General features: G+C 38.1%; 2 protein-coding genes and 1 non-coding gene across 6 annotated transcripts; 1 reads left to right on the top strand and 2 right to left on the bottom strand.

Moving 5' to 3' along the window:
* Positions 1–892: 892 nt before the first annotated feature.
* On the bottom strand, positions 893–22,981 carry RELL1 (RELT like 1). Of its 4 annotated transcripts, none has more exons than XR_013182139.1 (8): positions 22,804–22,981; positions 13,531–13,770; positions 11,707–11,778; positions 10,353–10,410; positions 7,538–7,777; positions 6,700–6,877; positions 6,107–6,196; positions 893–3,372 (listed from the first exon to the last, which is right to left on the bottom strand). XR_013182139.1 is itself a non-coding variant. In XM_054633707.2 (7 exons), the coding sequence occupies exons 1-6, from the start codon at positions 22,889–22,891 to the stop codon at positions 6,706–6,708; spliced, it is 870 nt and encodes a 289-aa protein (XP_054489682.2). In that variant the 5' UTR covers positions 22,892–22,981; the 3' UTR covers positions 893–3,372; positions 6,700–6,705. The 4 variants fall into 4 exon arrangements, 2 of the variants coding, with proteins under 2 accessions (XP_054489682.2, XP_077033740.1); XR_013182138.1 differs by having other exon boundaries at positions 6,704–6,877; positions 22,804–22,980; XM_054633707.2 differs by lacking the exon at positions 6,107–6,196.
* Positions 22,982–25,852: 2,871 nt separating this feature from the next.
* TRNAE-CUC (transfer RNA glutamic acid (anticodon CUC)) lies at positions 25,853–25,924 on the bottom strand. Its single transcript has one exon. It is a non-coding gene; the product is annotated as a tRNA-Glu (tRNA).
* A 14,289-nt stretch (positions 25,925–40,213) lies between these two features.
* Positions 40,214–59,016, top strand: PGM2 (phosphoglucomutase 2). Its single transcript, XM_077177624.1, has 14 exons — positions 40,214–40,374; positions 44,792–44,959; positions 45,799–45,905; positions 46,255–46,339; positions 47,448–47,531; positions 48,111–48,304; positions 49,434–49,623; positions 50,285–50,382; positions 52,885–53,065; positions 53,170–53,263; positions 54,319–54,448; positions 56,907–57,096; positions 57,719–57,852; positions 58,612–59,016. Exons 1-14 carry the CDS (start codon positions 40,303–40,305, stop codon positions 58,712–58,714), a joined length of 1,830 nt encoding a protein of 609 aa, XP_077033739.1. The 5' UTR covers positions 40,214–40,302; the 3' UTR covers positions 58,715–59,016.
* Positions 59,017–60,124: the final 1,108 nt, after the last annotated feature.

Below are 60,124 nucleotides of genomic sequence, written 5' to 3'. Positions count from 1 at the left end.
CAATGTATGTACATGTTGTCTAATAAAAACTGTGTACTACACATACTACAAAGAATTTGTACATAGAAGAAAAAAAGAACAAAACAAAAATTCCTGAAAATGAGACCCATATAGTGTGTTGAATTTCCAGAAGCTTCAGGAGAAGCAGTGTCTCAATTCTGTCTGAAGATTAAGGTCTGGAAGGACTTTTAATTTTTTTTTTTCTTTTTTTAGCATTCTCAATATAAAACACAGCTGTTTATCAACCTCTGAAATTCAAAAACAGAGCTCAAAACAGACCCTATGTGACACTGCTAGGAGCACTGAAATAATAAAAAACAGACCCTAAACAGGATTGTGCACTGATAATCCCACCTCAGCTAGCCACAACTTGCTTCAAGGCTCCTTCAAACTATTCATACAGCAAAACCCATTTTTAATGCCCTTTACAGATCACAGTCATCTGTGAGAACATAATGTAACAAATTAAGCATTGTAGTATCACAGACGGACACAGGCTGAGAGGAAACAACTGCAAAGAGCTTCCTGTCATTTGTGGTTTTTCATTCCCTTCCTTATGAAAAAATTAAGAATAATGTTGACTATTTTTTAAAAGCTCTGCATCAAATATAACAGAAAGTTAAAAATCTTGATATTTTAAATCTAAGACACCAGCATGGGTTAAAGCACAGATTTCTGTCTTTCTCATTTAAATATGAAACTAAAGTAGTATTTGCAATTGTCCTTTCTGAAGAAAAGATTACTGCTCTGAAGTACATCACACTATAAACCAACATTCTCGCTACCTCCATAAACAAAAACTTAGAGGCAAAAAGATTGCATTTTACATTTAGATGGTGCAAAAATTAAATTTCACTCAATCACTGAAGGCTAAAGGAAGTCAGAAGCAAGCTTAAGAATCAGTATTTTTTTATTTACTGCTTTGTAGTATAAAAGTTGTATATAAACTATTTTGTTAAAAATACATTTCATAAGCAAATTTAAGAAAAGCAGACTAATATGGCAATATGCATACCCCTACAACAGCATTGTAGTGTTAAAGGCAATAAAACAGGCACAGTTTCTAAATCCTCTCTTGCTTAGGTAGCAATGCATAAATTCAGTTCTTGCACATATCATGTCTCATAATACCTTACATAATTACTTTATACAGGTAAACAATATTTTACATACCCAACATCTTTCCATCCCTTTTATTCTATGTATTTTCAATAGAATCAAAATAGAAACTACTTTTAAAATAAGTAAAAAAAAATACATATTACCATTTAAACTTTCTTACATCCTTTTGCCATTTATTTGCCATACTAACCCATCATGCATCAAAATACAATATCAAGACAAACTGCCCATTTTTTAGAAAAAGCTTTGGGGACAGTCTGTAACTTTGCATCTTCTTTCTGGAAATTATTTGAAAACTGCTGTTTTCTCAAATGCTCCCTTTTCCCAGTATGCATTTTTATAATCATAGCTATCAATCTCTTGGAAATTGAAAGCTTATTGCTACAACCAATACTAATTATATCTTCTAGAAATATTCTTCACACAAATAATCATGTGAAGCTTAATGTGCGCCTGTAAAATGAGGTTGCTGTTCATGTTGTACTTAAATATTGAAGAGTTTTCAGAAGCTGATTTTAAATTTATGGAAGCAGGGAGCAGCGCTAAACACTGAAGTTAGAGTCCCAGTCAAACAGTTATTCTGAGTTCTCAAGGACAGACAATTATTTCTAAAAATATCCATTTTCAAAAGAACAATATAACATTTATTATTTTCAGTGTTTGGGTTGGTAGTGGTGGGTTTTTTGGCAAATATAGCATTGCTGAAAAGTACACATTGATAGGACCAGTCAGTATCTTGTGGATACACACAGAAGGAAGACCATCAGCAGCACATACTTGCAGCAAGAGTGAAAAAACTTGATGTTTCCTGGCAAGACATGAGAGTAACGAATACACAAGCAAGAAGAGTAATTTTGTACACACTGATTGTTAACACTGCATACATAAATCAATGAAGAAACACAATTCTCAGATATGAAGAAGAAACACAATTTAGAGCTCTTGTTTAAAAAGACTGAAGGTATCAATTTAAAATAAATCCATTTCAAAAACATACACTGATTTTCCTTGAGTTCATAAAGCAGATTAAGTTATAGTTCTCAGAATATAGTGCAATCTCTACTAAAAAGCATTATATTAGAGCTTATATTCTTAGGCACTCAGAACAAATGATACAATTTTCTGTTACACAGAAAAGCTTGCTGAAGTATTACAGAGATTTCTCTCCCCAGAATAAGTAACGGGACAAAGCTAAGATCATAAGTAGATACAGAAAATTAATAGGAGAATACCATGGTAATTTTAGCATTAAGTCACACTTAAAATATGAAAGGAGTAACACTGGCTTAAGATTTTTTTGCCAATGAATACAACTACCCTCAGTCCAATAAAGCCACTCTGAAGCACTTTAGTATATATTCCATAAATTTTTTAATGCCCAATATTCCATATCTTTATCTAAGGCTTGAAATATGTTGCCTTAACTTAACAAGGAACCTGTGGGTAAGAACAAGAAAAGAAAAGCAAAACCATTAGGCACTCTTCAAATATGAGTGAGCAGTTACAAGAAAACAGGAGAACACAAGGCAATGAGAAAAGTAACCTCACCAAGAGTTCATCCAACTGCATACAAAAAGATGCTCTTCAGCCTGTGTCAAGTAGTAAGAGAGAGATATGGGTCTGGGGAACAACAATTTAATTTAACATCTGCATATAACTGAACCAGTCTCTACTGTGAGGTACCCTGCACAGAGTTGGGTTTATGTACTGAAGGCACACATGCAGATTTGGCTGACAATTATTTCCTTGTATGTTTTACTTGGCTACAAGCAGTTAGATTAAAAGAATATTTTCATCTTTCAAAGACTGGCTTTTATCTTCAGCAAACGCTTGTCAATTTTGGAGTGGGCAGAACAGAAGAAAAATCCAGATGGACCACTGGGGTGAATGCAGTTTATCCATGAGGTAATTGTATAACTCTTTATACTGAGCTCATAAATGCTTGTCTTAAAAAAGTTTAAGACTTGATAAAGCTTTTACCTTTCCTGTCCAAAAACTTTCACGTATGTTTTCTTTCCAAGATGAAGCCATTCATTATGATGTCCACACAGCTCAACAGTATTTAAGTGTCTAAATCTCACTACTTTACTGGTCAAAAACCATTAAGTGTTTAACCTTGCAGGAATGACATCACAGAACTTTTAAAATACTACATTGCCATAAATACATTTCTTAAAATAGTATGCATCTCTTGGGAGTTTTCAGTTTTCTCCAAAGTGCTTGCAGACAATCTTCTTCTAAAAGTTCCACCTGTAAGAGAAGAAAACAGTTCTAAAAATAAACCTAAATAGCAAAATTAGTTTTAGGATGGACACACCAATTAAAAAGTTAGCAGGTGCTCTGAAATGGAAAAAAAAAAGCCACAATTGCATGAAGTAGTTGCCATGCATTCCAAGTTTAGCATGTGAAATCATAAAGAAGAACTAAAAATTGAGCTAGTACTCTTGAAATGCATGGACAAACACATGGACCAACTGACAAATCACACCACAACGTTAAGCACTACAAATGGAAAATGTTACATAGCTTCAGTGTACCAGTACCAGTCTCTGTTTATACCCAGTAGCTTAAAATGGATTTCCAAGAGCTCAACTCAAAGTTTTGACTTCAATTATCAGCTGTGTATCTACCACTCTTTATGTGCCATTAAGCATATTTGAAATGTATTAACTGAAGAAATGGAGTCTGCTGAGAACATGAACCTTGAAGACATAGAGAAGACATGCCACAACTTTCAATGATACAGCCAGCAAGACACTAGATAAGCTGAAACACTGAAGAGGTCGCTTCAGAACACATCAGTTTAGGGAAAAAAACCCTGGACTTGAGAGCGACAGTAAATACAGGCAGTCAGCAATGCTATTTCATCCAGGTACTGTCCCACTCAGGAATTCCATCTCATACAGGAACTCTCAGTAACAGTGGTTAAAGTCAGCCACAAATCCTCTGAATGACAGAAAAAAAAGCCTCTGAATGACAGAAAAAACTTTTCTACAAGCAGTTAAACACACATTTATGTCTGCCTTCTTCCTCTGCATCTGAAGATCTGAGTCAAATTCCTCCAAAGTATAAGCTTTCATCAGAAATGTACTGACTAGAGGCACAGAAGTCTTAAATGCAGTTTATCTATTCAGTTTCAGTAAATTGGGCTACAATAATTTATTAGAAGTCTGAAATAAGTAGCTGAAGTAAAGGTCTGACTACTACCTGTTTACATGTGAGCAGCTTCTCATGACAGAAGACAAAAACTGATCTAGAACCATGCTAGGGAACCTTTTTCAAGCAAGATCTGTTTCTTTTTTGTAGTGCAAATCAAACAGACCTGGCTAGTTTCCCAGATGATTTACAAAATAGCTCTGTTGGACTAGAGAGACCATTAAAATATTCTGCTGAACCATTTCTTTGCTATTAGAACATTTGTTTTCAGAAGAAGCAAAACTTTAATCCTAAGGGGAGGTTCTAACAATAAAAAGCTGCCATAGATGGACAATTTTTTTACAGCTTTACTATCATATTTCTCTAGAGAACAGCTTATTTTTAAATTAAAGTAGTAATGGTTTAAATTTATAGAACTTTTAGGTAATTACAGGGAACAGCTTTCCTATTTAGGAGAGGAAAGAACAAATTAGAGAGAAAAATGGACTACATAACATTTTGAGTGATTTCAAAATGATGGGTTTTTTTTAATCAAAGTGCACTGGAATTTATTTTCATATATGCCCTATTCTTTCTATTTCTTGTGCTTAAAGAGAAGATAACTAGCTTGTTATCTTCTCTTTAAGCACAAGATATTAGAAAAAAAAATCATATTATGAACAATCTGATGAGATTTCTCTATCTCCCACTAGAGATATAGAAAAGAAATAAAAATAGTCACAGAATTAACAAAACAATTAGCTGGGCATGGAAATGCCAGTCTAGTGAAGGAAGACGTTATCTCCTATTGCATTTAGCTGATATTGATTTTTAAAAAGGAAAGAAATAGGAATCACATCAACATAAAAATACTTTGAGCACAAGGACATCATTCTGAATCAGAAAATAAGAGTACTGTTTCCCTTTCACTGACATCTGTAGATCCTTCACAGATTTCAGTGCAACAGTGAAACAGCAGCACTAGGCACCTGTGATTTGCCAAAATGTGCTACAGATCAAAAGGCAAAACACTGGCATAGACAAGTTTGGTCTTATAAATGTCCAGCAATAAAGATGCTTATTCCAATTTCCTAATTTTTGAAACCTGAGCTCCCCCTCCTTGCAGTTTAGCCTACCACTGTCTTCATATTTACTGGGGGAAAAAAAAAAAAACAAACCTCATTACCCTCCGTAACTTTTTTATTATTTGGAAGCATACCACATCTCCAAGTCTCCTTTCCTCTACAGCAATGTTTCCAAAAACCTGGGTATAATTTAGTGATGAGGCATAGAGGCCAGACAAATCCATTCTGTTTAGTTCAACAGTCAAACCTGTGCTGCCACTAAGGGTTGGAAGTATCCCACTGCATAAGAGCTCTCTACTTTAACCTCAAAATACGCAAGGGCATTTGAGTCTCACTGCTTTTCTAAACAGACCAAATTTTCTCTTGTGCATTTCCCTCTTCCATTTGATGTAACCAATAGTTTGACACAGCATCATTTAATCCTCTCTCTCAGCATACAGAGAGTTTGGCACTGTGCATTTTGTTCACTTTCTTCAAGTCCAGCACCTTTACTATGTCACCCCAGAGCCTTTTTACTCAAGGGTCAAGTCTGAATTTTGAATCACATTTGTTTAAAATCACCTTTCCCCTTCATATTATCCATCAGCATATCATCAAATAGAGGCAAACCATATTAACTTCCAGGGTTTTTTTCCCCTAACATTCTAAACTGTGAAAAGAAAAAAACCAACACAGTGAGGATTTAATTTCAAAACCATGCTGTGCATGTTTTTCACATGCTCAATAGAGTAACTCAAGCAATTCACTGAAGTTTAATGACTCACAAGAAAACCCCAACCGCCAGGCTTAGTTAGATCCCTGTGAGATCAGCAGTTTCATGTGACTCCACTGCTATTAGTCAAAGCTCCACAGATCTATCAGAGAAGTATCTAGTAAGCAATCATCTCATACAAGCATGCAGTACAAAACAGCAAGTATAAGGAAGCCGCTATAGTTATTGAATAACTGTAGCTATCCCAGTGATAACACTGTCAGCAGCACTTGTTTGTTTTGGACAATAAGTACATTGCCACTAAATCTGAGCCATTGCCAAAATTTTTTTCTTGCCAAAAAATTAATATGCAGACATTTTATCTGTTGGACTAGTGATGCCACACCCACAAAAGTTATTTCAACACCTAATTACAAAATCTGAATAAACAATTAGATAAGAATTTGGTGGATAAAAAAAGCCTTTCTTAACTTATCATTAACTGAGTGACCACATATAATTTTTGCAGACTTGTGTAGAGAATTTTGAAATTGAAAGTTGAGTTTTCAGACAGAACTGATGCATTTTCAACTGTGCTGATTACCTTCACATATTTCACAACATAACACCTCCAGTAGAAGTTCCAGATGTTCAGATGTTTGATACCTGCCTTTACTCTGAGCTCCTCCTCTCTTGCACGTCCTGTTTGGCAGGCGTGGCGGGCGCTTCGCTCACGTCCTGTTTCGCTGGCATCTCCCCGTTGACGCTCTCCACACCAGTAACGGACATCAGGCTCTTCCGCTCCTTCGAGTTGGACTTGTGATCCACTTTTGTGACTCGAAATCTGAGGTGAGCAAAAGAAAGTGCACTTGTATTTCCCCACAGATGAGTTAGATCATTCTCAGGAGCAACAGCATAGGCAGAAACAAATTTCCGGGTCCCCAGAACAAGATGTCAGAGCAGGCACCTACATGGACACTGCTTCGCTTCAGAGCATCTTCCTTCCTATCACCTACAGGTTTTTCTAGTTCTCACTACTGCTGAATCACACTTTCTCAGGGAATTGTGTTTTGAAGCAGAATCCAGAGATTGCATACCACTTCTTAGAATAATGATTTTCTAAGACAACTACAATATAAGGTAAGAATTAAAAATAACAAATAGAATGAAGTGGTTTCTATAGCCTCACACTTACTTGAGAAATATCAAATTCAGAGAAATTTATTAGTGTGCAATTCTTGTTTCTTTTAGCCTGTATCAAATGAGCAAGAGCCTTAAATTTACACCCACAGTAAATCTCCATCTTTCTATGTAGTTCTTAAAAAAAAATAAAAATCACATTTACTTCTTCCAGAAATAACTTCAGTCTAATAGTAACAGGGTGATTAAAAAAAAAAAAAGATCACCAATCTTATAAAGAGAGCAGAATTAGTGGATATCTGATCCAACATTGGTCACTGTAGCATTCCAAGAGAAGTATACAACAAAATGACCCAAGCCTTACCTTCCCACAGAAAGGACTGTAACTTCTCCAATACGACTTCTTCTGTTCTCTTTAGATTTTTGAGCTGGCTTTATAAGGTGCCATCGTTTGTGACTACAGCGAGTACAAACATCCTTTTCCACCACTCCTCCAACAGTATGGAAGTGATGGGCTTTGCAGTTGTGTCTGAATGGAACAACACCTGGTGACAAAGGAGTCCCTGGACTCACTGGACTCTCAGGAGAGGTAGGAGATAATGGGCTGTAGAAAAAAAGAAATAAAGAAAATTTATGTTTACTATAAAATACGATTTCTTAAAAAGGAAAAAGGATGAAATCCAACCTTCAGTTATGTCTAGTGAATAACCAGTTTTTACAGGAAACATATATTTGTGAGGATGTGCAGCTTACAGTTCCCTCCAATATTATATTTTCGCAATTGGAATCACTTTCACAAACTGATTCAGCTGCAGTCATGTGGTTAAGGTAACTAACACAAAAGACAAGAAAAAAAAAGAGGGGAAAAATAGTCAGCCTAAATAGAAGAGAATAGGTTACATGAACTTATATTGAAGGAGACATTTAATAAGCTGATTACACTCACAAAAGAACTGCCTGGGAAAACTATAAAGTATTTCAGAATTGTTACAGGATCTCAAGGAACTCCGAGAAGAAGAGCACAGAACCACAATACTGAAAGGAGGCAAAACTAAAATGTGTACCACAATGACAAGAGGAAACAACATCATCCAGTTTCAAGGGAAAAAATAAAATTTTAAGTACCTAGAAAGAAAAAGCAGTACAACCTCCAAAAGGCATTTGAGATTAACTAATAGAATCAATCCGATTTTCCTCAAAAGCAGAAAAACAAACAGATAGCATTGATAGAAACCAGTTGTACTTTTCTTGGACTTTAGCATCAATTTTAACACTGTCTTGTAACACAGCAGACAAGAGCTCATGAAAGGTGAAATAACTGTACAGCAGCACCTTGTAAAAACAAATTAAAAACACATACAGAATGTAATATATCTGTAGTTGCTGTGAAACTGCAAAGTCATACTAAATGTGGGGGGTTTTGATCCTGGTTATATTCAGTGCTTTAAATAGTTCACTGGGTAACAGAACAGAAGAATAGCTAAAGTACCCACAGACTTTGGGTAACCCATAGCAACTGCAGAGGTCAAGATAACAAATTAGAATGATGAGAAGAGAACACATATATGAAAGACATTCACACATACACAAATCTTACTAAAAATACAGGATGTATTGCAGTAAGGACAACATAAATTCTCAGTGTTTTAGCAGAAAGCCTTTACCCAAATCTAGACCAAAAAGCAATCAGACAGATGACCATTCTTCAGAAAAAGAGGATCATGAGTAGAACATGAATCATAAACAACATTCTTGCTTAAAAAGGACAAAACAGTGGAAATAACAGAAGTATAACCTGTGAACCTAAATTTACAATACTCAGCATTAATCATGCCAGATCTGATCCTACCATGCAGGTTTAGAAATGTTATTTCAAGAAATACAAACAAACTGCAGAGACTCCAAAGGAGAACAGAAAGAACAAATTAAAGAAGTAAAACATGCCAGAGAAGACTGGGAGTTACTTGGATGCTCATATCCAAAATAAAAATATTGGCAAGAAATATTTAATGGTCTACAAATAAATAAGAAAATGCTATTAAGGAAAATAAAAGCAGTTCAATACCTGAAGCACAGACAGAACTAATGGCTTCAACTGAGAGAAGGGTAGATTTTACTCAGCCATAACTGTTTCTATAATTAGAAAGTTTCATAATGCACTGAACTTGCAAAGAAATACAGACGATCTCTACTTGATTACAAAAGGTTCAGGATCTATCAGATTCTGTAAGAGCAATCATTTTCTCTCCTCCTTACTCTTCATATTTTAATTCACCACTGAAATTATAGTCTAAAATGCCCAAGATAACATTACACATGACTATGCAAAAAATTCAAATAAATTTCTCAACAGAACCACAGACATTTAAGAGTATCTATACTTGAGGAGAAATCCCTTTAGAAATTCAGGGGTCATTTCAATAACCAAGCCTCTCACCATGAGAACAGGTGTTTAATGGTTCTATACTCAACTCTTCGTTTTGCTGAAACTATATACCCCTTTTATAGGTCACACAATACTACTTGAACTTCCATCTCCTCTGCCTTGAATATGAAGTTATATACAAAGAGTATTGAGAGTCTAGACATAGGTAAAAGTGTACAAATGTACAAATACAAGCACTTTTACACATATGGTGCATCTACAAGTTTTTTTACACATACAATGCATCTAAGGCAGAGATGCTTTCTCTACATAATTACCTGTGCAGTGAAAAATCCTAACAGGTAGGTCAACCAATCTCTATTGCTACAATTATAAAGAAAAAAGTAAACCAAAAGCAGACACAGAAGAAGATGTCTCTTGTAAGTTAGCACCTATACAAATGAAATGAGTGCTGTTCTGTTCTTTGAAGCCACAGTAGCTTTGGACTAAGCCACCTTGTAGGTAACTCCACCCCAAAGTAAACCAGTATTTGCAGCATCTGTAATTTTTAGACCAAAATGCAGAAAAACTGTATCATGCACCTAGAACACGTAACCAGAAGAGCCAGTCACTAACCCAGGGTATATGTTACAATTTAAGGATTCAAACACAATGGAAAAATCAAAGTATTATTCTCTTAGCTGGTAACTCAAGCAAGCAATGTAGTCTTAGAAGAGTTCAGGAAACAAAGTCCTTTGAAAGCATATGCTTTTAGTTGCCTCAGAGAACATGCATTAAAATGAGGAGTAATTACCTTTCAGGTTCAAAGACACTGCTATCTGCTACCATGGCCTTTAACACATCAGCATTTGCTGCAATGAGAATAAACAGAACTCTTCAAAAGTGAACGGTTCTAACTTTAGAAAAAAACCAAAATTAAAGTTCCTCAAAGGTATTTCATTTAAAAGAAAGATGACTGCATTATGTATCTCCAAAAAAGCACAAAAGAAAACTGCAGAAAAAAATGTTAATATAATTCTATGGGTAACCTTAACATGAACTACTAAAATTGCAGTCCATATTGCACTCAAAGCTCCACCCCAATGCAAGCCATGAAACGCAGCCATCTGCACAAAACTCTCAAACAAAATCTCTGAATCACCTCACATGTTTAACTCAACTTCAGATTAAAAACATCAGTTTAAGTGAGCCCCACAAAATGAAAATTCATTATCAGCCAAGAACTATCAATTGCTCATTTCCTATCAAAACACATGAATTACCTAATCCCAATCTCAAGGAAAAATACACAAACTCAAAGCACTAATAGTCTGAAAAAAACCCCGAACAACAGAAAAAATCCCCAAACAACAAAATCCAAAAATCCCCACATGCAAACTCAAAATCATTGCTTTTCCAGAGGACTAATTCAGAGGTAACTGAAAGCAAGTTCAGTGGTCAGAACTCTGATTTATACAAATGCAAAATCAAAAGGCTGACTGCTCTTGTCCTATAAAAACATCCTGTCTCCTAAACATTTCTTCTATTGGGCAAATACATTCTGAACTAACCAAGCATTCCATGGGGTGCTTGGCTATGATTTTGTTTTCTCAGTCACATCTTATCCTTTACTTTGCAGACAAATGCAGATAACACGTACAGAATTCAACATTAGTGCTATATACCAAATCACCCATTAGTGCTATATAAATACCCATTAGTGCTATATACTGTCTCAGTTATGCACAAGCCTCTCACCAGACAAGAGCTGCAAGAATCACTTCAGGACAAGAAGTTAAATCTAGTCAAAACATAAAAGTTTCCACAGGCTTTAAACACTGCCACTAAGAAAGCAACATTGAGCTTTTACTTCACAAAGCAAAAGGCTGAACCAAAAAGACCCAAATACCTAAACAGTTAAAATATATGGAAATGCATGACCTGAATTTACCATACAAAACAATTTTCAAGTAAGCAAGAAACTTCCCTATTGTCCTTGAAGTTACTGCCTTGTAAAGACAATTTCAAAGAGCTAAGAATGAACAAATTGGTTATTAAATGAAAGCACGTGAACATACCATACGTCAGACTATCCAAAAAAACATATTTGTTATAGAACACCATCACAAGGGCTGCTAACTTCAATGGCAGTAACTTCAATACTGTACCTTCATTTTTCATGATGTAGTTAACAATTTGTCCCACAGTGTCACTATTCTCATGTATAGTTTCATTCATTTCTGTGCAAAGAAATAAATATGTTGTCAGTATCTTGGCCTTATGAATCAAGAACTGAACTATTTTAAAAATAAATAATGATAAGATAGTCACAACCAAAACTGAACACAAACCAGAAGAAACTACATTTCAAAAAAGAGGTGAGATTTTTTTGTCACTTGGAGGGAAAGCTTAGGTAGGACTTTATCGTCCTTATTCAGTAAAAACTATAAACACAGGTTTATCATCTCTACAGTAGCCCAAACAAATTCAGCAGAGAACTAATTAAGCTCAGTGTTTTCATAAACATACTTCAAAATTCCTTCTCCAGCTAGTAAGGAGGAGACAAATAAGAGAGCAGCATTTCTAATCCTAACAACAGGAAGGGGAAAAAAACCAAACCAAAACAAAACAAAACAGTCTCAAACTACTATTCTAAAGCAGGTACTATCCACTTTTATTATGAGGGGGATTCAATTTAAGAATATTTTTTAAGAAGATTCAATTTAAGATTCAATTTTCACATCTTCAAGGACATAACAATTGATTAATTAAAAAAAAAAACCTGAAAACTTTTACCATTAGCAATATTAAACCCCCCCCCCCCCCCCAGAATAATCAGCAAAGAGTGAAGATCAGTTGGGGAACTAAAACAATGAAGAGGCAAAACTGTGTCCTTCCCTAATAATTGTTATAATGCTTTATTTAAAAAAAATGGGATTGAGGCAAGTTTGATAGGCTAGACTCTAAATTCTTCTCTTATGTAGTAAATTAGGAGCTTCCCCACCTCTGTACCCATGCTTCATCTTACTACCTGCAACTTTGGAATGTAACTTAGAGGCAGCTCCTTCCTGCCACTGAGACATGGGGGATGTCCCCATTTCATTACCACTCCCCTGTTCCACCCAGGGGAACTATCAGATCAGATAGCTCCACTCACTGCACAGCTGCCCCAGGCAGGTAATGCCTAAGAACACACTGACACATCGTTACTGCACCACATGGGTCTACCCTTACCACAGAGCCACTGTAATTTGCACTCATTATCAACCTACTGAATGAAATTAATTGGGAGAAAGGAAGAGGAGTATTTACAAGTGACTTTTGTTCTTACTTACATTTTACAAATGCTATACCATGTTATAGCCCTTCCCACCTGGTAACACCCTTTTTTTCCCCAAGTAAGAATAAATGGGAAAAAGGAACAATAAAAACAAGGGTACAAATGAACAAATGTTAGGATAAAAAAAAAAGGCATCCTGAAGAAAAAAATTATAAGTAGCATTACATAAAACAGAATAAAGATATTCAGTCCAAAGGCTTGGTTTTATAAAGAGAGGGGAGAAGTGAATGACAGCACAACAGGAACAAATAAGATTGCAAATCATAAAACTAAGATTTTAGGCTTTAAATGGAAGCTTTTTGCCACTTCTCAGCTAGCACCATGTACAACAATACTTTGTTGTTAACAGCATGTAAAATGCAGAAAAATGATCTGGTAACCCCATCTGTGGAGTTGCAAACAAATATAGGGATACTTTGATCCCTCTCTAAGCTCTTACTTAATGTTAGCAGACTCGCATGGGAAAAGCGGAACACGCCTGGATTTGACTGGCAGAGATCAAACCCCAAGTGACATGTAGTAACAAAAATATTATTCTTAATACTGCTTTGATGTCAAATATAGACACAGAAATGACAGAAGTCCTACAATAAATTATTTCATAGTAGTTGCAATGTAGAGAAATAGGAATTTGTTTATTAGACTTGATTACCTATTTTTTCGTCAATTTTTTCTTCTTCTAGTTCTTCAGCTTCTGTTGTACAACGGTATCCTTTTTTCTTAAGGATATGGCAGATAAGGATCCCCAAGAGACCCATGATGAAGAAAACAGGAACCAAAGCAAAGGCAATGTACTCTAGGTGTTCAGGCTTGCCATCATTGCCATCCACTTTAGTTGTCAAAGTAGTTGTCTGTAAGCCATGGCTTGACAAAACCCATGGAACCTCTCCATCTATGTAAATCAATAAATAAATGTATCACTATACACTGTAAATCACTTGAAAAAATTCAGAAAATTACAAGCATGACCAAATCTCCACAGTACCCTCTGCAGTGAAGAGGAAAACACATCCTCTACTGGCTGACAACTTACACCAGAAACAGCAAATATTCCCTCTTCACCAAACAATTACAAACACCTAACACTCAAAAAACCTGCATGATATTTCTTCAATATAACAGTGAAGAACCAACCATACAAGCCTGACAGGCTTGTGATCTCAAATAAAGGGCTCACATGGTTCACAGAAGAATAACACTACCATTGCTCCTTGTTCACATCAGCGAGGAAAATGCTATAATATTCCTCCGGTCCAGGAGTTCATGCAAAATTATCAATAAAATGTGGATCCTTCCCTAATATGAGAGTAAATACAGGATTTAATATTGACCCTTGCATAGAAAAATTATCAGGTGTGAAAGAAATAGCCTTGATTTTACTTTTCTTTTGACAGTGGAAATTCTCAAAAGAGCATCCACCCCCTACTTATCAGAATAAGGTGGACTCATTGTTTGTCTGAGATCTGGAAATCATTTTGTATTTAAACTTGACATGAAGGAATTCTTTTTGCTTGCAAAGAATTTAAGTTGAAGCATTGTCACACACTATACCCACATTTAAGCACTTTTGTTTCATTTAAGTTCTGAATTTCACAGATGTAAACTCTATGTTATAAACTGGGATTGTGACCTATCAAAAGTATAGAATATTTACATTAGAAGGGAAACTTGAAATTCATCAGTCCAAGTGCTGCTAAAAGCAGCACTGATTAGATCAGGTTTTGCACGTAAGCTCCATCCAGATAATGAACATTCCACATCTCTGAACAATCTCTTCAGTATTAACACACTTTTAAGTCCAATATACACAAAGAAACTAAGAACACAGTACCTTCTCCCATATCAAAGTATAAAATGGTAAACAGCTCAGATAAATCCAAAATTACACGTTGCATACTCAAAACCTTTGCAATCCCTTAGAGCTTATACACATTCCCCACCCCATATAATAAAGACTTACATATTACGATCCCCAACATGCATTTCTACCCTCTATTCTTCTCCTCCACTCCAGCAGAAAACAATTTTTTTTTTGAGTAGGAAATAATGACAACCAGAATGTGTTCATTTTTTTATCCATCTATTTCCCATCTACTTGTATTGAAATGGACAAGGAAATTCACAATTGTTCCATTCATCAAACTCACTGAAGAATAGAAGTCAGCAGAAAACCATTTACATGACAGGGACACTTTCACAACACAAATGTCTAGAATTATAATCCTTTCCTTTCAAAAACAGAACAAAACAAAACAAAACAAACAAAAAAAAAAGAGGAAGCCTCCAAAAATTTGCAGAAAGAGCATTATTCCACAAACATCTCCTGCACTGGCTGCATAACTACATTGCATTTGAGAAACACCAGTAAGGCGACAGACAGCAAAGAGAAGTTTGGTACTTACCCTAGTTTTCTTTATTCCTCTAGAAACAGTAAACCTTTTATTTTAAAACATTTCTGAATTTTTCAGAACAGTCTCAAATTGACAGTTGGGTAGCATGCAATATACAAAACTTGCTCAAAGTGAAAACAATGGAAATTACTTGAAATAACTGATAAACCCCAATTAGCAACAAAAAAAAAAAAAAAAAAGATGTATTAAGAATTTTGCTAAAATAATTTCCTAGGAAATAGCAGAAATGCAGCCAAACTGAAAGAAGTGCAAACAAATTACTGAACAGATCTCCAAACTAAAGTTAAGCAGAATCTGAGGATATTTGCTTTGGACAAAACCAGATGGTCTAGTTTGTTCCCAAAATCAAAAGAGAAAGCTATTAACTTTTAAGAGGGCAGCAATCCTACAGATGACTGTGTGCAGAATTTACCAATGTGTAACCTTTGAAGCTCTAACACAGAGTAGGACAACTGAAAAATACCTACAATTTAACACTTCAAGATTGCAGTTATTTTATACTGCAAGGAAACAGAAGACAGGAAAGGGTAAGGGATACAGTCATGTAACTGAGAAGGCTGATCTTACACGCAGTTTACTTGCATTCTAAGAATTTATAATTCATGCTTTAATATACCAAAATATAATTTTTTTTTTCTAACTCATCAGGTAGCAACAGCCACAAAGTATCCCAGTTAATCAACTAAAGTAGTTTCATTTACTTTCGAGGCAGGAGAAAACCATCACACCAGAGAAGTTTTACTTGGATGACTACAACATCTCAGAATCTAGGAAATACAACTGAAACAGTATAAAACACAAGCTCCTAAGGGTATTAATAAATAAGCACCTTTCCTGTTCAAATCTAAGACAATACAACACGCAGATACTTTGGATTTTGTTGCACAGTATTGATTTTAAGAATGAATGGGAAACACCTCCCTTCTATCAACATCCACTTGCTAGTCAAGCCATTTTGTGGAAGGGTCATAAAATTTATCCAACTCAACTTTGGGTTTTCTGCCTCTCTTTGTGGCAAGAGTGCCATGGATTGCCCAAACAAGTATCTATTTTCTCCATAACCATGGCAGGAAATTCCCACCAAACAGAGAGAGCAAGGGGGCCTTATAACATGGCTAGAGGTCCATGCCTCTGGCTTTCCATGTCATGGTTCACTGCAATTCTTCCAGATCCAAAGTGGTTTTCAGAGGTCCCTTCCCATTCAGTTCTCTGCTACCCCAGTCACTGTGCTCCTGACAGACTGTAATCCTAAAAATAGTTTTTAACTGGATTACTGAGATAACCTTACAAGCAAAGCAAAGCACTCAGCTTTCATTATCAAACACCCTACACAGTCTGCCCTCAAAACCCTCAGCAGTTATGCCATAATGCAAAGCCAAGCCCTGAGGACCCAAACAGGCAGCACATTTTATGTGCCAAGTCACAGCTCCATCATTCATTGTGCATTCCCCATTCCCTTTCCCCAGAGGCACATTACACTTCTGTCAGACTGCTGACAGTTCACCTCAGTCTCGTGATGCATGATGCTGCTCCTCAAAGGTTTTCATCAGGCCATAGCAATCTTCCTTGACTTGAGTCAATTCATAAAGAACTGATTTGTTTCAGTGCTTTGCTGTCCTGGCATTTTTATACACCAGTCATTGTATACCAGTCTACATATGCAACACTTGAGGATGTGATCTAAATGAAATTATTTAGAAGTGATATTCGGCACACTTAGTAATGTTTAAACTGAAAATAATAAATTGCACTCATGCTACTCATTCAGATCCCATGTACTCATTTGCTTTAAAAAATAATATATGCCAAGTACTGAGGTTGAATGTTGCCTGCCCTTACTTCATCCTTACCTAAGAAGTAAATATAAAGATAGTCAACCTTAGACAAGTCTTTTGGTTCTAATCACTGTTACTCAGATACTTTGGTAGTGTTCTTCCACCTCAGCAATTGCTCAAGACAAATGACAGCACCTTCAGGAAACAGAATAAAAGAGGAAAAAAGCTAGCAGATAACTGGAAAAATATTTCATGCTTCATTCAATTGCAATTTTAACATGGCATAGACAAATATTTCATAAAGCACATGAGAAATTTCTAGAAATATTTAATCTTAATCCTATTTTGCCTAAAGTACAACTCAGATCCTTGAAAAAACAAATCATTTTAATAACCAAGATCAAAACAGTTTAGTTCTTATATTAGCAGTATACAACTCAGCATTAAAATAATGCAGTTTTTCTAAATCTCCTATACTAAATCTAAGTAGAATCTACACCCATCTGATTACTTCAAGCACTTGTTTTTGTATTGTTTAATTTAGAGAAAGTGGCCCATAAACAACAACGTAATCTTCTCTCTGCTCTACTGGTAAAAAATCCTCTTTAGTTACTCTGGATTTTGCCCATTATCCCCATGCCATTTACCTTTTATGGCATGCCTTTTAAAAAGGTTGTTTACTTGTTATGAATTTGGTTATTTGAGCAATCTACCTGCTAAAAATAGGTACATATATATTCACTATCTTCTTGTCCATTAAGTTTAAGGAGTAACAGGATCATATTCCCTGCTTTTAGGAATGAAAATGAAACATAGATATCAATCTCACAGTATACAGAAACAAACTATTGTTGGCCTTAATGTTAATTAATATTTAAACAAACTAAATATGATCACATACAACCTATTTCAGTCCAACACAACTGAAATATGGTATGGCACATGATCTGCTCAAACATCTCAGCTAAGCACAGCTGGAAAACAATGCCTCAGTAGCAATATCAGCTTCGACGTTTCTCTCCCTCCTCCTCACCATTAATGGGCCAGTCTACCCAGCAGCAGAAAAAAGGACCATCACTTAGGGTTCAAAACACTTAAAAGAGAATATTGTTTGCAGTGGGGGTGGGGGGGGGGGGGGGAGGGTTGGCTCTTTTGGGGGCTTTTCTGGTGCTTTGTCTTTTCCCTTCTTTTGTACCTGGATCACTTGTGGATCAAATCACCCCACAGACTTACACACTGCTGCTAAAAACATTGCTTAAGCTTTCTGAGGCAATGGCACAAGGAGAAAAGATCAGGCAGCCTGTGAACCCAGCTCCCCCTGCAAGGAAAAGATACCTGATGATGATATGTAGTCATCCTCTCCTGGCTCTACAGGAAGTGTATTTTCAACTAAATTAAATACTAACAACACTTCCTACCTTCAGGACAGATATCAAAGGTGGATGGATCATGGAATGATTTGGAAAGGACTTTAAGGACTATGTAATCTCAACCCTGCCACCATTGGCTAGGACACCTTCACTAGATCAGATTGCTCCATCTGGATGTGCTCGTTCATTTACAGCATTCATTTTACATTACATTACATTTACATAGTATCATTTAGCGTAAAACTTCTTTATGTTAAATTACATGCTTTTAAATTCAGGCATAAAAATAAAAACTCCTTGTTTATTAGCTAAATTTCCTAAACACACACTAAATACCTCAATCTCAAGAATTTAAGAAACTAACTTTACTTTTAAAGTTGAGTTTTAGTGAAGTTAATTCAATGCCAGCTTGTATCTCCTAGCATTTCAGAAGTGGTGGATATTTCCTTAAAAGAAAAGAAGTTCTAAATCCATTGTATACTTTCATTCAGTACCTTCAACTTACTCAGAGATACAACATTTTATTAGAGCTGCAGTAGAGGTTTCTATTATCAAGTCACATTTAATTTTTTTAGATTCTTAATTCAGGTGCTTAGCAGGGAAATCATTTAGGTAAATCATTTACTCTGATGGTAATCATGTATTCATTTAATACATGTCTTTATTTTACTGATAGTAAACTTAACAAGAAGAGTTTGATGCAACTTCAAAATAAATACACTTTTTACGAGCTATCTGATTCAAATAGTATTTATCTATTCTGGACACTACAGTCAAATTGCTTTTGCAAAACTAAGCAGATGAAATTACTAGCAATTTCAACCACAAGACAAAATATACCACTCCCCAAAACACAAACACAAAAAAATAATGAGGAAACATTAGGGCTTCTCTGCCTTACTAGTCAGGTGGTAGCTACAGAAGAGAGCAGACACACTAGAAAAGTCAGTAAAGAAGAGGTTGAAAAAAGTTTAGATATTTTCTAGAGAAAAAAACCTCTCAAGTGAAGAAAACCTATTCTCTACCACTTGCTTTGTCTATTGTTCAAGGAAATTGTACATCAGGGAATATGCTTAGAGTGAATAACAAAGGAAAGCCACCTATCATCGAAGAAGAACATTCAACACATTTGTGAATTCCGCTTAACTTCTGGCTTCCTTGTAGTAATCAGAACCTACAACCAGAAGTGAAATAAGCAGGAAGTGAGATGACAAAAAGGAAGCCAGGAAGGAACATACTGACAACTAATAACACACTGCCAACTGCCTTAGAGGTTACAGGGCTGATTAAGAATTTCTCTTAGGAACAAACTTCAAAGCCTTCATCAGATTTGTCAAAAGCAGTATCTCAAGAAAGTGAGCAGAAGGACCAGCCAAGTTTCCTTAAAGCTCATTCTAAATGCACCTCCTTAATGAACACCAACAGTAAGCCCCAGGCAGCAAGTCTCAGGCACGACATGAGACACCCAACAGATCCATGGTACCAACATTGTGCTCACAACCATAAAACACCGAGCTGATTTTCAGAGTGACTCAGGCCACAGCCTGCTAAGAGTTCTTACATTAGAGACAAAATCTCTGGCTCACCAAAGTCACTACAAAAATTTTGACTGTAGGCAAATTTTGCAGGAAGTTCTTTACTAATGCAAATTTCTTCTGAATTATACACCCTATCAACACATGCAGAAAAATTTCTGCAGAAAGTTTTAGACTGGTTTCTCTGAAAGCCTCAGGGTAGGGTGGGGATTCAGAAAGGAGGTACCTGCTATGTAAGGTAGGTCCTACTCACAGCAAAAAAAAATATAGCTATAAGTATCACTGTATAATGCATGTAAGACTCAATGATTTTGAGTGCTGAAATAATTGCAATAAGCATTGCAATTCTCTCACAGCCAGAGAAAGCTTAAGAACCAACAGGGAAGACCAAACCTAGTCAACCATCAGTCACCACACCATGAAGGCATCTGACATTATTTAGAATTCTGTGAGAAAAAAAAATTAACAGTATATAGAGCAGTTTTATCCTGTTGAGAAAGGGAAAAATTTAAATATAAAGGGAAGTAAGATTTAGCCTGTTCTTTGAGCTACACAGTATGTGATTGATAATGCTGCATTAACACATACAGACACAAAAAGCTTATGGTTCACTGTTTACCAGTACTAAATTGCAGTGCTTATGGTGTAATTGCTTTGGTCACTACTTGAGCAGCATATAGCTCCTACAGCAAAAATACACAGAACTGGGGCTTTACATTTGCATATCTGTTGGAAAATTGTTCCTCCAACTTCAGTTTTCAAATACAACACTCTGCAAACAGCTACAGTACATCTAATAAAGCACATTTCACTAGTATGGCCATTAAAAAGCAAAGAAATAAAATTCTTCCTGGACACATGAGCTATTTAGTACTATTGCATATCATTGGTTAAATTCACAAGCACAATCAGCATCTAGTGAGTAGCACTAAATCAGTGCCACCAAGCACATTGTATCAATGAATTTATGCATGCTAACAACAGTTCTTACTAGTTTACAGAAATCAAAAATCAATTTTAACGCAAACCAAAGTATCTCCTATGTGAAGAGGTATACTGTGATCTTGAGATACAGCAGATACATTGGCAGAAAGCATTTGTAAAATTCTGAGAAGAAAATTCTTTCACAGCTTTTTGCCTCTCTTGCTAGACTTGCCAATTTTTAGCCTGCATAAGAACAATCTTCTTTAGCTAGATATACATACAGCTAAGTTGCTTCTGTAGTTATTAAATCCTACAAAAGCACATAGCATACCAAGAGTTCTCCACCCACCTTCAAGTTCAATAAAGCAATCCTGAGTATAAACATTTGTAAAAAGTCAGTATAAACCTACATACACACATCCTTTCGTTTACTAAAACATCTGTTTACAGCCTCTTCAAGATACCACTAGCAGGTAAACTGTATAGTAATTATAGCATGTATCAACATGCAGCAATTCCCCGAAGTAACAGCCAAAGAGCAAACTAGTTTTTATATTTTTATATGTTTAAAATATATATATATATATATATATATATATATATATATATATATATATATATATATATGGTCATGATCAAGAAGAGAAGAAAAATCCACGACTTCTCTCCTCCTCATAGTTTACATAGAAAACCTCAGGTCCTCAGACAGCAGCTACAAGGCAACATAAATCTGAAATTCAAGGTGCATGGTGGTACTTATTTCTTTCCACTCTCCTGAAGCACTGGATGACAAGCCTTCCATTCCTCTTGCTTTCAGAAAATAAACAGCAGGCAGCAGATATCTCAAACCCTTCTGACCAAGCCTGCCTGCACCAAGTAATATACAAATATACAAAAGGAATGCCAGAAAGACAAGAAACACTTCTGGATTTATTCTTTGCTAGCAAGTATGGCCATCTTAACTGTTTCCACTAAGTTGAAAGTTCACTCTCAAACAAGCTGGTATACTCTTACTGATGCGTTTGAGCATCACAGACAATGCATTAAAAAAAAAAAAAAAAAGCAAGCACTTCAGACTAAGACTACACCAGCAACAAATTTGGTTTCATTTTGAGATTATTAGTAGCATAACAGTTGTGGTTAGACATAAACAAAGAAAATGTCATTTTAAACTAACTTCCTCTAGTGATTGTATGTGTGCAAGTGCTCTTCAGAGTTCTCAAGGGTTACAGTCAACTTTTCATTTCCAAAACCTAAACGCTAAGCCAAACTTAACCTCACAAGTGAGGATAAAATAGAAACCATTCTTTAACGCACTTCAATCTTAAGAGCCATCCGATCCCAGTCAAAGTGAATCATCTACGGAGGAGTTGTCCGACTCGAGCTCGTACAGCTCATTATAGTTTTTGGTTGGTTTTTTTTTCCCCTTGCCACTCCTGGCCATAATCCCCTACATCAGCACGCGGGGCTATCGCGACATAAGCACCGCGCGATCGCTGAGGGCATCGCAGCCCGCCCGAGCGGGACCCGGCGGCGCCCGCCCCGAGCGCCCCCGCCGCGCTGCGCTGACAGGCCGGAGAAACTTCAGCCGCTGCCGCCGCGGAGCTCTGACCTCTTCCAGCCCGCTGCCCGGGGCTGCCCGGGGCTAGGGCGGAGGGGGACGCGCCCGTGCCTTGCCGCTCTCCTCCCTCGTTCCCCGCAGGCACTCGAAAGCCGGGGACCCCGAGGAAACCGCGTCGGGCCCCGGCAGAAGCAGCGGGGTCAGCCTAGACATCCTAGCGGCGAGTGAGGCCGTACTGCCCGGCGAGTTCACAGCCCGCGCAGCGGTACAAGGGCCGCCGGCGGGGAACGAGGGGGTCGCGGATTGAAGCGTCCCGCCGCGGCGAAGGACCGAGGCCGCAGCGACCCACCGAGAGCGGAGCTGTTGCCCAGCCCGTCAGCCATCAGGCCCAGCGATGGCGCAGTCGGCGGAATCCCGCCGGTCGCCGCCGGAGCCATCCCCGACGCTTTGCCCGCGCTGGCAGCGGGGCCGTTACCGCCCTACCCTGCCCGGCCCGGCCCAGCGGCGGCGGGGCGCGCCCTGCCCGCACGGCGCCTGCGCGGGGCCGCCGGCCCGGGGCGGTGCTGCCCCGCAGCGCCCGCCCTGCTGGAGCTGCCGTGGGGAAGCGCTGAGCCTGGGTGGCGGTGCCAGCCTTAGCGGGGGGAGAAGGCCTTTGTTGTACATTCCTGTGGGGCTTACCCGAAGGCGCCCCAGACATAAGTTTAGTATTACAGCCCCCAAACGTGGTTTCCTGAGCCCAGCAACCGCAACGCTGGGGTGCAGCGAGGGTGCAAGATGGGCACGGGGCATCGTGTCCTAAAAGACCCGAGGTCACTCCTTGACCCGTTTGCACGGCATTGGTCTTGTGCCACAATGGCTCCCGAGTGCCTGGGGTCAGTGCAGGGCCACCCTCATGGAACTGCCCACGGGGCAGCCTCTCGCCCGGACAGGTTTGGGTGTGTCTCCCTATGGGTGTCAGCTGCGGCCAGGGAAGGCTTCTCTGCCGCCGCTCCCTCAGGGGCCGTGCTCGTTGTGCTGGCAGCTTCTGTGTGCCAGGGCTGTGCCAGGAGCAATCTGCACCAGCGTGGAGCCTGTTTCCTGCATGGAGGGTACTCACTGTGAGGGCAGGGCAGCGCGCCTGCCCCGAGGAGCCACGGGGCCTTGGAAGTTGTAGCCACCACAGCAGCGTTATCACCAGGACACGCAAGAATTCAGAAACTAAATGTGGCCCTGGATTCACTGCCCCTTAACAGGTGGGGCATTGCTTCCACTCACTCTGTTACCTCTTCCCATGCACCAGGCCTGAAATTCATACTTTATTCCTTAAATCTTCACTGCTAAACTTGAGCTTAATTTTATACTCTGGTAAACTAACTCCCCTGCTTAGAAGTTGGCCCACTTTGTATTTCAGCAGCCACAGCTGGACTTTCCTACTGATGTGGCATGAAACTAAAGATTTGTTCTTGTACAAGCAGAGGCAACTATAGCTTCCCAGTGCTTCCAAATAGAATACTCAAAATTATTCTAACCTAAATAATTTATTTACTTGCTATTATTGATTTTGAATACCTAAACTCCACTCATTTAAGATATAATATTGCAATAATTATAAAGACAGATTTTTGAATTTTTTTTCATCTGGTACCAACACTGTGTGCAGAAGTACTCTTATTTCTGCACACAGTGTTGGTACCAGATGCAAAAACATCTGTTCCAACTGGACCTATCCACAGATACCTACCTCGGAATACCAGACTGCCAGCTTCCTGTCTGGGACAATCACCCCTATTGATATCTCCTCCCCTCACTACCTCTCAGTCTCCTTTTCTAGTAAAAAAAAATATGCAGAAAATTATGTTCTGAAAAATAGTACATTTCTGCAATAGAAAAAAAAAATAAGTGCTCTGGAAATAATAAAAGTTTTAAGCCTTTTCCTCTGTGCTTGACTGTCAGCTCTATTCATGGTACTGACTGTAGCCACTATCTTTTATGCAATTTTTTTTTTCAGAAATGCAAGAATTAAAAGATGAGGGTGATTCAGTATCTGAGATGTTTATAGTTGGAAATACCTCTTCATGAAAATTCAGATGTTTTCTTACTACTCAGCGCGAGACCCATCTGTTTATTAACCAAATAATAAGGAACTTTCAGAGCTGTCCTTTTCAACACAATAGGCAGTCAAGCAGCAGGACACAGAGTTCTTTGCACTTTTAAAAACAATTATTTCTTCCTCTTGGGTTTACTACAGAAAGCACTGCTGCTTACCTCAGTCGCCCCTGCTCTGCCACTTACATTTTTATTTACTCTCTTTTTTTTGAGGGTGTGGTTCTCTGTCAGCTGTTCTCAGTGTCATAAAAGTGACAGACTTGGAGAGAGATAGAAACTTCCTTTTCTTTTGGGTAAAGTGCAGCACTGCAGATCCCAACTCAAAGGAAATGGCAAAATGCAGCAGATTACTGAACCATATTTGCCTACATAAAACAAGCTCTCCAGAGGCAGGCTTTAACTCAATCTCCCTCTGACTTCAGAAATTTTCCTTTTAAGATTAGAGAACTAATCTGGGTTTATAACCAGGGAATTGGCACAATTTCTGAGACAGTAGCTTCCTGCCCTTCCTTGTCAACTGGAACAAACACCCCTGAGCATGGGGAAAGTATCAAATTAGCTTTGCCACTAGAAGATCTGTGAAACCACCTGTCAGCTTTTATGAAAAATAATAAATCTCACTCAAAACATTACTAAGTTTCCTTAACAGTCTCAAAACTAATTTTCAATGAGGTTTAATTGGCCCAATCTATGTCAGTTATTTCCTCAGGATTTCTAGAATGTATCTTAGGTTTGTTCCCATTACTAAAAGCAATCAGTTGGGAAACTTGCAAGCAGTTTTTCTATTGCAAAGTAGTCAAAGAAATTTTGTTCAAGTAGTATTTGGCTCTACCCACTACTAATTCTGGAAATTTAATGTCCAAACTAAATTCCAGTGTTGATTTTCTTTATTGGAAGATCTTTCCAGGATTTCATTTTTATTGGTAATAATGCCGGAACAAATCAGACAACTAATTATCCTCATTTGTAGAAGTTACAGAAAGAATAAGCATTGGCAGAAGTAAGAAGACAGGAACCATTGTTGGCACATCTTAAGTAGTGTGGTCTTAAACATCAAAATAAAGAAAGTGAAACTGGAAATACCACGTCACCAAACCCTTTTACATGACCTAATGATACTTTACAGTGAACTAGAAGGATGCTAATTTCACAATTAATTATATATATATATATAATTACATATTAAAATCCACCTATTTCAAGTATGCACAAATACCTCCGTGTAAAACTAATCAGCCTCTTTGCTAGTAAAGCGTGAAAAATTGGAACTATCTTCGCATTGCGCCGGTGTGAAACTGGCACACCATAGCTAATTCCCTGACCGGGAATCGAACCCGGGCCGCGGCGGTGAGAGCGCCGAATCCTAACCACTAGACCACCAGGGAGACGATGCTGGTGGCTGCTGCTGGCATTATCCTAATGTCAAGCCGTGACCACTTTGAAACTCAAATTATACATATTCCCACATAACTTAATTTCTCGGTTTTATTACTAGAATCACAGTTAAGACTCCCTGTTTTCTAAGCATCCTTTCTACAAGCATTCTTTGTATGTATTGACTATATATTCAAAGCAAAAATACTTCCAAAATGTTCTAAAGCTGCATCCAAATGCCAACAGTATTTAAAACGCTTAAATACATCAAAGAAGCACTCATTGGGAGTGATAAGTTACCTGACAGTGTTTACTTTACACCTTGTGTATTTGTTTATGGAAAATTATGTATTAAAAGTAAAAATTCCTAGACCAAGACAATATAACCCACCTTGGTGTTCCATGTTTGGGTGCGTGGTGCTTAGCTGCCTAGTGGAATTAAACCCCAGCACTTGGAAACACTTGGTGTTTCTGACTCAAAGTAGCTATTTTATGAAACCATTAGTGATGGAAAAGTGGTAAGGAACACTCCCAGAAAACTATATAAAAGCTAGATTCCTAGTTATTTCTTTCCACTTTTCCCAGCAAGCAGCTGTTCCTGATGATGAAAGTGAAAGCATTGCTGAAAGGTATTGCTAATGGGCAACCTGATCTAGTGGAAGGTGTATGTTCCCTGCCCATGCCAGGAGGGTTGGAACTATTAAGGTCCCTTCCAGCCCAAGCCATTCTGTGATTCTATGATTCTTACACAGAAAAATTAATCCCTAAACCTAACAAAGCTGTAAAGAAGATACCATTCTTCATTAAGTTTCTGAAATTTATACTCAAAAAATTGCCCAGTTTTACAATATTTCAGTCTTCAGGTTGAGAAAATATCAGTAGAAGAACTAAGCTATACATGTAGTATATTTCTAGAAGAAATCTCTCTCTCCTGCTTACTCTCTTTCCCTCCCTGTATTTTTCATCACACTTCTAATTCACTAATCAGTTTTGTTACAGGACTTTGTAAGCAGGAATTCAGTTTCAGTTTTAGCTGTACATGTGTAAGGTCAGGGGTCAGGAGGCTGACATCTTTCAGGGAAATAGTTTACACACTAGATTTTTGGTTTGGGAAGGACTGTCTTCCCTTTGTTATGAGTTCCACTGATGAGGATAAAATCTGGTTTCTCTGATCCAGAGAGAATAAAAAAAAATGGACTTGATTCTACTTACCAGAGAAGAAGAGAGTAAGGTTATTGATGCTGTCCCAAGGACACAGCCAATACTTTACAATCATTTGCATGTGGATTAAAAAAACTATTGGAAACCAGAATTGGAGCCTAGCACACCCCTCCAGGATGCCAGCCCTTAACATTATAGCAGTTGTGATAAGGTACAAAGAGGGAAGTGGGGCATTAGATTTAATTCTTGAAGCTTAAACCATGCCTAACCATGCTTAGCTTAAACCATGTTGTGGTTGCCATTGCGTCTCCTGAGACGCCAGTTCCTGTTAGTACTCAAAAGGTGCTCCCCAGGAATGCCTGGCAGACAGAGCTTTCCTCAGGGGACTTAAGAAGAATGTTGATATTCTGGATGCTAACCAGGTTTAGGCAGGATATGCCATTAACTTGGTGCTAGGCTTCAAACCAAACGTCTTCAGTGCCCTGGGAGACTTTATGCTATGGCTCTTAGGAAGCTCAGGTGCTTCCTAAATTAATCAGCAGCTTTGGGCTTTAGTGGAGTATGAGGAGCTGCATGTTATGAGATCAGTTCTTTGGAACATAGAGGAGAGAGAGGATCTTGACAGCTTCTGAGTTTGACAAAGGGATCACAAAAAAACCACTCCATCCTAGGCTGAAAGGAGTTTTGAAAGAAGATTAGTGGTTTTGTGGAGAACCATATTATGAATAAACAATGTACACAGTGGCTTGCTTGGGGTTGGGTAGAGGCAGAAACTGAAGTAGCACAAAGTAGACGGAGCCCTTAGAGATGACAGCTTTTTCCTGGGTTTTATGCTGACACATTTGTTAAGGAATTCATCACACAATAGTAAGCAAGTAAAATTTTGCATGTAAATACTATATTAATATTTTATATTCTGATGCTAAGTTTATTTAAAGTGAAGCAAAAGTCTACAATACTGAAACCAAAAAACCAAAATCCACTGGTTCCTATTCTGCATTCATACATTATTATGAATTAATCTGATGGAGTTTGACTTTTTCATAGCTGGACACTCACTGAGGAATTCAACGATAGTAGTGGGGTTGGAAAACTGCAGGAAGCTCAGCAGAATTGTGTGCAGTGACAAAGCATGAAGGGATTGGCTTCATTAGTGGCCTCATTGCAAAGTGTACAGTCTCAACTCTGCATGCCTAAAGCACTAAGTGTACACACAAAGGGAAACCTGGAAGTATTCTATTAATATTTTGATTCAACTCTAATAATTTTGGCAACATTCATAAATGGAAGTAAGAAAGCAACTGGGGAAGATTGCTTTTGTATTTTAGCTAAGAGGGAAGCAGGAGGGATGCATGGAGATGTGTGGAAACCTGGAATCATTTATTGGTTCTTCAGTGACTCTTGTGGCTGTGTAAAGCAGGGCAGAAAGTACTTCTGAGTGGAGTCACTCCCCATCTTCTGCCCAGGGCAGACTGGCATTGCATTAGAGATGTTTTCCACTTCCCAGAGCTAGTAAAAAGATCAGTACAAATTAAAAATCTTGGATAATCTAATTAACCAAATCTTGTTGATTTGTTTTATCTAGCCAGTTTGAAGATATTTATTTTCCTCCTCTTCTCTATCCTGGCTCCTAGTAAAGAGAACAGAACAATTTAAAGTTGAATTTCAAGTTAAATTATTTTTAATGCTCAAAATTTCAGATAAAATTTGAAGTAAATCTCCTTAGCTTCTGAAATTTAATCATCAATAACAAACTGTCTATCTTGCAAAAAGATAGTAAATTTATTTGAAAAGGAAAGTAACAAAGTATTTTGTAAAATATAAATATTAATTAAGTTTCCATGTACTAATTCTGGAGTGACTCTAGATCAAAGAGATTTGATCTTTGCTAAAAATGGACTGCTTGGCAGCCTTTTTGTGCTTTTTTATAGATCAAACCTTATAAAGAAGTCCTGTCTCCAGCTGTCTCTAGCACCATATGAGAGATAGCAGTTAAATCATTTCAAGAAGTGATTAGTCATGGCAAATATGCTTACCGTGGACTCTTTAAAAATCAGCTTTGCTCTCTTATGATTTCATGGAACTGTTTGTCTGGGAGGTGTTTTTTTAATGCATAAAATGCTAATGTTAAAGCAATTGCATTTTGATTCTTTTTCCATACTGAGTCTGACATAATAGTGAAAACAGTAGCCAAATAGCAGTAACTTGTGCAGATTATGCCACATCCAGCTTTACTAAATAACCTGCTGAAGACTATTCATTACAAAGATCAGGCTAGGAGAATGCAATGACAGTAAACTAGCAAGGAGATATGGCATAAATACATCTGTTTGGCCTTCCCATCTCAAGATTTATGGTCCTAATCTGTCAGCAGCATTTACACTTAGGTCTACACTGGCTAGCCACTTTCTCAATCCTCAGTTCAGAAGCTACTTTCTAGTTCTTCATCACTCATAAGTAATATTCTCCAGAAAATTTAGAATCTACTTCCAGGAAACTACTGAACTGGGAAAAAAAAAGGATGTAGACCTCCAAGAGACCTCTACCAGAGGACTTAAGTGCTTCAGTTATTAGTCTGGAAGCTTACTTACTCATAACAAGCCTTGCTTTAATTTGAGCATGCTGGCTGTGCAGGTGGAATAGCACATTCCTTGAAAATAATACCGAGGCTGAAACTATCACAGAATAGAATAAAACAGTACTGCAGTAACAGTTCCTCATTCATTTGCAGAGAATGAAGGTCAGGAAAGTGATCTGTTAGCCTGATCTGATTAAACTTCTCATGTTGGTTGACTGAACTCTTACCTACAAGGTTTAAGCTCCTTAAGGAAGAATACATAATATAGGTAAAAGCCCAGAGCCAAGTACGTAATCACTAAATTACAATTTAAAGTCTTAGTAAGGACAGCCTTTATTTCCTCTAAGATTTCAGAAGCACACTCTGCTTTAGGCAACTGTGACTCACCAAGTTTGCATGCAAGGAGTTTGGTTTAAAAGTCAGTGAAAAACAGATCTATCGAGATAAACCTCAAATCTTGTTGGATCTGTTTACTTCCACTGCTTTTGATATGAAACTCTCTAGATAAGAAGCCACAAACTGACTGAAAAGCTGTAGGGAGAGGGAAAAGATTTAGTTTGAATTCCAGTTTACTGTTTTCACAATAGTGTTTCTATTTATATGTATAATCCCTGGTAGGGCAACTCACCAATTGTTTAGAGACTGAGAATACTTAAAAGCGGTTGTACACAAATAAATGTAGAAAAATATAAAAGCTTGAATTCAGTAAGATATAAAGTGGACATGGCTGTATGGATGCTTATTAAATGTAACATGGTAAGTACTATTTGGGGATTTCCTAAAATAATGTGAGTATTGGATATTTCTGCTGCTTCTTATCTTGCCTTCTCTGAGCCTAATGGTTCAGTAATCTTCATACCAAGGTAGCACCTTGCAGTAACTCTTCTTCTCTGAAAGAAAATAGTTTATTGACAAGAACTGAAATAATGGTTTCACTATCTGAAATTGTGCTGATTTCTCATGCACGTTGGATAAACTACCTGAGAATGTGGACCTGAAGCACATTTGATTCAGGAGTTGATTCCATTTTGAAGCCTGAGAGGGAATCAAGGGGATAGAGGGGAGCAGGAGAGGCAGGTGGATGAGAGTTTAGGGAAAAGTCAATGGAAAGAGAAGCCTCTTAAATCTGGTCAGGAAATAATATCCCCTGATGGAGAGAACTTATAAGATTTGGACAGATTTTTCTTTTTCATTTAAGGACAAAGCTGAGATCTGAAGTATGATGAAATCAGAGTAATTTTTGCTTTAACAGTTCATTAACAGTCAGTGTTTGTGATAGCTTTAAAAAGGTAAAATATATAATTCTAAGAAGTTCCAGTTTTCCAAGGAATGTAGTATCTATAGATAATTTTTCTATTTTGTTTACTTTAAATTGATTAGAGTTTTCACTGAGGATAAAAAAAGTCTGTAATCAGGAAACAAGTAGTGCCAAAGGCCAGCAGGAGTGATGAAAGTCACTCTGGGGAGAAGAACAAGGCTCCACAAGCAAAATGGACTCTGTTTTTTTGTTACCCTGCTGTGCCTTGTTACCCTGCTGTGTCACCTACTCTTGCTGTAGAATTTGAGACAAATATCTTTTAAGGGATTTTAATAGGTGTGTGTGATAATTTAATTAATATCAAAGTAATCTTGTAGATTAACAGATTTTTTTTGTTAGGATGTGCCCATACATATCAAATCTTAGCAAGTTAGGTTTTCTTGCCTAGGGTGATGGGAGGGGAGGGAAAGAGTAAATAGTAAATTAATTAAAATATATTATTTCAGATATTCCCAAACTGTATATTAAATGCAGTCAAACTTGTTGTAATACAATAACAGAATAAACATCCTGTAGGAGGTGGGAACAGGCTCCCATGTTTGCAGAGAGAGGAGACAGGTTTTAATCCAAAACCTCAGTGTTAGCCTTCTTTTCAGATGTTCACGAGTTGATTGATTTCCTTATCCATACGTTCTGCTCTACTAAACAGAGTCGTAATCAAAGGGTTGTGAAAGCTGAGCATTTCTGCTTTTTCTCAGCTGTGGATTCTGTCCTGCTCTGTACAACCAGACAAACCTTTAGAGCAGCAGAAACAATAGTCAGCAGTACCTTGTGTCCTAATCACAAGGATATACAGCAATCTTTTTTTTTTTTGCTGCTACCACAATGATTATTTGGAATTTTTTAATACTTCAAACAGTGTCTAAGTCTCAAAACATTACATAGCTTGATGATTTAATGCATTGCCAGAATATATAATTTCAGTATTCTGGGAGAACATAGCAAATGCTGGACAACTGGGAAAGAAGGTAAGAAACTCCTTCATAGTTTGGCATTCATTCCTCCCTACTAATAGTTTCAAAACAAATATTTAACTTTATGCTAAGTTAAACACCTCCTATAAAGTGTTTTTGCTTTATATTTCAGGAAAAACCCAATATATACATAGAGGATATAAACAAATCAGTTTCTTCCTGCCAGAGTATTTTCTATTGGAAATTGGGGCAGGAATGAAAATGTGCAAACAGAATTGCATTATAACCAGCCTAGGTTTGCAAAGCGTTATCTCAGAATAATGCAAATAACATTAATACATTAAGATGAGGACAGCATTATAAAGGATATTTTTTGTATGAATCACTATGTACACCAAACACTAACCTGCAATAATCATGACCTTAATAATCATTACTCCAGGAGTAATGTGTAACCCAGACTTCCTCAAGAGAGTCATTGCCTAAACTTATATTAGAACCTCGATTGGAATAATACATCTCTCTGTATTATCTGTATGATATATATCTCTATCATATGGATAATGTATAATATGGAGAGATATTTTCAACTAGAATTATGTTAGGTAAAAAGATTATTCAATCTCTTCACAGGGACTATATAGGCAGTATACTGTCCCAGAGATTTTTTCCTAAGGATTCATTTGACCTTTATTGAGCCTCCCAAAGTGAACACCCTAAATTATTCCATAGCATCACTCCAGAGTCTTAAGTCAACAAAAGGCTTTTTATCTCCAAATATTTGCTTCTCGTATGATAGCACAGTACAAATAGGATTCCATAATCAGGAATTCCACCTGATGTTTATAAAATGTAACCTTGTCTCAGCTATTGAGGTCCTCTGATAAAGGTAAGGTCTTGCTGAATATTTTCACATTCCTTGAGTTCAAGATATTTTGACTGAAAAAAATGCAAAGGTTTTTTTTCCAGTGGTGTTACATCACTCTAACAACAGAGTACAACCCAGATCAAAGCAGTGCTGCTGTATAAGGTCAGATCCTTCATTTAATCCTCTACTGCAAGGAACTCTGACAAGAGGATCTTCCTCCCTTTTCAAATACCCTTTCTCAAAACACAAATTCAACTCAAATACTCTTGAAAGTTACACTGAGTGAAAAAACCATCACATACTAACAGTCTCTACACTTACTGTAGGTACTTCATGCTTCTCCTCTCTTAGCTGTTCCTCCTGCCTTTCTGCCAGAATGGTTGTCAGAAGGACGCAGGAGGGGGAGCAGCCCTTTGGACAGCTCAGAGTAACTGCTGTATCAGATGAGGAGATGTCAGTGGTTTGGCATTTGCCACAGACTCACGTTTATGGTTAAACACAGTGTAGCTTTTTACTCTGCCTTTTATGCAATTTATAATTGAAAAGCAGCAGAAATCTAGCAGAAGAATAAGCAGTAGTCTGAATAACAGTTTGCTTTTAGGTGACAAATTATACCAATAAATTTTACTGATCATGTGGGACCCATGATAGGGCTGGAAAAAAAAAAACAGAGATGTGATGAGAAATGAGAACACACAGAATAGGAAGGGGAGCAAGAGCTGGTTAATTGGCACACTGTCAGTGTCATCATTGCTAAAGCTGGTGTGAAAACAGCATTACAGTGTGTTTGAGTTACCAATGAGAACAGATGAGAACAAAACTTGGGAGTGATTGAATGAAATCCGGGGGTTTCCGAAGCACAATATTCTGCTTCAGAAAAGGTGGGGACATGCTGATTGCATGCTTGTCTCTCTATTAAACTCCTAACTGGTTTAGCTTTGTGATTTTTGAAAGGGTCAGCCAAAGCTTTGACCCTTTTAGAGGACATCTAACTGATCTACTTTCTAGTCACAAAGTCCACAGCTGCTTCTGGAGTTGGCAACACATAAATAAGGCTGGGTATCTAGATCAGTTCAGCTGAGCATTGCAGGGCAGGGAGCTCTGTACCTGAAAATAGGAACACAGATCTATTTTAACAGCTGCAAAGGTTACCAGCTCCAATATAGTCACTGTGGTTTCCTCCAATCATCTGAGGAAACATTGGCGTGTGATCCTTGCCTTTCACACATATTGCTGCTTACAAGTCTTCCCAAGTAAGAGATAGTAGTATTTTCAGGTTAATTTACGATGGTGGACATGGTGGTAAGAGGGATTTCTTCTGCTCCTTTGTGCATTGCTGAGTTATCCCTCCCCTGTTTTACAGATAAGGAAAGCTTATATTGCTGGTTGTTTGTTTCTTCTGAGAGCTGTAATATTTCCAGTGGATGCCTAACAGGAAACCCATGTATAGTAAATCATTCTGTGGAGAACTGCCCTACTGACATCTGGGTTTTTGGGTCATTCAGTCCTTACTTTCTCCCAACCTCTTTTTCCATTTTCTGACTTTTGTAGGTTTATATCAGTCTGTCTGGTCAAATATCTATAACTGGAAATATTCCAAATATACAATGCTATTATATTCTCAGTATTCCTTTTTATTTCTTGATACTGGAACACTCTGGAAATAGGAATATTGAAGCAGTATAAGAAAGAGTGCAGATATTTTTTATTCACTGATATTCGTTTTCGATTGTCTAAATCTAAAGACAAGGAGAGGAAGGTTCTGCCCCAAGTAACAGGAATACTAACACTACATTATCAAACAATTATTATGTGGCAGAAACGTGGGGAATTTTTTGTAAGGCGGGACCCGCGGACGGACGCAGCTCCAGCTCAACTTGGAGCAGCGGATGCCTCGGTAGCTATTCCTGCTGTGACCGCCAGAGGGCAGCCTGTGCCCATTAAAGCATTGCCATTAAAGCATTAAAGAACTCGGCTTTGGAAGAACTTGGCCTTTGGGGGGTTTTAATTATTCTGCTTCATTTTAATTAAAACTTTGAGGAGACTAAAAATGAAACTGTTTAAAAAGCGTACTGTAGTGCAATCTCCAAATTGTTTGAGGCCGTTTTAAGACCTACTGTACAAATTTCTCAGTATAGCCTTTCATTTAGTTCTTGTGTGGTTTCAGTAGGATAGGCTTATCTCCTCGACCAAGAGTAAATAATCTCCATAAATAAGATGCTACACCTTTAAAGTCAGTTCCTTAATTGAATATTTTTTAATTTATTCAGGAAAAACAAGGTAGGGAATTTAGTGCTGCCTTCTTAGAGCAGCTTTCTAATGGAAATGTGGCTCTACTAACTTTCCAAATTTTAGATACTATTTCCCTCATCAATAGGACATGAGATAAATCTTTTGCATGTGAGCTCAGTTTTGCTGTCTGTAAAACAAATATTTCAACTTTAGTGGTTTAAATATTTCAACTTTAGCTACACACTGTGGAGTGTAGCTATATATCATAAAAGCATACTGTGCTAGTTTTTTTAAAGCAATCGTCTTTCCCCTTTGATATTGCCATCGTGTCTCTCAGCCATGCATTTACAAGCCTGAGCATTCAATGGGAACTGCTGCAGGTTCAGCACTTTTGAGAAACAGCTTACTTAAAAGTCTAAAGTTGGATTTAGCAGCTTAACATTTTTGGAAAACTTGCTATGTTTTCATAACAAGTTATGAAAATCCTCATAACTTATTGTTTTTAAGGCAAATATCTATCCAGTATGTTTATGCTGCAACCAGTTTCAATTTTTTTACTTTTACTCCAATAACTTATCCTGGTTAAGGAAAGCTTTCCTTTACTTAGTGTGAGAGAACTGTCAGAATCCCTCTCAACCCCATTTCTGTAACAGACAGTACAATGTTATTTAAGTCAAGTTGAAGGCCTGGTAATTCTGCTAGATATCCAGAAAATTACCTAGGGAGGGAATAAAGTTTAATCATAACCAAACTAAAGGACATATATAAAAATAATGCACCCTACTCACTTCTTTTATAAAGGAATTGGGTCGAAATAAACTGTGCATATTACTCTTGAATTCCATGAAACCATAACATCAAATGTTTTTTTGTCACAGCATAATTTAAATCATTTGGACAAGAGGTGAGTTCAAGATCATGTATTTATTAGTTTGACTAATTTTATTTTTCACTTCCACTTGTATTCTTCTTTACCAAAAGAGAACATATGAGAGAAGGGCAGCAGTCCCAAATATACTTGAAAAGAACTGGCATTAGCTCTGACTTTGTCTTATGTGTTGAACAAAGATAAGTTAATTTATCCTTGAACCTAGAAACTGAATGCAGTCTAGAACAAGGCAGAAAAAGCATGTTTTTGTAGTTCTGCTGCCACTGGATCCAAGATCTGCCTGACTACCAGAGATCAGGAGTCTATGCCAAACAGTGGAAATTATAAAAGACTTTCAGTTGTGAACAAGAAGCTTACAATAAACAATGGAGAAAAAAAATTCAAAGAGGAAACATAAAATAATCTGACGCATCCTTGGGTTAGCTGGTAGACAACAGAAGTGGAGAACAAATACTAAAATCCAAGCCATGAATACAATAACCACCACATCCTTCCTTTTCTTCCCCTGCTTCCCCCTTCCCTTTCATCAGGTTACAAGAGCAGTGCTTTATTTAAGACAACATCCTCTTCTGAGGGCTATATGTGCTTTTTGAAATGTGCAATGTGCACCACAGCTTCCCAGTCAATCTGTGCTGTAGAATCAAAGCTTTTTTCTCTCCTGCCCCCTACTAGTACTTCAAGCGAGTGATGAAAGTGAAAACTAATAAAATATCTTTAAATTTTCAGACTGCTTAAAGTAGTGAAGCTAAGACAAGTGTGTACTCTAAGCTTTGAGAACCTAAAGCTAACTTTAACTTTTCATCAGTAATATTCTATAATCCTTAGTCTATAATCCTTAGTTCCTTTTATTTCTGTAGGTAACACAAATAGCAATTGTTATTTCCCAGCTGGCTGCAAATGGAGAATGATCATGCTCTAAAAGCATACTGAAAATGGGGGAACTGGGTAGAAAAGTTTAAATGTAATATCTGTACATACAACAAGAAAATATCACTGGTTGTGACATTGACTTTCTGTTAGCATTTCACAAATTTTCTCTACAGCTGTATCACAATACTGCAGAAGTCAGCAATGAAAAGTTTAGGTTCCTTGCCAGAAAATACATCTCATAATTACAGAATGTATCAACCTCTCGGATTCACAGAATGGTTGAGGTTAGAGAAGACCTCTGGAGGTCATTTGGTCAAACTTCCTTGCTCAAAACCCACCTGCCCAAAACCATGTCCAGATGGCTTTTACATATTTCCAAGAATGAAGATTCCAAAACCTCCTTAAGCAAACTGTGCCAGTGCTCAGTCACTGTCACAGTGAAAAAGTATTTCCTAATGTTCACCTGGAACCTCCTCCGTTTCAGTTTGTGCCTCTTGTCCTGTCAGTGAGCACCACTGAAAAGAGCCTGGCTCTACCCCCTTTGCATCCTCCCTTCAGCTATTTATATACATTGGTAAAATCCCTCTGTACAACATATAGTTGCAGATAACTTAAAATTCAAAACTTGACCGAAGATATTGATGAGCACCATTAACACATTCATTGCTCTTCCTATCTGCAAGCTAAGTAAAGCAATTTGCTGCTGTGCTGTTAAGGCTAAAGCCTAACACAGCTAACAGACAAATGCCTTTTAGTTCATACTTGGTGTGAAAAGCCTGTGCAGCTGCAGCCACACTAAGCTCAAGTTATAACATTCAGTGTTCATTGAAACGTTTCACTTCAGAAAGTGTAGGTCAAGAGGGATACTTTAAGTACCCCACACTCTGAAATTCTAGCATTAATGTGAATTTAGTAAGGATTCCACCTGTTTTGAAGAAGATCCAATTAAAATTAGACACAGCATTTTAAGTTCCAAAAAAAGAGTATAAAGTCAGCAAACTTACTTGGTTTATTGAATGGATTTTTAAGTTTTATTTTGTCAATTTCAGCTGGGTTTGGTAACAGCTGGAGAAAAAAAAGGAAAAACTCTTTATCCTTTATGTCTCCATTTTATCTGATTTTTAACATGTAGTCAACCATTTTTTCTCCAACTTAATATCTAGGGCTTCTCATGAAATACTGTTGGGTTCTGAATTCTTTATTGGAAATTCACTTTTTGAAAGAATTGCTAGGAAGGATCTTATTGTTAAGTTATGTAATATTTTGAAATAATTTACACTGCATTGTTTTCATGAAAAATTGTGTTCATCACAGCAGCAACTGCAGGCAACAGTTGGCTATTCTTTCATTTTCAGCCTCTTCTGGTGTCATTAGATCATAAAGTTTTCAGACAGCGGCACTTTGCAGTTGCAAGGTTCTGGCTACTCTGCTCAAAGCAGTCCCAAAAGGAATTAGACAAGAACTTTTAAAGAGTTTTTCTGTGACACAGGTGGGCCTATACTGTAATGGATCCTGATAACCATTTTGGTCCATCCTCAAGAAAACCTGCTTGATTTATAGCCAATTTCAGGCATTCTAGGGAAAGAGGATATGTTCCATGAATCTGTCACCTCCTTGGTTGAATCAGTGGCAGTACTTTGTTATGGTGCTTTACAAAGTCAGTGTTCTAGTGGCTGTATCACTCTTCACATAAGCAAATCTTACTTTTTTCCTGGGATTACTTCTTTCCTGCCTTTGATCAGCATGTAGAAGTTCAGTGACATTTCCACAAGGCCAGCCCTTTCCTCATTTGCCCCATCCTCTAAACTTGGGGGAAAAGGGATGCTCCAATTGCTCCCATTGAAGCACTGTTGGAAAGCACCTGGATAGGATATCCCTTACAAGAGTTCAGATTCAGGACTTGGCACCCCTGGCAAATTAATCTGCTCCTCCTGTATGGCACCTTCACTGTGACCTCACATTTCTCAGCAGCCTCAGAAATCCTACAACACAGCTCTGCATCTGCACCACTCTCAGGGGTCTTCCCCTGCCTTGGCCTGTGCTGCAGAGTTAAACAGGGAAAAATCCCAGTCACTCCTTATGGCTCTCCCTGTAGATTTGCATCCCCTGGTCTATCCCAGCTTCAGATAGAAGCTGATAAAATATAGGGGAAACCTCCAGAACACCTTGTCCTGAAGCTCTAGAGCACTCAGACTGCTGTTCCACTCAGTACTTTGGGAAGTTGATGACAGAAATCTTGTAAGGCAAGAAAGATGGTTCAGTGCTCTCTACACTGTATGTTTGCCCAAAAAAATTGCAAGAAATCAACCAGGATGGAGGGGCTTATAATGGCATCTTCGGGGATTCCAATCAAAACTGGAAGTTTTAACTGCAAGCTTAGTTATAGGAACTGTCTAGACAGAGCAGCAGCTTGGCAGCTCAGGCTTCTCTCAAAGCCACCATGCTATAATAATTATTCAATCAAAGCCATATTAACCTGTTCTTTAATTCCAGCAGAAGTAACACAGTCCATTTTCCTGGGTTAAATTCAGTTGGTTTTTTGGGTTTTTTTCTAATTTTGCAGCTGAGGTCAGATTTGTGTTCAGCCAGAGAGGTGCAGAGGCCAGGGGAGCTGGGTTAAATGACCATTATCAAAACAATAGAGAAAACAGAAGATCAGAAAAGCAGCCAAGCAACACATTTTTTTCTGATTTTCTTATTCTTCAGTTCCTCTGATGTTTCATCTTAACAGTTTTTCTGTAAGGGTATCTTAACAATTATTTCACTGATCAGTAGTGAGTATCAGAAGGATGTGCATTAACATTTTTGCAAGTGATGTGTAGAATTTTTCTTGTTCACATGCATTCTGGTCATGTACTAATGAACTTTAAAGCTTTTCAAGAATTTTGAAAGGTACAAGTCATTATTTCTATGAAAATTTTAGAATCAGAGCACATTTTGGGTCAGAAAGGACGTTAAAGATCTTCTAGTTACAATCTTTATCCTAAATTAGAGTGCTCCCGAGCTCATCCCTCATTTATCTTGACTATGAAAAAAGGAATCTCAGTCGCCTTAGTCCAATGCCCGTGGAATGTGACGCTTCTAACAACAGCGCTACTTTCTTCCGCCGGCCATGCTGCGGAGGAGGCGGCTGTGTGCACCGCTGATTTCCCGCTGTTATTTGGGAACGCTGCTCCTCCTCCTCCGTCCGGCGCAGGGCGTGGGCCGGGGCCCGGGGCTCCCCTCGGGGCTCCCCTCGGGGCTCCGCCGGGCCGGCAGCCGCAGCCCCACCTGACAACATTCAGCGCCCCAGGAAAAGAAATTATTAATCCCCCGCTCTAAGCGAGGGCCCCGATCCGGCCTCGCCGAGCAGGACGGAGGCAGGGCCGCTCTGCCCGGCCGTGGCCCCGGCCCCGGCCCTGACCCCGGCCCGGGCAGGCGGGCGGGGGGGAGGTGGGGCGGAGGTGGGGCGGCCCGGCCCGGCTCGGCCCGGCGGGCGGAGCGGGGCGGAGCGGGGCGGGCGCGCTGCGGAAGAGGGAAGGAAGGAGCGGAGCGGTGGTGGCGGCTCGGTAGCACCGGGATGGCAGCGCGGGGCTCGGCGGGGGATGGCGTGCTGCGCCGCGCGGCCGAGCAGTGGCTGCTCTGGGACAAGGTGAGGGGCGGCTGGGCGGGGGGCGATGGGGGTGCGGGCTGCAGAAGGGTCAGGGGGCGCGGCGTGACGCCCGGCTGTTGCATTGTGCCGGATTGGGGTGCGGTAAAGGCACCTGTTTGCTCCTTTGGCTCTGCTTTCAGAGCCCCTCTGAAAGGGGCGCTCTCCCTCCGCCCCTCCGTGCATCCCCTCCCGTCCCGCGGCGGGGCCGGCGCAGGTGGGGCTGCGGGGCCCCCGCCCGGTGCTGCGGCTCCGTCACCTGCCGCGGCAGCCGCTGCTCTCGTTCCATCCCGGCTGGCCTCTCAATCTGGCTTTTAGCTGTACTGAGCGCCTTTTTCAAAAGGGCCTGTATTGTTCCGAACCGCTTCAGTCGCAGGGCAGCTGGTAGACTTAAATTATTAAAGACCAGCATACATTGCCGTGTTACCTGTCCCTCAGTGTTAAAAACCTCCTAGTGCCTTCAAATTCTTGTTTACTAAAATATCGGTCCCAAAAGACATGGTGGCTCACTTCAAAAACACTTGGACATGCAGAGGCTGTCAGTCCTGTACTTTTCAGGTGTTATTTCCCTTCCTGTTGAGACTTATCTTTGGGCTTGGTTTTGACACCACTATATGCAGGAGTAAAATCTTCTTGTGTTTCTGTTTTCCACGTACTTAAAGAAATACCTTGCCATAGTGGTGTCCTGGAAGTGGTCATGTAGTTGCTTTCTATTGCAGGTCCCACTGAGATGCAGGCCTCTGTTGTCACATTTGGTTTGCAATTTTCATGTCATGTCCCTTTTCATATAATTTGTTCATTCGGCTATATTGGAACTCACTGGCCATTGCCCCTCTTCAGTCATTAATTGACTCCCCCGGGCTTAGCACTCAACAATGCTCTCTGAATTTTGTGCAGCACACATACCTGTTTAGTAAGGCATCTTCTGCTTATTTCAGAAATATCAGTGGAAACATACATTAATTCTCTTTTTTAGTATTTTTTCCAGGTTCTAAAGGATGCCATTAGAAGTACCTCAAGCTTGTTGTGATTCTTCATTAAAATCAGTAAACGGATTAACCGACCAGTTACCCAGTTCTGGTTTTATTAGTGATAAAGCAGTGCCAAACTAGTCTTCTTTTCAGGAATGCTAATGCATCACATCAAATGACAATAAGCTTTTGTGCCTTTTTTCCCCAGTTTAATTAAATTTGAGAAAATAGTTTGGTTTTAGAGGCTCTTATTTATATAGCTTCCCTGACCAGCATTAGTTATATTCCTGTCTTCAGTGTAATAACTTGCTTTTCAACTGGTTATTCTGATTATTTTGCTAAGCTCTCTGGAAATCTAATGCAGTATCCCTTATAGCATCTTTACTTTTGAAAGTTTAGCCCTCTGCTAGCACTTGCATCTTTGATTCAGTAATAATTGACTAGTGTGCAATACCCATTGCTGATTGCTCAAAAATGATGAGGTATTTTAATTTCTCAGGGAGCTGTTGCATGTTTCTATTGAGCAACAGAAAAATCAGATGTAACCCTTGGCCATTTACTCTGATATAAAAAAAAAAAGTTCCTTTTTGACATGCAGAGATGGGTTAATATTTAATGATGATAAGCGCCATGTTTCTTACAAAATAATTGTCTGCAAGAGCAAGCCCTTGTGGCTGATGGCAGTCCTGCTGACCTAACTGGAAGTTTCTACCTACATGGCAATTACTGTGCTTGTTACCAGGCTGTTTTCATCACTCTGCTCATTACAGTAATAGCATATTTTTCATTCTTTCTATTATAAGTCATGGAATTTTGAATGAAAGGTAGCTTTTGGTTTTAGTAAAAATAAAATCTGTTTAGTCAGAAGTTTTTCCTCTCCTGTAATACCTTGTGGGGACTCCTCTACTGATGATAACTCTTAGGGCCTTCCTGTAGTGTAGATTAAAGTGAGTAACTCGAGTGTTGCCAGGTGATGTTCAAGCTAATTGCACTAGTGGTTATTATCTTGGTATTAAATCATCTGCCACTGTATTCACAGAAAATGGTACTCCCATACTCATATCTGTTTAATTTGAGAGCAGAAAAAGCGTAACCTGAGAGAATCAATTAGAAAGGAGCAAGCCAGCACTTCGTCCTTCTGATACAATTTGGTCCTTCTCTGATAGAGATGGTGTGGAGAGTTTGTTTAAGCAGAAGAAAAAGGCAAAACCAAGATTAGTTTTTTACTTAGCTGTGTATAGTGTTATCATAATGTTCTCCACAAAAGAAAAAATAGGCAAATTCTTGGGAGAAAATAGCCATTAACAATGATAACAGTAGTTCTGGGAAAATCCTTCTGCCATATTGAACAGACTTGGCCTGGCTTTTATCATTATTTGGTGTGGGGTGGAGGCAGGCAGTGGGGAACAATTAAATTAATGCAACCAAGTTTTCTTTAGAAAATTATATGGACTGAAACTCTTAAGACTTGGGCAACCACCCGGACATGGACATTTAACCAGACTTAAAAAACTGGAGGATCCCTCTAGTTTCACAGTAGATATCAAACCTGGGAAATTCCACTTACAGGAACAAACAAAAAACTCCTTGGCTGTGAGAGCTGCAGGATGCTCCTGATGTCCTTCTGCATTGGCATTGCAGCTTCTAGTCTGTCAAACAGCTGTAGAAATGTGTGTAGTATCTATCTAAAAACATGCTCCTTTTAGTATTAAGAGATGACTCATGTGCACAAAGCTCAAACAGAGAAATTAAAAGGTGATTAGGCAGTGTACAAAACTGGATGCAAATGGTGTCATCCAGGCTTTACCTTTGAGACATAGGCCTGATGTTAAGGCAGAAACTTGACGTCAACTTGTAAACTGCCTGAACTCAGTTATGCTGCCCTATATATTCTATAACAACATAGAATTATATTTATTCTTACACAATATAATTACTCAATAATAATAGGTAATTGTGTCAAGCTGCCTGCAAGGAAGTGTCAGTTACAACAATCTTGGACTGGTAAATTGGTAATTTTTGCACTGGAAATCAGTAATTCTGGGGTACCTCATTGTTTATTGCACTCAAGAAGCTGGATTTTTTTTTAAATTCTTTAGTTTATTCTCCATTATGCAGTTTGCTCATTAGCACTAAAGGGTCTTTTGCTTTTTTAGTAGGTATTTAAATTGTGTTGTTTGTCCTGTGGCAGTGGGCACACAGGTCAGTGGTTAGGACATCCTGACTCTAGTCTTCCTTTGATGTGCAGGCTTTTTATATCTTTGTATGCAAACTTACTCACATGCCTACTACTCTGTGTGCTTGTAGCATTTTCTGAAGCTGCATAAGATATATGGTTGGGATTTTTTTTTTTTCTCTTTTTTTGCCTAGAATGATATGCTTTCCCTTGCTGTAAGCATGCCTAGGTCAGCCAGAAAATAGTAAAGTCTATGACTTTTATGAGTTCATTTAATTGCCTAGAAATCAAAGTTTGTGTCCCTTTGGAAATGAGAATGTTTGTACTCCAGGGTAAAGTGTGTGTACTCATGCAGTGAGTAGCCTGCTGCCTCTCAGATAAGCATGTTGTCAGGAGGCTGCTACCTGCCATCTGTCCTCTTGGCTCCTAAGTTCTCAAGAAATCAAATAATGAACCTCACAAGTCTCATAACTTTTAGAAGTTGAGGCATACAGGACTTTGCCAATTCCCTGTCTGGAAACAAAAAGAGTAATTAACAATAGATAATCTGTGGAAGCAATATACCAAGAAAAGCAGTGAAAGTTAGAAACTCCTCACTGTTCTCAAGTGGTCTGAGATAGCCTTTTTGTTGCCACTCTTGAGTAATTTTATTTAAGAATTTGTCTGTTGTTTCTAGGCTTTCATCCTGGGGTTATGTTTATTTTTACAAGCATTACCTGCAAACATGTTGGAAATTTTCTTCTGCCCAGTCTGCTTAGTTTTGCTGCTACCTCTGGTGCTAGCCAGTCTTGCGACAAGGTTATGATTTAATTTGTTTTAAACTCTACATGTAGTGCTATAGAAATAACAAATATTTCTTAATAATTAGTTTGCCTTACTTTCTTAAATGTTTAGTGTAGTTCTTGTGATGAGGAAAAATTCTCTGAATTGTGAAGTGCTTCCTTTTGTTTGTTTTGTTTTTAAAAATAGAAAACATTAAAATAGACATCTTGGAAATCTTTTAACATCCCAGATTGTGGGAGATATACACACTGCTGTCCAGGTGTGTATATAAGCATGTTCACTTAAGGAGATGAATCTAAAGTAAGTAATACTTGAGATTGTACTGATTTAAAATTAAGAAGACAGCATTTAAAATTAAGAAGACAGACTTATGCTGTTATTGAAGTTGTGTGCCATGTTTTGATACTGAAACCCAGAGATTGGGACAGAAAGACAGTTCTATTAAAACGAACAAAACCTCATTTAGAATGTCTGAATTTTGTGTTAACAGAATCCAAAAACTTACGCAATCGTGAAACAATTGCTTGCGGAAGGAAATGCCGGAGAGCTGCAGAAATACTTTGGCTCGCGGATGGAGTTTGGCACAGCAGGGCTCAGAGCTGCCATGGGAGCAGGGATTTCCCACATGAATGACTTGACTATAATCCAGACAACCCAGGTATTGTGTCCAGCACTTTATCTCACTTAACTGGTTGTGTATATGAATGCAAGAGCCTGATTTATGGCAAGCAAATGAGTATTCTATGGAAGTACAAGTTCTCTCCTATTCTTCCAGTTTTCAGAAGTAATTTAAATTATAATTGTTAGCTGAGTGCTGATCTCTGAAAACAAGCAGAGAGAAGCTATTAAACCATTAAAAGAAGTTACTTTCCATATTTGATTTGCAATTTAATTTACACACAGCTGCAGTTAAGCTCAAGTGCAACAGTTAGTGCTGCTATAACAACTACAAAAAAACCCCAAAGGTCTCCAACATTTGGCTAAGCTTTGTGTGTGCTAGACATGGTTTTACATAGAGGCAGTGAAGGTATGTATACATACATGGATCCTAAGGTAGATCTACTTGGGGAAAAAACCCACAACCTTGAATAACTGCAGCCTGGAGTGGTGATGTGTCATGTGCTAAAGAGATGTCATTATTAGGGTGAGATTTGGTTAAAAACCTGAAATGCTGGCCAGCTGTTCTCTTCCTCATGTGAGACCTATGACAGCTGAATCATTTCTCAAAACCTGAAATTAAGACTGTGTTACCTGTTCCTTTTTGGAGTCGATGCTGATATTTTAAAAAGTACTTAAATGCTGTCAAAGTTTGCAATATTGATTTGAAGGTTTTCTTGGTGTTTATTGGTCTTGGACAAGCTGAATCCCAGAGCAGTTCAGTGAGATGCTATGTGTGCTCAGCTTCCTAAGACATTAGCATCTTAGCAATTATCTTAATGTGATGATAAATTAAACATCAAGATTGGGTTAATGAGGTGGATTTGTTGTTGTCTTAAGGGATTTTGCAGATACCTTGAGAAGAACTTCAGTGACCTCAAAAAGAGAGGAGTTGTGATTGGGTTTGATGCTCGTGCTCATCTTTCCAGTGGAGGTAGTAGCAAAAGGTACTTCTTAGGTTTTGTGTTTTGTAGATACTTTGTGTGATTCATGATGGATTTATATCTACTTCAATTGTATTTTCATTCTATAAAGTGAATTAAAGTGTGGAATTTACAGTATTCTTACATACTGGTAATACCAAAGCAGTTCTTAGTGTTGTGCTTTGTCTTTTGGGAATAGTGAGGGAACACATTTAAATTGGGTCTGTACAATAATTGAGATATATTGATAAGTGATGGTGTTTTTGTTGGGGTTTTGTAATTGCATTAGGGTGGGAGGGAAAGCTGTGAATTCTAGGAAACTAATAGGCAAGAAAATGAATATATTCCCTAGGTATCTTTTCTTCCTGTTTAGGTTTGCAAGACTTGCTGCCAATACCTTCATCAGTCAGGGAGTTCCAGTTTATCTGTTCTCTGATATAATACCAACTCCCTTTGTGGTAGGTTTTTTATTATATCTTTTTATTACATTGTCTGCTTTAAATGTACACAAATTCTGTCAGATACCTTGCATTACTTAAATTAGGATAACTACACAAACCAGTTCTTACTTTTTAAGCTCTTCCTGCAGGGAGTCTTGTACTTATTTATCTATGTATAGTTTACAACATCCACAGGAAAAGAAGGGAGAATGAATGTGGAGTGTGAGCGGAGTCTGATGTCTGAAACACGCAATAGCAAGTTCTTGGAGTGCAGTGATATTTTGTCACAAGGGTTGTTGAATTGTGTCCACGATGCCCCCATCAGAACACCAGGTGTCTCCAGAGCAACACAGAAAAGCCCTGCTCTTGGCCCTTGTCCTAAAAGCAATAATTTCTCCCTAAATCAGTTGCTCCAGTGAGGATTGCAAACAGAACACAGTGGTATAAAGACTTTCTACATAGCATTCTTATACTGATACAAATTTTTGAAGATTTAGGGTCAAATTCTTCATACTGCAGTTTAAAGTGGTGTTGCAAGAGCTGCAGTTGAGTGCATTTCACTATTAAATAAAGGGCCACGAGTAAACACAAATTGGACCTATGTTCATGAATAATGCTTCATTTTTAATTCACTCCATCTGTTTTGAGCTAGTTTATAAGAGCTCTCTCCAAAACAATTCTCTTCTGAACCCTGATGGAGTAGCTGCTCACCAGGCTGCTCCCAAAAGACAGGATGAGACTGCTTGAGCTGCAGTTCTCTGCCCCATGCTGACTTGTGTCATTACCCCAACAGACCTGGCACCCTCTAAGGCCTTGGGTACCTCAAGTCATTCCACAGTAGGGAACACATGCATCTGGCTCCCTTCTGGAAAGGCACTAGAGATTCACAAAGCATCTGGAACAACATTAATAACATTTAATGGGAAAATGCACAAGAAAAAACAAGGGCTAAAGTTGTGCCACATGGAGTCTGGTGGAACAAGTACTATTTAGCTTCTGCTTTAGGGAGTTGGTGTGTAGGAAATCACATCTTGACTTTATTTTCATACTATGAAGTATTATCTATGCATGAGAAGAAATATAATGTGTTGCACATTCTACTTCAAGTAACTTTCTCTTGTTACAGCCGTACACAGTAACTCACCTGAAGCTTTGTGCTGGAATTATGGTTACGGCTTCCCATAATCCAAAACAAGACAATGGTTACAAGGTATTCTAATGTGATCTATTTTCTGGCTCTTTTTTTCCACGCAGAGAAACTAATGCAATTATATATAGTTCTTATCATGGTATAGACTTAATTAATTACTAGTCTCTCCATCTCTTCTATGTATTTAAAGCTAGTGTCATGTTAAACTAATAATATAGTTAAAATCTTTGCTCTAGAAAGCAGGATGCCATTGAAATCTGCTATGCATTGAAAAAAACACAGCTGAATTGCCTGTGCACCAGTCACAGTAGCTGGGCAGTCATATACAGACTGTTTGCAAAGTACAAAAATGGGAGTTTTGTCAGTAAATCATTGGGCATTGTTTTGTGTTTCATTATGGATCTTGATATCTTTTGATAAGATTAAACTGTTTGGTTTTTTTTTTAATAGAATAAGAATGGGATGTGAGAAGAAACACTGAGAATATTAACAGAATACTTTGGGTATACCTAAGCCTAGTTTACTGTAATACTTAAATGGATGTACTGTACCTTAACCAACAAAAAAAAAAAAAAAAAACCAACAAAAATATGTTACAAGATTAATGATCAAATACTCACCTATCTATTTTTTATTTAGGTTTATTGGGAAAATGGTGCTCAGATCATTTCCCCTCACGACAAAGGAATTTCTCAGGCTATTGAGGAGAACCAAGAACCGTGGCCTCAGGCTTGGGATGACAAACTGATTGACAGCAGCCCACTGCTTCATGATCCATATGCCATGGTCAATAAGGAGTACTTCAAAGACATACAGAAACAGTGCTTTTACAGGTGACTCCTGTTAATTCCTTTAAGAATACAGGATATTCCATCTAGTATGTTAGCAGGGCAGTTTAAATTGATGGAAGTGAGGGTGGCCACAATCCTGCCATGTCCCAGTTCTGCTTGTGCCTTTTTGTCATCTTTTGGGGTTGCACTGGCAGCTGTGTGGTGGTGTCATAAACCAGTTCATAAAGCTGTCCTGAGAGAAGTCTAACCCAGCAAAGTGAGCAAATTTCTGATGATATCTCCCTGTATTTTCATGGCCATGCATCAGCCAAGTGTCACAGCAAGACTGGGGCTGCTGGATGTGGACATGACATGGACAGCCCACCAGCCTTAAAACAAGATTCTCAGAGACACTGTGAACCAGGTTGTTAAGCAGTTCTGGACAAGAAGGTCCTTCTCAGTCATTCCAGCCTTGCTTGTGATCCTGGTAGTCTTGGGTGCCTTAAAACAGCCTACTCCTATCACTTGCTCAGTAAAAATCTTTACTTAGCAAAATGAAGTGGATGTTTCTCTTGGTGAACAGTTAGGGTTAATTTATGTAGTACAGGAGTATCAACCTTTTAGATCTGCTTATTTATGTAGAAATTTTAAGCACCAGTAACCGTGTTATTACTCTTGTACTCTAAAAACAGTCAGGAGTTACTAAAAAGCTGGGGCTATTACACTGCTTTTTCAGAATTGAAATTAAATGTCTCCCTAGGAGTTTGCATGATTTTTGGTATACCCAGTGTTTTTTACTTCCTAAAAATGAGTGTGCTCAAATTGGGCAGGCTGCTGTTGACTCACTGTGTTCACAGTTTTTGGGGGTTTAAATGCTAGAGTTGGGGATGAAGAGTTTCTTTAGTCAGTTGTATTTGTTTTTCACTTGACTGCCTTGGGATGTGTAGACTGTACAGTCTTTTTTAATCTAGTGATTTGCACATACTAGGATATTGGATGCCAAGAGTGACTCATATTGTTGAAAAATTAGGCTAAGCCAATTTTCAAGCCATTGTTTTTAAAATCTGCTCTCCTTTAATTCATAATTTTAACAGTGATATAGAATACTGAGTTGTATCCGTTTCCAAACATAGTCTGTTTTGTGCAGAACAGTCTTCATGTTCAAGTTTACAGTTAACCTGTTTTATTTCAGGAATATAAACAAGGAAACAAACCTGAAATTCGTTCATACTTCTGTGCATGGCGTGGGACATAAATTTGTGCAGTTGGCTTTCAAGGCATTTGACCTTAGCCCTCCTTTTGCTGTTCCGGAGCAGAAAGATCCTGATCCAGACTTCCCCACAGTGAAATATCCCAATCCTGAAGAAGGCAAAGGTGTTCTGGTAAATAGATCTAATTCTTTTTTAATAGTTGTGATGTCTTTCAGTGTTTTCCTTTTTGCCAGAAGTCACAGCTGTAGATTCTGGTGGAGGGTCAATTTTTAATCTGTTTCATAGCCTTACATTTAGTGAAGAGTTAGCTGGTATCCTTTCATTGACATAACCCTCTTTGAACCAGTCAGGTAGTAATCAGCTGTAACTTTCAACTACTTTTTTCTCTAACAGAATGGGCAGGTTCTGCACATGGGACAAAGTGATAGTTACTTTAAAAAAATAAAATAATAATAAAAATCTTCTCATTTGTTTTTGGAAGGCTTCTACTCTTTTGTTCTGACACAACACCAGGAGAGGGCAGGAGAAGTCCTGACAGGTGGTTAGAATTTCTGCTACTATTTCTGTTACACTTTATTATTGAAGGATCCCATTAAATATAGGTAGCTTTTAAGCTGGGCTACAGAAGTGGAATGATATAGGTAAAGTTAAATGTCCTGACTATGTTCTTCTGCTGCCAGGCTAGAAGTTTTTGTGGTTTTTGAGAGACACATAATGATTTTGGGTGTTTGAGATTCAATAAATTGGGAAAATTACTTAAAACCTATAAAGAAAGTGAAAATATTATTTGGGAATATTAACACTCATCTGGTCCTGCTTGCCACATTTCCAGACATTGTCTTTTGCTTTGGCTGAAAAAGATGGGGCAAGAATCATTTTAGCAAATGATCCTGATGCTGATCGACTGGCAGTGGCAGAGAAACAAGAGAGGTATGGTAATAAAGTAATGCAAACCATTGATATTTTTTACTCCCAAGGTTAGGCTCATTTGGAGAATTCTTGCTGCTTGTGTTGCAGAGGAAGAATAGTCACAGTAATAATTTTTTTGATTGAAAACACACAGAAATGTGAGAAGACTCTATGAAGCAGACCACAGTAAAGGCAGGATATGAAATAATGATCAGTATTAGACACTGTACAGAAGCCTGAATAAATAGTTGACACTTGCTGTAGTTTAGGCATGCCCAGAAGCATGTGAATTGTTGTTGTTGTGCTGCACTTTTTCAAAGGTAGGTTTTCAGTTAAATTCTTTCGCGTACAACTGATAAACATTTTTTCTTTCAAGGTTTATTAAACAGTAACTTGGCTTCAGGAGAATCTGTATAGTTCCCTGATAATCTCTTGCTCATTAGTATGAGTATCTTCTTTCTCAAATCCTGTTAAACCAAACATTTTACTAATCATTAGATGATCTGGGCTTCTCTTGCTCAGTTTCCCACTTCTTTACATAGTGTTATATATTTGCATTTCACCTTAAAGTTTTTCACAGTTTGGTACTTCTCAGTGTAGTCATTTGTACTCTCCCCTTCAAGATCCATCTATATATGCATTATTTATCTTTGCATACCCACTCAAAGAAGGGGATCACAAAAGGCAAACTTGCTCAGTCAGGCACTTACCATAAATTGTTCAGATTTGTGCAATGTAACCTATAGTTCTGACTCAATATGGCTGTCCCCTTACTTCATGCCCTCTGATATCCTGCACTTCTACAATTGTTTACATTTCTGTATTGTGGTTTTATCTGATTAATAAAAGGAAGTGAAGATATGATACCAAGTGCTGAAGTTCAAGCACTTGGTATCATATCTACAAATAGTGGTGTTTCTCCTTTATCTACCTTGATAAAGCAGAAACTAATCTGAGCAGTTATAAACTGTAAATCCTCAGTGAAAATGAGCTTCAAGGTTTTCAGCTTAGAGAGGAGCAGAAAAAAAAAATCTGCTGCTGGGCCAGCATATATGAATTCCCTGAGCATGAGAGCCAGAAGAAGGATATAAAATTATGGCAACAGTCTTTGGTACCCAAGGCATGATATGGGTATCTGCTAGATGTCCTCAGTGGTTGTGGATGAATTAAATAGTTGAATCTGTATCAGTTAGATTTTCAAAAATTTCAAAAGTCCAGTTAAAGGAGACAGTGCAAATATCCATTTTGCTCTACAGATAACCAAAAAAGCTGAAGTAGTAGATTTAAAATAGCAGTATTTTCTTTGGGGTTTTGGGGTGCTTTTAAATTCATTAGCCTCACAGCATGAACTAAGAAGATTTCTCTGCCTTTGGAAGAAAAATGGTCTTTTTTGTGGACACCATGCTGTATCTTGGACAGTGATAGTTGGAAGGTTCTGATTTCAATGGTTTTGGTCTGTGCCAGCCTCACTTGGCAATACAGCATTGAGAAAAAGGTATAAAAATTTTCAGATGATGCTAGTTATGATGGGCTAAAACAAGAATGCAAAACCACTCATGCTTTTTGTCTGAACACTTTGAGCTCCCACAATCTTGAAGAGGGGTGTTAGTTTATTGCATCCACTGCCAGTGAGAGTGTGGGCTCCCATTCTGCTGCCTCAATCTCGTTGTTTAGCCAGTCTCAGCTGTCTCCTAACTTCCAGTCCTGTGTCTTCTCAGACTTCTGCCTTAGCTTTTCATACACTAATCAAATATTAATATAGGCTTCTACAGTATCTGTCCTTCTTCTTTGACAGAACCTCCTGTAGAGCACACTCTCTCAGCACTCTTACACTAAGGTGCCGCTGTGCATTGCTTTGTGCCTGTTGGCATCAATAAATGCAGGAGACTGAGTCTGCTTCTCTTTCACAACAGGTACTGTTTCTGCAGGTCTTGGTTTTGTCAGTCTGGAAGTGTCTCTGTCCCCTTTTGTGACTGGGATTTTTTTTGGCAATTTTGACATTTGTCTTTCTTTATTTCTTCTTTTTTTTTTCCTGTTCTAGCAATACATCAGTATTAATCTTTTATACCCACTAAAGATTTTTTCCAATCTTCCCAATGACTAATTGATGTATTTGTGATTAAATTAAAAGTATTTGTCACTAGGTCAACTAAAAATACTGATCACTTGAAAGCTGTATTTATGTGTCTCTGTGCTTGTCTTAATCACTGAGTTTATAATTTGTATGCTGAACATTTTTGTTTTACTTAAAATATGTTGGAAATATTACTGTTTCATCTTTGGATAACTGAAAAAGCTTATGTGTATGATGGAGAAAAAAGGTAAGAGTTTCAGAAGACTTTAGGGAAGGAATTTTTTTGTTTGTTCATTATGAGCACATGATACCTTGCTACTGTTATGTGGAATTCCAAGGCAGTGGTTTATTTGTTAATATTCATTTATAAAAGAACCAATAGATTCTTTTTTTTACCCCCAGTATTATCCTTTGATTTCATGTACTTTCTAATATTTTTTTGCCTGTAGTGGTGAATGGAAAGTGTTTTCTGGAAATGAACTAGGAGCTCTTTTAGGCTGGTGGATCTTCACTTGCTGGAAAAATAACAGTAGGGATACTCGTGCCATTAAGGATGTCTACATGTTATCCAGTACTGTTTCTTCCAAAATCCTGAGAGCAATTGCACTAAAGGAAGGTTTTCACTTTGAGGTAAGCAACACATTATTCCATTTTCTTTTAGTATCTTTCCTACAAAGACATTGCAAAACATTGCTTTTCTTTTTAATGCCTTTGATTTCTCCTCTCTGCTGTAGGAAACACTGACAGGTTTCAAGTGGATGGGCAACCGTGCCAAACAGCTCATGGACCAGGGGAAAGCTGTTCTTTTTGCATTTGAGGAGGCTATAGGTAAGAGACAGAATGTTATGTTTTCATATCTTGCAAAATAGTGAAAATAGAGCTACTACAAAAAGTGACAGAATTGCAGAGAGTCACAGAATGGGTGAGGTTGGAAGGGACTGTTGGAGGTCATTTGGTCCAGCCTTCCTTCCCAAGCAGGGTGTCCTAGTGCATGTTACACAGGACTTGGACCCAGGTGGTTCTTGAATTTCTCCAGGGAAGGATATTCTACAATTTCTCTGGGCAACCTGTGCTCTGTTAGCATCCCAGTAATGAAGTAAAATGTAAAAAAAGGTTAAAATGGTGTCCTCAATACAATGGGTGTATTTCCAGTTAGATAATTATCTATTTTGCTAATTGATACTAGTTTTTAAAACCTTTGTATCTCTGCTTAGCACAAAGGAATATATATCTACAGTAGCATAGCTGTGCAGATTTGGACTGCAAATTCTGCATAAACTTTTTTTAAAAACAAGAAAAAAACGACCTTTTTTCAGACATGAACTTGAGCTTTTTTACCTGACAGATTTAAGCTTAGTGTAAATGAGAATAAAATAAAGTAAAAACTACCCCAAATTAAATTTGTGAACTGGAAAGCCATGGTTGAAAGCCACAAATGAAAGTTATGAATTCATGAGGGGAAAATTTTAAAGCTCTAGTGCTCTTTAAGTATCTCAATACCTGAAAACCAGAGACAATGTGGCTAATTTCACACATAAATTATCAGTGTTACCTTACACTATAAGATACTCACATTTGAGATAATGCCATACTTGCATTGTTCCGGCAGTGTGGCTTTTCTCCTTCTAGAAAGGTCCATATGGACCTGGGAGCATGTGGCACTGATATGATGCAAATCTCTGTCTTGAAATTCCATTGAATAACTTGCTTATTAAAATTAACCCTGATTAGAAGATACTTTTTTTCTACTTTTGGTTTGACTCTAAAATGTCTGTACTATGGTAATGTGCATTTCTCCTTTCAAAGATGTTTGGCTAACCTTCCCTCCCCTTCCTATTCCCTGTTCAAAATGTGTCTAATTATATCTAATGTTCCTTGTTTAGGGTATATGTGCTGTCCTGCTGTTCTGGATAAAGATGGTGTCAGTGCTGCTGTTATAACTGCAGAGATGGCCAGCTTTTTGGCAACCAGGAATTTGTCTTTGTCTCAGCAGCTGAAAGCTGTCTATGATGAGTGAGTTCAATTCTAATTTTTTATTTTAAAGATTTTCTCAATTTCACATACTGGGGTTAATAGGGACTCAATAGCAACCTATAGTTTATAAAAAAATAAAATGTGAATTATTGTACTACTAAGAGAATTCTGTAATAGTAATCTTCAGAAAGTGTTCCTGCCTTGTGGACATGAATATATTTATGACATTGTTTTGTGTTAAGGTATTTTAAATATAATAATAACTACCTTACTAATTCTCTGTTAGTAATGAGATCTTTGTGGTGTTTTTCTACACTTGCCTGAAAGGTTTTTTTTGTTTTGGGAAGTTCTGCACTTGGGTCCTTTTACAGAAGATTGGGCAGCTGTATTGCTGAGCTGTAGAGATTATAGTGCTTCTTGCTGCTTAAATGAGCCAGACACTCAAAAATGTTGATGACTGAATGGGTCTAAGTAGCTCTGGCTTATTTATGCCATGCATAGAAGCCAGCTTCTGTCCTTGCAGGGCTACTTATGATTAAATGAATTCTAGTTGGCTCTAAAGTTAGGATTTTTGTTTTATTATTCTGTCTTTTTTTTTTTTTGATAGATTATTGCTGTTGAGTTTTGGTTCTCCTTTTCTCTTTCTGCTCCTGATTAATGAGATTTGAGCTGATTATGCAGAAGTGCTGTGACTGGCCATTACTCTTGGCTATATACAGCTGGGTATCCCTCTGAGAGCATTTAATATGAGGCACTACTTTTCTTTTGCTCTTTTTTACTGGGTTCAAAGAAATCAATAGCAAAGATGAATATTGGATTTCATGAGGCAGGGAGTGGGTTTTGTGGAGGTTTTGGGTTGTTTGTTTTGAAGGAGGGAGCAGCACAGGCTGTTTGATACTCTCCAGCTCTTCATACACACTAACAAAGGAGTGTGGAACCTGCAAAGAGACTGGAAAACTCCAGCCTTTGTGCTGCTTGTTTTGCCAATCCTGAGTTCCCATTTGTGTGCCATGCTTGTTTCATTGTCTCTTTAGGAAGGAATCAAGTGGCAAAGACTTGCTTACACTGCACAGATAAATTGTGTGATATAAAAGTATGAACTAGGAATTCATACCTAGAGTGGCAAATACAGCATCTGATGTGAGAATTCCCTTAAATGCTACTAGCTGGAAGTGCATATTCAAGAATTAAATATTCAGCTTCTGGCTTGAGGTTTTTTTAATTGTTTTTTTAAAATACAAGTACAGTAAACACCTGATTGACCTCAGAATATTTGCCTGAGTGGAATTGAGCTGTGCCACAGTGCTGCTGTGTACATAGCCAGTGAAAAGGACTCAGAGCTGCTTTAGCATAAAAGCAGTCTGTAAGATGTCAATACACATGGTCACTCTTTGTGGCAAAGCTACAGACAGAGGGAAGGATACAAATCTCCCCTATTAAGCTGTTGTTTGATAATGAGCTGGAAGGAGGGTTCTTGCTTTGTTTTGGGGGGTTGTTTTGCATGTGTTTGATTTTTGTTTGTGGCTAGTATAGGGTTGCAGTTTTCTGCTTCTTACTACTTTACTTTTTTGTCAGATTGGCCTTGTGAGTTGAAGCAGAAGAAACTCTCTTTTGTATTTTGGAAATGTAGAAGGGGAATCTGTCTCGAAGTAAATGCAGATAAGAAAAGGACATGGTCCTAGTAGGCTTATCACTTCTCTCAGATACAGGATAGGTTTTGTTAAATCCCTTACTGAATTCTTAAGACTAATCTAACTACTGTTAACCTTCAAGATGTCAAGCATTTAGGTATAAACATAACCCTATTTAAGAAGGCATTCAGATTTCTAGTGTGAACATCCTAGTACTAATGAAGATTCTGCACCTCAGATTTTCACTGCCATCAAGGATATTTATCAAGTCTTGATCTGTAGCAAGAGCTCACTTGAACAACCTGTCCAGGCTTGTATGTTTCTCAACAACATGGTATTTTGAAAAGTCAGTGTTACTGGGTCATTTGTCTTTGCATCACATTACCGGGCAGCAAACAGGTGAGGTAGAGAGAAATGTTCAGAACAGTTTGGTTTAGTAAAAACACTTTAATGGGAGAGTAGAAACACTTCAATGAACTGTGATTGGAAAAACCAGTCTAGAATTTGTTTTACTTAGAAAAGGTCAGCTGGAATACACTCAAAGAAGCTATTAGATGTAATCTCTTCCCTTCCTATGGTGGTTAGAGCACTTCAAGGCTAATGGCATCCTTTTTTCTTCTGGTGTTGCTGTAAGCTTTCTCAGTTTTCATAATTAAAAATAAAAGACATCTGCAGAGAAGTTTATTTGAAGTTGGTAAAATGGGATAATTAAGCTGTTGGACGTTTTAAAATTGTAAGGGCAGGAACTGATGCTTCAGTTGGGTGAGCATGAGTACAGTATTGCTTTTTAGAAGGTTTTGTAATGTGTCTGGTGTGCAACTTTTAGGACATTGCTTCCTGGATTCACTAATATTGCATCTTCACAGATACGGCTTCCATATCACCAAAGCTTCGTATTTCATCTGCCATGATCCTAAAGTTATTCAACAGCTTTTTGACAACCTTAGAAATTTTGATGGAAAAAACACATACCCAAAATCTTGTGGTAGATTTAAAGTTTCTGGAATAAGGGATCTAACTACTGGGTATGACAGCAGCCAGCCAGATCAAAAGGCTGTAAGTATCTTTCTAAATTGCATGTAAATCATATGTAATGTATATACACATACATAAAACATTCTGTGGAGAAACATTAAACATATTTATATACTGAGTCATAAAGCAACTTAGATTGGTGACAATTGTTATGCCTTGGTGAGAGGAAGGGAAGCCAAGTGGGTGTTGGGTTTTTTGTTAGGTTTTGTGGTGTGTTTTTCTCTCCAAGATGACAGTTTGTGAAGGGCAGTAGGAGGATCTTGCTGCCTTGCTACAGCAATCTGCATTGTTTTCTTGTGAGCGCAAGTTAAACTGTCTATTAAGATATGGCTTTGGATTCTGTGTTTCTCCACAATCTCCATTTCCTTTCCTCCTGGGAAATGCCATGACAACTCAACTTCTATTAGCAGTAAAAAATTGTCTGCATTTGAAATGAGCTACCTCGCAGTGATGCAGTTCTGCCAGATTCCAGGCTGAGGGCAAGGCTGTCCTTGCGGTCTCAAGACCACAATGTTGAAGAAAACAGAACTAAACTATAATTTTAGCTGATGCTTTTGTCATGTCATGCTATCTAGCATCAAGTCATGGGTTTATATATAGTCTCTTTCCAAGTTTTTTTAAAAAATATTCTTAATGTTTCTAGATACTTCCTACTAGTAAAAGCAGCCAAATGATAACATTCACTTTTGCTAATGGAGGAGTGGCCACAATGAGAACCAGTGGGACGGAACCAAAGATCAAATACTATTCTGAACTTTGTGCACCCCCTGGGAACAGGTATTGTCACTTACAGCAGTACATTTGGTGTAACAGAGTCTGTGTGCCTTTTTGGTATTGTTTTAGAGAAATAAGAGCTCTCCATGGTCAAATAATATTATTAAAGTCATTTTAGTGAATGTATTTGTATAAAGCTTCAACTCTGCAAAATTTGTTGACACATTCTTGTCACTGAAATTACTTTGCACTCTGTTTTACATTCAGTGAAAACAGTATCAGGAAAAACATTCTGCCTTAAATAAATGCACATATTTTCACCCCTTTTTTACATACATAGTTACTTTAAAATATTTAATCAAATATAAAGTGTTCTAATATATTTCAGATCCTTTTATGTTTAGCAATTATATCCTTAGCCAGTAGCCTTGGAAATCATACAATCATAAAGATAATTAACTTATATAATGAAAGTAATACTTTTTCACAGATGAAAAGTCATCTAAGAATACTGCTACAGGTACAAAAATTACACTTCTAGTCACTTACATTTAGTAATAGAAGATCTTCGAACTCAAATTCACCATACTACTTTAGATTATATTGTGGAGTTATGTTTCTTCATAGCCTTCATGCATATCAGTTGAAAGTGAACATCAGTGCATTGCCATAAGAAATCAAATATATAGACTTCTAGCATTAATATAAAATGTTTGTCTAAAGCAATGCCACAGATTTAAAAATTCCTCACACTAAAACTATACATTTTAGCTTTTTCATTGCTTCACTGTTTTCTGTGTTTGTGTGATTTTTGTTTTCCAGTGATGTTGAACAGCTGAAGAAGGAACTAGATGAATTGGTCAATGCTCTTGAAAAGTACTTCTTTCAACCAGAAAAAAACAAACTTCAGCGAAAGACTGAGTAAAACAGCAAAATTACTACCTTGATTAGCTTTTGCAGAATTAGAGGTGCATTATTTAAGAAGTTAAGGTTTTTTAGGACCAAACATCTGAGAACTCTGATTATAGACTTCTGCCTTTAAGAGTTATTTTGGGTACTCTTGGTTCTAGTATCTTATTTTGGAAGGCAAGTTGTACCTTTACTCTTAATGGACCAAAAAAACCCAATCAGTTGAACTAAAAGCTTTATGAACTAAAAGTTGACTGCAAATGTATTTAAATCAAAACTTATTTTAATTAAATATAAGTGATATTCTGATATCTGAAACAGCCTGTTTTGTGGTGACTTACTTGTTTTGTGTGCATATAATCTGATAACACTATGCAACTTTGTCTAGGTTTAGATTTGCAAAGGAAGTTCTTTTGTTAACAGGAAGTATTTAAAGCCTGTGATGAGGCTTTGACAAACTTAGGGCAGATGATTCAGAAGTATCTTTCTTAAGGATTTTGGCCCAAAGAAACAAGAAACTCACAGCAAATTTGTTCAATATCTATTTGCTATGGGACTATATACAATATTCCAGGCAAGGGATACAAATTGCACTAAACTGTCTTTGAATGCCATGAACCCATTAAGATAGTATATCAACATACAGCACCTTTTTTTGCCTCACTGAACTAAGCATAATTAGTTCAACACATAGCCTAGTTTTGGAGCCTCTCACACTGTGCTGCCATGACTTGGTGCAGGTCTAATTTAGAGCAGAAGTTTCAATTTCATTGCATGCTCTTGTCTGTGCTTGTGGAGCCTGAGAGGGTTTTTTGGAGGTTGCCAGTTGACTTTAATATGGGGTTTTTCTGCATTTTCAGTATTTGCTTGGGATATCAGTGTAGCAGTAATAGTCACAACCATAGCTACATACTTCTTACAAATGCAAAACTTCTAAGCTTGATTATCCTTCCAGAATTCAAGTCCTCTGTGCTTGTTATTTTCAGTGCAACTTGAAGATTGCAGCAGTTGTGCAGCTGGATACAGGGAGGCAGCCCTGGGGGAAGTGGAAGGAAGGGAAGTTTTACACAGTCTGATGTACCTCTGCAGATCATGTGCAGTCTTGTGGTGAGAGGCCTTAGAAATTAAGTCTGGGGGTGCTTCAGGGATCTTTGTTGGTTTATGACACCCTCTTAAGACATGACTGTGGCCTCTCAAGTCAGCCTAGTTGAGCGAATTATACCCCATCAGAAGGAATGAATACCTTCAAGCCTCCCAGTACTTTTCTGGAGGGGAGTTTTTGTGCCTGAACCAGTTGTGTAAGGGGGGGACATTGGCAGGATAAAAAGCACTATCCCACCACAAAGGATCTGCTTCTGGCTTCTTCCTTGCTTGAAGGCACAGACAGAGGAATGGTTCCTCAGGGGGCAGGCTGGGGCAGTGCCTT

Source organism: Agelaius phoeniceus, chromosome 4, assembly GCF_051311805.1.
Source record: "Agelaius phoeniceus isolate bAgePho1 chromosome 4, bAgePho1.hap1, whole genome shotgun sequence".
NCBI classification, from domain to species: Eukaryota; Metazoa; Chordata; class Aves; order Passeriformes; family Icteridae; genus Agelaius; species Agelaius phoeniceus.
The sequence above is the reverse complement of the archived record's forward strand: the minus strand, read 5'-3'. Positions and strand labels throughout refer to the sequence as shown.

Coding starts and splice junctions, on each gene's coding strand:
- PGM2 (XM_077177624.1), top strand. CDS start 40,303: ATGGCAGCGCGGGGCTCGGCGGGGGATGGCGTGCTGCGCCGCGCGGCC. Junction 44,960..45,798: donor CTATAATCCAGACAACCCAG/GTATTGTGTCCA, acceptor TGTTGTCTTAAG/GGATTTTGCAGATACCTTGA. Junction 49,624..50,284: donor AAGAAGGCAAAGGTGTTCTG/GTAAATAGATCT, acceptor CCACATTTCCAG/ACATTGTCTTTTGCTTTGGC.
- RELL1 (XM_054633707.2), bottom strand. CDS start 22,891: ATGGCTCCGGCGGCGACCGGCGGGATTCCGCCGACTGCGCCATCGCTG. Junction 10,411..11,706: donor CTACATCATGAAAAATGAAG/GTACAGTATTGA, acceptor TTCTCATTGCAG/CAAATGCTGATGTGTTAAAG. Junction 7,778..10,352: donor AGTGTCTTTGAACCTGAAAG/GTAATTACTCCT, acceptor TTTTTTCTACAG/CCCATTATCTCCTACCTCTC.